Below are 72,089 nucleotides of genomic sequence, written 5' to 3'. Positions count from 1 at the left end.
TTGTTACTGGCTAGTTGATTGCTTGAGGATGCCACTTCTTAACTTTCAAAGACAGTAATAGAGAACTTAGCTTTTATAGCGTGTTCCCAGAGATGGTGCCAATTGATGATGTGCGATTTGGCAGCTCTCCTGCTGGCTTTTGACTTTGAAGTTGAGTTAGAGAATTCTTGTTGGAAGGTGGCTTGGATGCCGAGCGGATTAGGCAGAACTAGGAGGTTGTTCAGGTGTCAAGCTAGGTACATAGGTGAACTGTGTAGCTCTTTAGAGAGACCTGCAAGGAATTAGTGTCAGAGGACCTGGGGTGGCTTACCCGGCGTGGTCGCTCCGATGCTTAAGTCAATACTCTTTGTGTGCAAGCTGAATGTTTGAATGCTTGTATGCTAGTGAGCCAATAATCGCGCATAGACCTGTTCATGGGCCAGGCTTCGGGCCCAACTTTGCACTGCCTCGGGCTTGGGTTTTGGGCCAGGCCCATTAGAATTTTGACAAAAGACAAGCCCAAGTCCGGCCCATGAACAGGTTTAATCACACATACCTTCTCTCCCATGTGAGGTTGGAGGTGAGGCCTACATATAGACGTTGCTTGGTGTGGGCTTTACGCATTGCATTCGAGATCTCCGAGAGGTCATGCTTGACCGGTCCGAAGTCCTCGGAGGTAGCCGTGCATGTAGACCAGTCTTGCGCCTTGTTTGGTTTCCTCTAGAACATTCGTGTGGGGTCCAACTTTTGATAATCCCGGGAGTGATGGGATGCACATGCAAAATGGGTCGGTGAGCACGTCTCGCAGGTCACCACCTGGACATCAATCAGGTCGGCAAGCCCTCTAAGGAGGTCACTCCTCATGTTGAGGTCACTTCAGCTAGTGACGAGGTGCCACAGGTCCGCCCTGGATGGGGTGTTACAAGCCGCCCTAAATTGTGGACGAGGTCACCAGCTAGGTTTTCACCAGGTCGACGACAGAGGCAGTTCACAAGGTCGGCGGTAGAGGTGGGTCGCCAAGTTGGGCTCTATCATTTTGGTTAAGACAAGTCATCGCCTATGTGGTGTTGGGGTGTCTGTCATCCTGCTATTCTGAGATGCCATGTTGTTAGACAGTTTTGTATGCCCTTAACTCCAGTTTTGTTAGACAGTTTTGATTCATGTTGTGTGGTATGTTTCTGTGTAAGACCCTTAAACTGGACACTTAATGAGACTCGTGTTAGTTTAGAATGTTCACAGCCGTTGGATAAGTCTGGGGAGATTTATCCTGCCAAGGCTGACACTGGTGTGCTGCCAAATGTTGGGGTGGCCTATCTTAGCCGCCAGGGTGAGACCCAAGGCACATGCAGTGTAGGATTACTTGAATCTTTGAACCAGACCAGATTTCTAGTATTGCCCTGAACCTTGGAGATTGATGGGCAAAACTGGAAAGTTATGCCTAACCCCTAGACAAGATTATGATATTGCATTGGGTGTCAGATTGGGCTGTCTTTGATATGCCAATTAGTGAGATCCTTAGCGGGGGTCAAAACCTGGGTATGTTGGGACAGTTTGAGAATTCATCTGAGTGAGTGATCATAGTGATGGGATCAGCCCCTTTGTCGGAGAAAGGTAATGATCGGGGATGCACTCTCTTTGATGGAAACCAAACTGCTGGTAGTTGATTTCAATCGTTGGAATTTTGTTTTGCAAAATTTATATATAAGATATATAGATATGTATGGTTTCAAAATGTTTGCAAATGGTTTTAATTCCCATGATCCATGTGACCAGAGAGTGCAACACTGTTCCTTGCAGCCGAGGGAGAGGTCCTCTCTTGTCGGGCAGTGATTGATCATTATGGGTTGAGAGGTTAAGTTTAAGGCCATTTAGGGTTATACCTGATGGGCTAATCTTGCATCTGCCCACAGTCCCTAGGTTTTTATAAGATGGCTTGGCCCAGGGACCGCTTAGTGTAAGTGTTGGGCCCATAGAGTCCATGTGATGGGCTCAAGGGGTTCACTTGGCTCTCTAGTGAATTCGGCTAGGCCTTGTTACAAAGGCTGGGCTGAACTCATGTGGCTGATATGTAGATCAATGCTTGGGTCCCACGCCATACAAAGAAGCCCAATTGGGCACCAATTTGGAAGCCTATTGAGCACTTAAAACATATTGGGCCTCAAGCCCATTTTGAATTGGACTGATTTGATCAATCACTTAAAGGGGCAGATCTGAGATTAGTTTAAACCAGAAAGGATTGGGTCTTAACCTTATCCACTCATGGGGACCAAATTCATATAGGATTTGAATCTGGTAACCTCCTGATAAGATCAGGAGTGGGCTGATCAAATCTGCAGATAGAATTAAGAAGACTCCTTATCCAAATACATATTTGGATTAGGATAATTCTCCTAATGAGATTAGGAGGTTTCTTAATCACAAAGGAAAGAGGAGAAACCCTAATTCGAATTACAAGAATTCAAACCCTAGGGATTTCGCAGAACACTCTGTAGCTTTGAGATAGGATCTCAGAAACCCTAGAGAAGAAAAGCAGTTTGCCATCTTCTTTTCTAGCCTTCTCCTCTAGCAGCCGCCGCCATCTACTGCAGTTTGTGTTCTCTGTGAAGGAAGATCAAGAAAAGTTCTTGATTTTGTGTGGTGCTCTCTGGTTCGTGGGATGAACACTGCTGGTTCTGTTCCATCATCACTGTGTCATCTTCAGTAGGAGTAGTTCTTGGTATCTTCTTTGGGTGTGAACACCAACGTTGGGAGATACTGCTTCTCCGGATCAGGTATATCCCTTCCCTTCTCTTGTGGTTCAGATCTGGTTCGGTTTTGGTTCAAGTTAGATCCTTGAATACTGTATTCCAAATTTAGGGAATATGATTCCCTCGAGTCAGTTCTCGAAAGAGTAGCCAATAAGGTTGTTGTGGAGCCTGAAACCAAGGTGGAGGTCAGCTGTGAAGAGATCGACTAGGTTTGCATCTGACACGGTGCTTGGTGGGTGTCGAATCCAACCAAAAATAAAAAGTCTTGCTCGAAGTGAATAATTTGTATATAGTGATGAGCAAGGTCGTCTCCACAGGGATTCGGTGGATTTATTTCCATGTACACGAAGTAGGGGGTTATTGAATTAAGGAAAATAAGATGAAATAAAAGAAAATAACAGAAAGCAAGGATCAAATCGATGGGAGATAGCTTCTGATTAAAGGGACAAGTTCAGCTTTGATTCTTATCATTGATCCTCGATGCAAGGATGAATTCATAGGATATGAATAAATTGGTTATAGCCATTAACAAGCTCTAACAGCCAGCCTCTACTCGTATTATTCGATAACCAAAACAAGCTCTTTGATTGCTTCTCTTATTAATAGACAATCCTAAACAAGATCTTAGGATTTAATATATTAATAGCATTAAGAGGGGAGAGACCCAATTCTGGTCAGCGATCTCACAAGCTCGAACCGTTTAAACCAGATCATAAATTTTCCTAAGATAGATTGAAAACTTTTTTGCAATCAATTTATTCTAGTTGCCACCATGATTAAACTACCAATCATATATGAAATTGGAGGTTCAATTGGCCATAGATTATTCTCATTGAATGAGCAAGGGGCCCTTCTTGCTTAATCAATAAAAGTAATCTTAACAGGAAATCGCAGAAAACATATGAATACCCATAAACACTGAACTAAAATAAAATCAATTAGATCTCACAATGTTTATAGAATCAAAGCTTCCCTAACCCTTCAACCAGAAAATAAAACCTTACAAACACTTTATGATGAAATCGCAGCTTCTAGATGAGAGGGGGTGAACTCTACTTCTTCCTCCTTGATTGCTGATTGCTCTCTTTGAAGGTTAAAGCTCACTTGGAGGATTTGATGGTGTCCTTGGGTGCTAGTCTGCCTCCTTTATATAGACTTAGGAGGGAGTTGTCTCCTGCTCCTCGAAGGAGTTCTTTCTTCATTGGGAGTTTAGTTCTCTAATAGATAATGCTTAGATTAGATCTAATCTATTCCTATCTCTTAACTATTAGTTCTCTAATAGTCAATCCAATTTTTGCTACTACAAACCAGGTAGTAAACTAGGGAAAACATCTTTATCTTCTCTATCTTTTTATTCCCTTTTTCTCCTCTGAAGAAATGAGTGCATTTTATGCTCCATCTCACTATTGGATTATTCGTCTAGTAGGTGCATTTTATGCTCAATCCTACTATCAAATGACTTGGCTGGTAGGTGCATTTTATGCTCCATCCTACCATTAGATGACTTGGCTGGTAGGTGCATTTTATGCTCCATCCTACCATCAGATTACTTAACCGGTAGGTGCATTTTATGTTCCATCCTACCAATTGTAGCAATGGTAAAGTATTTTCCCTTTACTTAAACCTGAATATTGGACTAGCTTAAAAGGAAATGGCTTCAGATAGGTCATGTACTTCTTAATTGTACCTCATTACTAGGCCCATAAGAATTTTCCCATAATATTGTTTCGATTGACTTCAAAAGAGTTGAGTTTTTAATTTTTTTTTGAAATAAAAAGCAATTAAAACCTATACTCCCCTCCCACACTTAATTTCAGAAAGCTTGCAGAAGTATAAAGATAAGGGGTCTTCCCTGATGCGGTGGAAGGTGGGTGAGGAGGACAGAATTTCATGCCTTACTCTGTATAATTTGGGCTTTCAAGAGATACGTCTTCCATATTGTATGCTTGAAATCCTTCATAGAAAGGTTTTAGATGGTGCCCATTTACCTTGAACCTTTTGGCTGTGGTTGGACTTTGAATCTCAACTGCTCCATAAGGTAAAACATTAGTAACAATGAAAGGCCTAACCCACCGAGATCTCAACTTACTAGGAAAGAGTTTAAGCCTAGAATGGAAAAGAAGAACTTTCTGACCAACTGAGAAATCTTTCATTGAAATCATTCTGTCATGGAAGGCTGTCTTTTCCTTGTAGATTCGAGAGCTCTCATAAGCGTCATTGCGAATCTCTTCAAGTTCTTGCAGTTGCAACTTTCTTTGTTCTCCCGCTTCATCCATGCGCATGTTGCATTGCTTGACCGCCCAGTATGCTTTATGTTCCAGTTCAATAGGGAGATGACATGGCTTGCCAAATACCAAGCGGTAGGGAGACATACCTATAGGAGTTTTGTAGGTCGTGCATTAAGCCCATAGTGCATCGTTGAGTCTCAAACTCCAATCCTTCCTTCTAGAGTCAACCATTTTTTCAAGTATGGACTTGATCTCCCTGTTGGACACCTTAGGTTGTCCACTTGTTTGTGGGTGGTATGCAGTGGAGATTCGATGGGTGATGTTATATTTCTTGAATAAAGCCTCTACCACCCGGTTACAAAAATGAGTGCCTCGGTCACTTATTATCGCCTTGGGCATTCCAAACCTGGAAAAAATGTGGGACTTGACAAAATCTACAACAACTTTAGCATGGTTAGTCTGGGTAGCTTTAGCTTCTACCAATTTCGAAACATAATCCACAACTAGTAGAATGTAAACATTACCAAAAGAGGAAGGAAACGGGCCCATTATATCTATACCCCATATATTAAATATTTCACATACAAGTATAGGGGTAAGCGGCATTTGATTTTTATGACTTAAGTTGCCCGTCTTTTGGCATTGTTCACAGGCCTTGCGGAACATATAAACATCATGAAACAGAGTAGGCCAAAATAATCCGCACTCCAGTATCTTTCGTGCTCTTCTTTTTGGACCGAAATGGTCCCATAGGCATACGAATGGCGAAACTGAAGAATGGAAGGGATTTCGGGGTCGGGCACGCACCTTTGAAGGATCTGATCAGAGCATTGTTCCCTAAAATGTGGGTCATCCTAGATGTAGTATTTGGCATCGCTTTTTACCTTATCTTTTTGGGCTCTTGATAATTCTCCTGGTATGGTTCTAGTAACCAAATAGTTAACAATGTTTGCGTACCATGGAGTTTCTTCTTGAATTGTAAAAGGGTGCTCGTCTGGGAACTCGTCCTTCAAAGGTGTTGCCTCTTCACTCGTGGTTAGTCTACTTAGGTGATCTGCAACCAAATTTTCTGCACCCTTCTTGTCGCGGATTTCTAGGTTGAATTCTTGTAGCAGGAGAATCTAGCGGATAAGCCTTGGTTTTACTTCCTTCTTGGCGAGCAGATATTTTAGGGCTGCATGGTCAGAATAAACAATCACTTTAGTACCCAATAAATATGAACATAATTTTTCTAGGGCAAAGACTACAACTATGAATTCCTTCTCTATTGTTGAATAATTGCATTGGGCATTGCCAAGGGTTCTCGAAACATAGTATATCGCATGAGCAGCTCTTCCAACCCTCTATCCAAGAATGGCACCGACAACATAGTTGCTTGCATCGCACATAATTTCGAAAGGGAGACTCCAATTCAGTGGCTGAAAAACTGGGGCTGAGGTCAACGATTCCTTTAACTTATCAAATGCTACCTTGCATGCTTCATCAAAATCAAACATCACATATTTCTAGAGTAGTTTACATAAGGGACAAGTTATCTTGGAAATGTCTTTGATGAATCTTTGATAGAATCTTGCATGTCTAAGAAAAGAGCAAACTTCCCATACACTTGTGGGATAAGGCAAGGATTTAATAACATCTATCTTGGCTTTATCAACTTCGATTAAAAGAGACTACATACCCCAGAATGATGCCTTGATTGGCCATGAAATGACATTTTTCATAATTCAGCACAAGGTTCTTTTCTATACACCTTTCAAGCACTTTTGTAAGGTTAGATAGGCATGAATCAAAAGAATCTCCATAAACTGTAAAATCATCCATAAATACCTCTATAATGCTTTCCACATAATATAAAAATATACTAACCATACATCTTTGGAATGTGGCGGGAGCATTGCAGAGACCGAATGGCATGCGGCGGTAAGCAAATGTACCAAAGGGACATGTGAAGGTAGTCTTCTCTTGGTCCTCTGGCGCAACTAGAATATGATGAAACCCTGAATAACCATAAAGACAACAATAATGAGATTTGCCAACTAATCTTTCAAGCATTTGATCGATAAAAGGAAGCGGGAAGTGATCTTTACTAGTTAACGAATTTAGCTTTCGGTAATCTATACACACTTGCCACCCATTTTGAATTCGGGTAGGCACTAACTCACCGTCTTGATTTTCAACCACGGTTATACCTGTTTTCTTCGGAACCACTTGTACCGGACTTACCCACTTACTGTTTGAAATTGGATAGATTATTCCGGCATCTAGAAGTTTTAAAACTTCTTTCTTCACCACCTCCATCAGAGGTGGTTTTAATCGGCGTTGGGCTCCTATTGCAGGTTTAGAGTCTTCTTCCAAAAGTATTTTGTGCATACAAGTAGATGGGCTTATTCCCTTGATATCAGCTACAATCCATCCAATTGCTTCCTTGCATCCCTTGAGTGCTTGATTCAGTTTCCTCTCTTCTAATGCATCTAGTTTGGAGGAAATTATTACAGGAAGTGTCTCCCCCTTGCCTAGGAACATATACTTTAGGTGCCTTGGCAATGATTTCAACTCCAACTGAGGTGCCTACACAATAGATGGAAGGAGTTTTGTGTGAGATAGAGGTAAACTAATAAAAGACGCATTATGGGTTATAATTTCAAGAGAGTCTAGCTCATAAGTCAAATTTCGCAATTCAGATTTCAGCACAAACTTTTGCTCTACTTGTTGCAATTGATTAGGACTATTGTTAAGTGCAACTTTCAGCGTGTCTTCATCATCTAGTTCGAAAGTTTGCTGCACTAAAGAGTTAGTAATATCTATAGAAAAATAGAATGTGCATCGTTAGGATATCTCATGGCATCATAGATATTAAACTTGACAATTTCACCATCAAATTCCATGGTAAGTGATGTAACGGTTTCCGGTCATGTATCATTTTTTGGCTAAGTACCTCGTCATCCAATTTGCTCCCAAGTGGCCAATGACTCAGGGGCTGAAGTGGAGCTCCCTAGTGTAGTGCAACCCGGCTGCTCCATGCAAGGGGTGATCTGCTCATCTTTGTAGATGGTGGGAGCTGAGGAACCTGCATGAACTGAATCAGAGAACTTGGGGTGTTTATCCGGCGAGGTCACTCCGATGGCTAAGTCCGCACTCAGTAGTGAGATGAGAATGATATTAGAGAATAGGAGAGCTAGAGAGCAGGGGCTACCATCTCCCCCTCGCCCCTAGGGGGTGAGCCTTTATATATTGGAGTCCTCATGGGTTTGGTGAAGTAGTTCCTGGATTCCCGCTGTGATGGGACCTGCTTTTGTGTTAGGTGGGGATAAAGCCACCAACTGGTAAGGTGGCCCATTTTCGCCTAAATCGGGGAGTGGGTGAGATAATATAGCTGTTACAAATCACAATCCCATAAAATGCGGGGTACGGTGGTGAGCTCCTAGGAATTATCACGCGGTGGTCGAGTTTCCTGTGAGGTGTTGCATGATGTCGAGTTCCTTGGGGCGAGCTGCCTAGTTGTCACGAGGCTACACCTAGTTGTCACTAGGCTGCACCAAGTTGTTACGAGGTGCCAGGTGTCACAGTGTCATTGAAGGGCCAAATTCGTCCTCATCATTTGCCTCCCACTCCCGAGCTGAAAGTAACTCGGCAAAGGGAGCAGATTTCTCCTTTTGGCCTGTAATTCGACGAGCCCGTAAGTGCTGATTCAGTTCCTTAGGCTTTGGGAGTGACTTATAGTCCACTCTTGTTGATTTTGTCCATGTCGAAGAGATGACTGGGTCTTAAGTGCCCATGGCGAGGAAGCGATTGGGACTTGTGAAGTGTCGAGCTGCCTGTGAGGTGCCGGGCTGACCAGGTGCCGAGCTACCTGTGAGGTGTCAAGCTAACCAGGTGTCGAGCTGCCTGTGAGGTGCCGGGCTGACCCGGTGCCGAGCTGCCTATGAGGTGCCAGGGTGACCAGGTGCCGAGATCTTTGCCAGTTCGATACTTTAGCCCTTAGGCTCTGGGAGCGACTCGTAGTCCACTCTCATTGACTTTGCCCATGCCGAAGAGGCGACTGTGTCTTATGCAGTATTGTGGCCCTTAGGCTTTGGGAGTGATGTTAGACAGTTTCGTATGCCCTTAGCTTCAATCAGAATGATGTACTTTATGAGTTTATTGTAAATGAATAAAGATACATATTTGATTCATGTTCCCTTGGTATGTTTCTGTGTAATACCCTTAAACTGGACACTTAATGAGACTCGTGTTAGTTTAGAATGTTCACAGCCAGTGGGTCGGTCTGGGGACACCTATCCTGACAAGGCTGACACTATGGTGCCACCAAGTCGGTTGGGGTGGCCTGTCTCAGCTGCCAGGGTGAGACCCTAGGCACATACAGTGTAGGATTAATTGAATCTTTGAACTGGACCAGATTTCCAGTATTGCCCTGGACCTTGGAGATTGATGGGCAAAACTGGAAAGTTACACCCGACCCCTAGACTCGATTATGATACTGCACTAGGTGTCGGATTGGGCTATCTTTGATGTACCAATCAGTGAGATCCTTAGCGGGGGTCAAAACCTGGGTATGTTGGGACAGTCCGAGAATTCATCTGAGTGGGTGATCATAGTGACAGGATCAGCCCCTTTGTCGGACAAAGGTAATGATCAGGGATGCACTCTCACTGATAGAAACCAAGACTGCCGGCAGCCGATTTCAATCGTTGAGATTTGTTTTTTGCAAAGTATATTTTATTTGAGATATAAAAGTATATATATTATGGTTTCTAAAAGGTTTGTAAAATGTTTTAATTCCTAGGATCCATATAAGTGGAGAGTGCAACACTGTTCCTTGCAGCCGAGGGAAAGGTCCTCTCTTGTCAGGCAGTGTATGATCATTATGGGCTGAGAAGTTAAGTGTAAGACCATTGAGGATAACACCTGATGGGCTAATCTTGCATCTGCCCACAGTCCCTGGGTGTTACAAGGTGGCTTGGCCCAGGGACCACTTAGTGTAAGTGTTGGGGCCCATAGAGCCCATTTGATGGGTTTCAGGGGTACACTGTCTTCCGCAGTGCATTCGGCCAAGCCTTGTAACAAAGGCTGGGCTGAACCCATGTGGCTGATGTGTAGATCAATGCTTGGGTCCTATGCCATACAAGGAAGCCCAACTGGGCAGCAGTTTGGAAGGCTTTTTGAGTACATAACCTTAAATGGGCCTTAAGCCCATTTCGAACTGGGCTGATTTGATCAGTCATTTAAAGGGGGCGAATTCTGAAGTGGGTCAACTAAAAGGATTGGGCTTAGACCCTATCCACTCAGAGAGTCCAAGATCTAAATGAGATTTAGATCTGGAAACCTCCTAATTAGATTAGGAGATAGCTGATCTGATCTGCAGATAAGATAAGGATTATCCCTTATCACTAAGGGACTTCTAACCCAAATATGATTTGGATTAGCAACTCTTAATCTGATTAGGAGCTGATCCCTTTGAGATTATAAAAGGGGAAGGGGGCGGCAGCCTTTTAGATCATCAACAACATTCTTCTCTTTAAAGAAAGAGAGATTGAGAGATTTCCTGCATACTGCGAATTCTCTCCTGCCGCCACCTTCCTACCATTGCCATTCCTTCAGTTCGATCTCCAGTTCTTGGGAGCAATCAAGATTTGATCTTGATCTCAATCTTTTGGGAAAAGATTGGTTGGAGCTGTACTCACAAGCCGTCCAGTTGATTCTTGCGAAGGGTCAAGTTCTTTTGAAGAACGTTGTTGATTCTGCTCCATCATTCACTGCGCCATCTTCAGTGGGAGCAGATTTTGGATCCTTCCTTGGGCGTGAACACCTCCATTGGGAGATAGTATTTCTCCGTATCAGGTATAATCCTCTCCCACTCCTTTTGGTTCAGATCTGGTTCAGTTCATGGTTCAAGATTGATCCTTGAAAATATGATTTTCTAAATAGGGAATACGATTCCCAGTTGAAGGGAGAGATAAATTTTTTGAAATTCGCCCTTTATTCCACAATCTTTGGGCGTCCATAGGATGGATCTCTCATCCCTTCAAGTGACTCATAGTCCACTCCAGAACTTTGCCCAGGCCAAAGAGGTGACTGGGTCTTGAGCAGTATTGTGGCCCTTAGGCTTAGGGAGCGACTCGTAGTCCACTCCTGAACTTTGCCCATGCCGAGGTCAATTGTTAGGTTGGCCTTTGGTCTTCTGGGGTGAGTGATGAGACTGAAAAGAACCCTATTTTTGTTTACTAATTTTCATCTTTTTACATCACTTTAGCACTTAAATTAACTCATTACTCTTGTATTTCGATTTAGGGCAATAAAAAAAGCAATTGGAAGATAACAGGGCAAATCGGGTGATTTTGCACAGTTTCGGTGACAGTCAGTAATCTGGGCCTAACCCTCAATTCCGAACTCCGAATTGGACAATTCAAGAAGCATTAGAAAGATGAAAGGAAGACCCATAACTTTTATGTTTTGGGTTTTAACAGATTCGGCCCGCATCGAGTACGAAAATGAGTCCGAAGTTGGAACAAGTTCGCAGCCAGGCCCATTTCACAACTTAAGCCCAACTCGCAAAAGTACCTTGAAGCAGCCCAAGTTTTAAAGTAGCGCAACTCGAATTCAAGAGTTAAGAGTCTGAATTTCGAATGTAATCTCCAAGGAGAGAGTCTTATCAGATCTAAAGTCTTGAATGTAATCCTAGAGAGATAAGAAGATTGAGATTAGAGCATTAGATAAGAGATAGGATAGGATTAGTTCAAAGAATATCAAAACTCCCTAAAGATAAGATGATCTCCTAGAAGGAGTTGGAAAACAGCCCTCTCCTTTGGCTATATAAAGAGGGGGATGAACCACCTCTAGCATCACTCACTTCAAGATCGAAGAGATCATCAAGAGATTCAAGAAACTCAAGAAAGCAGTTCGGCCATGGAGAAGCAGAGCATGGAGGTTTTGCAGATCACGAGCAACTAAGCTTCTTTTACTGGTTCAAGGGGGGAGGTTCGATTGTGTCATTGTGAGGTTCTGTAGTTAATTTATTTTCTTGTTTTTTAATTCAAGTCTCCATTGGTTCTTGTGAACATTTTTATTGGATGTTAATGCTAATTAATCTGACAAACTGAATTAATGTTGATTTTCCCACTGCTATCCATGATTTCGGTGATCCGTAATTGTCACGAATAGTGGTACAAGTAGCAATTAGGTTAATATCTTTCTGGGTCAATTGTTCATGACAGCCTTTGACCAATGTATTGACATGGTTTAACCTAAAGGGAATCGATGGAACAAGATTCAATAATTGCAGCTATCTCAATTATTGTTGTTTTGGTTTAACTGTTTTCACAAATCTTAATGTTATCACTGTTTAACATGGAACGCTATCGTACCCAGATGAGTGGTGATAAGTGTTGATCGAATGTTGGGTTTAGCCAACTGAATTAGGAAAACACAAGGTTTATTATGGTTATCCTAATAAATCTAAGGTTAAATGCTTGAATTGCAAGAATGCTGAAATATACCTAGGATCGATGGCCAATTGATTCAACCTGAACCCTTGAACCAGAATTCGGTAAGACTGATTTTCTCTTGTTTGTTTAAGTTACTATTTTTTTTATTTTCTTTTTATTTCAGTATTTAAATTCTCTCACTCAATTACATTACCCATTCGACTAAGAGATTATTGATTTGCTCCCTGTGGGATTCGACCTAGAACCACTTTTACTGCAAATATTTTATTATGGGACTAGTATTAATTTTGAGGGCTTCGACAACCCGTCAGTGAGGAAGTCTTTTATCAGTTCGTTAGTTTGTGCCTGGGCCAGACTGCCAGGTCGGTGACTGCGCTAAGTCGCACCAGGTCGGCGCGTATGCCAGGCTGCCAGGCCGCGCCAGGCCGTCGGATGGGCGCCTTAGAGCTACTTAGTCTGTTAGCTCCCTGCATTGTCTTTGAGTTCATAAAAAATGGAAACAATAAAGCAAGAGCTTCAGTTTCTAAAAAGTGAGGGCTTAGCTTTCTGGGAGAAGAGGACTTAGCTTTTTGTAGGATGAGAACATAGCTTTCTGTAGTGTGTTCCCACAGATGGCACCAAATGATGTAACGGTTTCTGGTCACGTATCATTTTTTGGCTAAGTACCTCGTCATCCTGTCTGCTCCCAAGTGGCCAATGACTCGGGGGCTGAAGTGGAGCTCCCTAGTGTAGTGCAACCCGACTGCTCCCTGTAGGAGGTGATCTAGCTAACAGCAACGACGAGAACTGAACCAGCTACTTCCTACTGGAGATGATCTGCTCATCTTTGTAGACGGCGGGAACTGAGGGATCTGCATGAACTGAATCAGAGAACCCGGGGGTGTTTACCCGGCGAGGTCACTCCGATGGCTAAGTCAACACTCAATAGTGAGCTAAGAATGATATTACAGAATGAGAGAGCTAGAGAGCAGGGGCTACCATCTCACCCTCGCCCCTGGGGGGTGAGGCCTTTATATACTGGAGTCCTCGTGGGTTTGGTGAAGCAATTTCTGGATTCCCGCGGTGATGGAACTTGCTTTCATGTTAGGTGGGGATAAAGCCACCAACCGGTAAGGTGGCCCATTTCCGCCTAAATCGGGGAGTGAGTGAGCTAATAAAGCTGTTACAAATCACAATCCCGTAAAATGTGGGGTACGGTGGTGAGCTCCTAGGAATTATCACGCGGTGGTCGAGATGCCTGTGAGGTGTTTGTTAGACAATTTGTATGCCCTTAGCTCCAATCAGTTTTGATGTACTTTAGACATTTAGTGTAAATGAATAAAGTGCATGTTTGATTCAAGTTGTGTGGTATGTTTCTATGTAAAACCCTTAAACTGGACACTTAATGAGACTCGTGTTAGTTTAAAATGTTTAGAGCCAGTGGGTCGGTCTGGGGAGACCTATCCTGATAAGGCTGTCACTGAAGTGCCGCCAAGTTGGTTGGGGAGGCTTGTCTTAGTCGCCAGGGTGAGACCCGAGGTACATGCAGTGAGGGTTCAACTTGAAACCCTGAACCGAACCAGATTTCCAGTTTTGCCCTGGACCTTGGTGATGAGTGGGAAAAACTGGAAAGTTACACCTGACCCCTAGACTCGATTATGATACTGCACTAGGTGGCGGATTGGGCTGTCTTTAATATGCCATTCAGTGAGATTCTTAGAGGGGGTCAAAACCTGGGTATGTTGGGATGGTTCATGAACCCATATGAGTGGGTGAACATAGTGACAGGATCAGCCCCTTTGTCGGACAAAGGTAATGATCAAAGATACACTCTCTCTGATGGAAACCAAGACTGCCGACAACCGATTTCAACCATTGGAATTTTGTTTTGCAAAATATATTTATAATGATATAATATATATGTACAGTTTCAACTCGTTTGCAAAAAGGTTTTAATCCCCGGGGTCCATCCTAGAGGAGAGTGCAGCACTGTGCTTTGTAGTCGAGGGAGAGGCCCTCTCTTGTCGGCCAGTGTTTTGGATCATTATGGGCTAAGAGGTTAAGTGTAAGCCATTTAGGGTTATACCTGATGGGCTAATCTTGCATCTGCTCACAGTCCCCGGGTTTTTATAAGATGGCTTGGCCCAGGGACCACTTAGTGTAAGTGTTGGGCACATAGTGTCCAAGTGATGGGCTCAAGGGGTTCACTAGGCTTTCCAGTGAATTCGGCTAGGCCTTGTAACAAAGGCTGGGCCGAACCCATGTGGCTGATGTGTAGATCAATGCTTGGGTCCCATGCCATACGAAGAAGCCCAACTTGGCAGCAGTTTGGAAGCCTATTGAGCACTTGATGCATATTGGGCCTAAAGCCCATTTCGAACTAGGCTGATTTGATCAGTTACTTAAAGGGGCGGATCTGAGGATTAGGTCAAGCCAAAAGGATTGGGTCTTAACCCTATCCACTCATAGAGACCAAATTCAAATTAGGATTTGAATCTGGTAACCTTCTGATAAGATCAGGAGTGGGCTGATCTGATCTACAGATAGGAATAAGAAGACTCCTTATCCAAATACATATTTGGATTAGGATAACTCCTAATGAGATTAGTAAGTTTCTTCATCACTAAGTAAGGAAGAGAAAACCCTAATTTCGAATTACAAGAATTTGAACCCAAAGGGTATTCGCAGAACACACTTCAACTTGAGATAGGATCTCAGAGAAAACCCTAGAGAGAAGAAAGCTATTCGCCACCTTCTGCTCTAGCTCTCTCCTCCACTTTCAGCCACCATCTACTGCTAGTTCGATTTCTCTGTAAGGGAAAGATCAAGAAAGGTTCTTGATATCAATCTTTGCTAAAAGGTTGATCGTGTGTGGTGCTCATTGCTTCCATCGAGTTCTACAGAGGGACCTGGTTCGTGGGACGAACACTGCTGGTTCTGTTTCATTATCATTATGTCATCTTCAGTGGGAGCGGTTCTTGGAAGTTTCTTTGGGCGTGAACACCGACGTTGGGAGATACTGTTTCTCCGGATCAGGTATATCCCTTCCCTTCTCTTTTGGTTCAGATCTGGTTCAGTTTTGGTTCAAGTTAGATCCTTGAATACTGTATTCTAGATTTAGGGAATATGATTCCCAGTTGGAAGAAAGATAAGAAATTTTTGAAATTCGCCCACCCATTCCACACCCTTTTGGCGTCCATACGATGGATCTTACCATTCTTTCAGTGTTGCATGATGGCGAGCTGCTTGTAAGTGGCGACCTGTCTGTAAGTGGCGAGCTGCCTAGTTCTCCCGAGGCTGCACGTAGTTGTCACTAGGCAGCACCAAGTTGTCACGAGGTGCCAGGTGTCACAGTGTTACTGGAGGGCCAAATCTGCCCTCATCAGTAAGTGTCCCCTTATGCACATCAATTTTAGTTTTGGACGTCTTAAGAAAGGGTCTTCCCAACAAAATTGGAGTCGAATTGGAAGAATTATCTTCTTCCGTATCAATCACATAAAAATCAGCAAGAAAGACCAGATTATTAACTTGGACTAAGACGTCCTCCAAAACCCCCTTTGGGTATGTAGTGGATTGATCAGCAAGTTGCAAAATCACACCCGTCTCTTTCAATGGTCTAAGATTCATGGTTACATAAATAGAATGGGGCATGACATTTATTGAAGCTCCTAGATCTAACATTGCTCTTTCGATCTTGATGTTTCCTATTTTACAGGGGATAGTGAACATATCTGGATCCTTGCATTTAGGGGGTAATCTTTTTTGGAGAATGGCTGAAACATTTTCCCCTATATGGACTTTCTCATCGCCTTTTAGCCTTCTCTTAGTAGTGCACAACTCCTTGAGTAATTTAGCATAGTGGGGTACTTGCTTGATTGCATCGAGGAGGGGAATGTTTACCTCAACCTTGCGGAAAGTCTCAAGAATATCCTTGTCTTGCTCCTCCTTCTTGGATTTTGCAAATCGGCTAGGAAAAGGTGGACCGGCAACTATGGCCTGGGGTTGCTTTCCGCTTGGATCTTTTTGGGGTGATAGTGACTCCTTTTCTTTCTCTTCTTTAGTTGTATCTTTAGGTGCTTCCCTGCTAGGTTCATTCAGCTCCTTTCCGCTCCTCAAGATAATTGCACTAGCATTCTACTTCGGATTGACCATGGTCTGGGAAGGTAACCTTCCTGATCCTTGTGATTCCAATCGACTCAAAGCAGTTGCCAATTGGCTCACTTGATTCTCCAGGTTTTGGATGCTCGTCCTTGTTTCCTGTTGAAATTGTTGAGCGTTAGTTGCAAGTGCCTTAACAATTTCATCTAGAGACATACCTGGTTTGGAAGAGGAATATTGTGGAGCTGGCGGTCTAGATTGTTGTTGTTGGAAGCCAAAGGGCTTGGCTCCATAGCTGAGATTAGGATGATCCCTCCATCCTGCATTGTAGGTGTTTGAATAGGGATCATATCTCTTTTGTGGGAAACCTCCAACAACATTGGCTTGTTCATAGGGTTCATCTTGAAGTGTAGGACACATGTCAGTTGGATGACCCATAGTTGAACAAATACCGCATGTCTTTGCTTGCTGTATGTGACCTACCACCAATTTTTCCACAAGAGAGGTAAGAGTATCTAATCTTTGATCGATGGAAGAAGTGCTTACCTCATTCGCCCTTCTTGGAATGGACTCCTATCTAATGCCGAACCGTTGTGCATTGGATGCCATGTTCGAGATTAATTCTCTTGCTTGGGTAGGAGTTTTGTTCACCAACACACCTCCGCTTGCTGCATCAATCATACTCCTATCCATCGGTAATTATCCCTCATAGAAATATTGGATAAGGAGCTAGTATGGAATATGATGTTGCATACAACTAGCACAGAGTTGCTTAAATCTCTCCCAGTACTCGTAGAGAGTTTCTCCACTGAATTGTCTTATACCACAGATCTCCTTTCTGATGTTAGCAACTCGGAAGGCAGGGAAGAACTTTTCAAGAAATTGCTTTTTCATCTCGTTCCATGTGGTGATAGAACCGAAGGGTAGGTAGTAAAGCCAATCCTTAGCTTTATCAGCTAAAGAGAAAGGAAAAGGCACACAACTTGATCTGCTCCTCAATAACACCTTGAGGTTTCATGCTTAAGCATACTACATGGAATTATTTTAAATGTTTGTGGGGATCTTCACCTAAAAGTCCACGAAAAGTAGGAAGTAAGTGGATAAGACCAGATTTGAGTTCGAAAGGTACCGCTAAATCTGCATATTTGATGCAGAGTGGTTGTTGGTGCAGATCTGATGCGGCTAGCTCTCTAAGAGTTCTCTCGTTGATGTTGGCCATGACTTCTTCTTCAGGGTGGTTAGATGGCTCAACGATCTCTGCAGCCGACTTCACCCTGGGAGAGGGGAGTGATGCTGATTGGTTGCGACGTTGCTTGGCTTCTTTCCTAAAGCGGCGAACTGTGTTTTCGATCTCGGGATAGTAGTGGAGTTCACCTACACGAGAATAATGAGGCAGAAACCAAGAAAAAGGAAATAAATCTACTTAGGACACCAATCCCCGGCAGCGGCGCCAAAATTTGGTGGGTGTCGAATCCAACCAAAGATAAAAAGTCTTGCTCGAAGTGAATAATTTGTATATAGTGATGAGCAAGGTCGTCTCCACAAGGATTGGGTGGATTTATTTCCAAGTATACGAAGTAGGGGGTTGTTGAGTTAAGGAAAATAAGATGAAATAAAAGAAAATAACAGAAAGCAAGGATCAAATCGATGGGAGATAGCTTCCGGTTGAAGGGACAAGTTTAGCTTTGATTCTTATCATTGATCCTCGATGCAAGGATGAATTCATAGGATATGAATAAATTGGTTATAGCCATTATCAAGCTCTAACAGTCGGCCTCTACTCATATTATTCGACAACCAAAACAAGCTCTTTGATAGCTTCTCTTATTAATAGTCAGTCCTAAACAAGATCTTAGGATTTAATCTATTAATAGCATTAAGAGGGGAGAGACCCAATTATGGTCAGCGATCTCACAAGCTCGGACCATTTAAACCAGATCATATATTTTCCTAACATAGACCGAAAACTTTTTTACAATCAATTTATGCTATTTGCCACCATGATTAAACCTACCAATCATATACAAAATTGGAGGTTCAATCGGCCATAGATTATTCTCATTGAATGAGCAAGGGGCCCTTCTTTCTTAATCAATAAAAGTAATCTTAACAGGAAATCGCAAGAAACATATGAATACCCATAACAGTGAAATAAAATAAAATCAATTAGATCTCACAATGTTTATAGAATCAAAGCTTCCCTAACCCTTCAACCAGAAAATAAAACCTTATAGACACTTTATGATGAAATCACAACTTCCAAATGAGAGGGGGCGAACTCTGCTTCTTCCTCCTTGGTTGCTGATTGCTCTCTTTGAAGGTTGAAGCTCTCTTGGAAGATTTGATGGTGCCCTTGGGTGCTAGTCCGCCCCCTTTATATAGACTTAGGAGGGAGCTGTCTCCTGCTTCTCTAAGGAGTGAAAAAATGGTAGGATCCATCTAATGGACGCCAAGAAGGTTGCAGAATGGGTGGGAGAATTTCAAAAATTTTCCTACCTTCTTCCAACTGGGAATCATATTCCCTAAATTTAGAATTCAATATTCAAGGATCTTACTTGAACCATAATCGAACCAAATCTGAACCAAAAGTTGGTGTTCACGCCCAAAGAAGAAACCAAGATCCTCTCCTGCTGAAGATGACACAGCTGTGGGTGGAACGGAACCAGTAGAGTGCGTCCTACACACTGGATCCTTCGCAACAATCCTCTGGAAACTCTGAACACCGAATCTTCTTCAGTCTTTTCTGCAAGACTGATGTCAAGAATTGGTTTCTTGACTTCTTTCCTCTACAAAGATCCAATCTTGTGAGAAGCAATGGCGGCGGCGGCTGGAGGAGAACTCCAAGGGCGAAGGCAGAAGAATTGCTTCTTTTCTCTCTGGAGTATGAATGAGATCTAATCTCTATTCGTAGGAAGCTTTCTTGCTTTCTCTCTAAAAAAAAACATTGGTTCGAAATCTGATATTTTTTTCTCTTAGGGTTTCTCCTCCTTTCTTCTTGATTAAGAAACCTCCTAATTAGGAGTTATACCAATCCAAATCAGATACAGAGACAGTTCGATTAGATCGAACTTGCCAAAGACATATTGGACAGTCTCAAGACAATGTATGAAGAGCAGAATCATTCTACTCGACAAAAGGTCTTGAAACAGTTCATGACCACACAAATGTCCAAGGGTCAACAAGTTCACGACCATTGTCTTCGGATGATGAGATACATCAACGAACTGGAGGCTCTTGGATCCGGGCTGGACCTTGCAACCCAGATAGATGATATCCTTAACTCTTTGCCTCCTTCCTTTAATCCGTTCATCATGAACTATAACAAGAACAAGCAGAATGTCAGCTTACAAGAGCTCAGCAATATGTTGCAAAGAGCTGAAGAGCTGATTAAAAAGGATGAGCCTGTAGCCATGCTTGTTGAAGCTGGCAAGACAGGCAAGAGAAAGAGGGAGGCAAAGAAGCCTCAGAAGAAAGCCACTAAAAGCAAGAAGCAGAAGAAAGACAAAGCATCGGATGCCTATCACTTCTGCAAGAAGACCGGCCACTGGAAAAAGAATTGTCCTGCCTACCTGGAATCCAAGAAAGGTAACTTCGAAACTTGTGTTATAGAAACCAATTTGTTGGTCGCTTCTGTGTCCTGGTGTATTGACTCCGGGGCTTCAACTCATGCATGTAACTCACTACAGGGGTTCAAGGTAAGCAGAAGGCTGAGTGAAGGAGAAGTCACACTCTACTTGGGGACTACTGCAACTGTTGCAGCCGCGGCCATAGGAACCATGGAATTATATTTTAGAGAATGAATAATTGTACTGAAAGATTGTCTTTATGTACAAAATTTAAGAAGAAATTTGATTTCTGTCTCAAAACTGTGTGCAGATGGTTATTCTGTCTTCTTTAGTAATACGATTACTATTAAAAGAAACAACAGATTCATCGCATACGGGGAACTGGAGAATGGTCTCTATGTTCTACATCCTTCTCTAGAAACTAACATAACCGAAACTACGTCAGTTGAAATCCCCAAGAAGAGAGCCCGTGATACAGTTAATCCCACGTGTCTGTGGCATTACCGACTTGGCCACATCGGTGTTGACCGAATCACAAGGTTGGTAAAGGATGGTCCTTTGGATTTTCTAGCTGTAGAAGATCTTCCCACCTGTGAGCCTTGCCTACAAGGCAAGATGACGAAACGGCCATTTAACAGTAAGCCTGAAAGATGTACGGGCACACTTGACCTAATACATACTGATGTATGTGGTCCCCTAAGTGTTAGGACACGAAATCAACACGTGTATTTCATCACCTTCACAGATGATTTTTCACGATATGGTTACGTGTACCTAATGAGACACAAGTCTGAATCCTTTGAAAAGTTCAAAGAGTTTAGACAAGAGGTCAAGAAATAGTTAGGGAGAGAAATTAAAGCCCTTCGATCAGATCGAGGTGGCGAATATCTCTCTGACGAATTCAGGGACTACTTAAAGGACAATGGGATAGTATCACAATTAGCTCCTCCTGCTATACCACACCCATCGTCAGGAAGTTGTTCTTGATGAGGAGAACTCAGGAGCAGTGGGAGATGTCCCACAAGTTCCAGGTAATGACCAACTTAGAAGATCCACTCGGGCATCCAGGCCACCAGTCCGTTATGGTTATGATCAGGATAGTTACCTGGTGGAAACCTTGACTAGTGAGGAGGATCCCATGACTTACGCGGAAGCTATGTTGGACATAGATTCCCAGAAGTGGGTGGAGGCCATGAGAGCAAAGATGGACTCAATGGAGGCCAATGGAGTCTGGACTCTAGTAGATCCACCCTCCGGGGTAAAAGCAATCGGTTGCAAATGGATTTACAAGAGGAAGAAGGGCCCCGATGGCAGGATTGAGACCTTCAAGGCTCGTCTAGTGGCGAAAGGGTACACTCAGAAAGAAGGCATCGATTATGAGGAAACATTTTCGCCTGTGGCCATGCTTAAATCCATTAGGATCCTGCTAGCTGTAGCAGCATACCATGATTATGAGATTTGGCAGATGGATGTCAAAACTGCATTCCTGAATGGAGATCTTACTGAAGATATCTATATGCAGCAGCCGCAAGGCTTCATTGCTGCAGGTCGGGAAAACATGGTATGTAAACTTAATAGATCCATTTATGGACTTAAGCAAGCTTCTAGAAGTTGGAACATCCGTTTTGACTCTGCTGTCAAATCGTTTGACTTCGAGCAGAATTCGGATGAACCCTGTGTCTACAGGAAGTTCAGTGGAGATAAGGTTACCTTCTAGGTTCTATATGTAGATGACATTCTACTCATCGGGAATGATGTAGGAATGTTAACTACGGTGAAAGTATGGCTTTCACAGCAATTCTCCATGAAAGATCTTGGAGAAACCTCCTATATACTGGGTCTTCGACTCTATAGAGATAGATCGAAGCGGATAATAGGATTATCCCAATATGCTTACATTGATAAAATAGTCAAGAGATACATCATGGAAAACTCCAAGAAACGAAATGTTCCTTTCAGGTACGGAGTCACTCTCTCCAAGAAGATGTCTCCCAAGACTTCTGAGGAGATTGATAGCATAAAAGACGTTCCCTATGCCTCTGCCATAGGGAGCATCATGTATGCCATGCTGTGCACTCGTCCTGACATTGCTCAGGTAGTGAGTGTAGTAAGCAGATTTCAGGCCAACCCAGGGCAAGAGCATTGGACTGCTGTGAAAAACATACTTAAGTACCTTCGAAGGACAAAAGAGTTTTGTCTGATGTTCGACGGTAGCTCACTACAGATCCAGGGGTTTACAGATGCCGATTTCCAGTCAGACCCAGATGATAGAAAGTCTACATATGGATATGTTTTCACGATAGGATCGTGTGTTGTTTGCTGGAAAAGCAGCAAACAGGGGTCCACTGCAGACTCCACGACCAAGGCCGAATACATTGCCGAAAGTGAGGCTGCCAAAGAAGCTGTGTGGATGAAGAAGTTCGTTCACGAGTTGGGAGTTATTCCGTCCAGCACATCACCCATCCCATTGTTGTGTGACAACAATGGAACCATTGCTCAGGCTAAGGAGCCACGAGCCCACTCGAAGTCGAAGCACATCGAGAGGAAGTACCACGTACTGCGGGAGATTGTTGGTAGAGGGGACGTCCTGATTCAGAAGGTAGCGTCAGCGGAAAATGTAGCAGACCCATTGACAAAGCCACTATCACATAAAGTGTTTGAGAAATACGTGGAAAGCATGGGACTCCAGCTAGTACCTGATTGGACGTAAGTGCAAGTGGGAGCTGTTAGACAGTTTTGTATGCCCTTAGCTTCAATCAGAATGATGTACTTTATGAGCTTATTGTAAATGAATAAAGATACATATTTGATTCATGTTCCCTTGGTATGTTTCTATGTAATACCCTTAAACTGGACACTTAATGAGACTCGTGTTAGTTTAGAATGTTCACAGCCAGTGAGTCGGTCTGGGGAGACCTATCCTGACAAGGCTGACACTGTGGTGCCACCAAGTCGGTTGGGGTGGCCTGTCTCAGCTGCCAGGGTGAGACCCTAGGCACATACAGTGTAGGATTAATTGAATCATTGAACTGGACCAGATTTCCAGTATTGCCCTGGACCTTGGAGATTGATGGGCAAAACTGGAAAGTTACACCCGACCCCTAGACTCGATTATGATACCGCAATAGGTGTCGGATTGGACTATCTTTGATGTACCAATCAGTGAGATCCTTAGTGGGGGTCAAAACCTGGGTATGTTGGGACAGTTCGAGAATTCATCTGAGTGGGTGATCATAGTGACAGGATCAGCCCCTTTGTCGGACAAAGGTAATGATCAGGGATGCACTCTCACTGATGGAAAGCAAGACTGCCGGCAGCCGATTTCAACCGTTGAGATTTGTTTTGCAAAATATATTTTATATAAGATATAAAAGTATATATATATGGTTTTTGAAAGGTTTGATCATTATGGGCAGTGTATGATCATTATGGGCTGAGAGGTTAAGTGTAAGACCATTGAGGATAACACCTGATGGACTAATCTTGCATCTACCCACAGTCCCTAGGTGTTACAAGGTGGCTTGGCCCAGGGACCACTTAGTGTAAGTGTTGGGCCCATAGAGCCCATTTGATGGGTTTCAGGGGGTACACTGTATTCAGCAGTGCATTCGGCCTGGCCTTGTAACAAAGGTTGGGCTGAACCCATGTGGCTGATGTGTAGATCAATGCTTGGATCCCACGCCATACAAGGAAGCCCAACTGGGCAGCAGTTTGGAAGGCTTTTTGAGTACATAACCTTAAATGGGCCTTAAGCCCATTTCGAACTAGGCTGATTTGATCAGTCATTTAAAGGGGGCGAATTCTGAAGTGGGTCAGCTAAAAGGATTGGGCTTAGACCCTATCCACTCAGAGAGTCCAAGATCTAAATGAGATTTAGATCTGGAAACCTCCTAATTAGATTAGGAGATAGTTGATATGATCTGCAGATAAGATAAGGATTATCCCTTATCACTAAGGGACTTCTAACCCAAATATGATTTGGATTAGCAACTCCTAATCTGATTAGGAGCTGATCCCTTTGAGATTATAAAAGGGGAAGGGGGCAGCAGCCTTTTACATGATCAATAGTATTCTTCTCTTTGAAGAAAGAGAGGTTGAGAGATTTCCTGCATACTGCGAATTCTCTCTTGCAGCCACCTTCCTGCCATTGCCATTCCTTCAGTTCGATCTCCAGTTCTTGGGAGCAATCAAGATTTGATCTTGATCTCAATCTTTTGAGAAAAGATTGGTTGGAGCTGTACTCACAAGCCGTCCAGTTGATTCTTGTGAAGGGTCATGTTCTTTTGAAGAACATTGTTGATTTTGCTCCATCCTTCACTGCGACATTTTCAGTGGGAGCAGATTTTGGATCCTTCCCTGGGCGTGAACACCTCCATTGGGAGATAGTATTTCTCTGTATCAGGTATAATCCTCCCCCACTCCTTTTGGTTCCGATCTGGTTCAGTTTATGGTTCAAGATTGATCATTGAAAATATGATTTTCTAAATAGGGAATACGATTCCCAGCTGAAGGGAGAGATAAATTTTTGAAATTCGCCTCTTATTCCGCAATCTTTGGGCGTCCATAGGATGGATCTCTCATCCCTTCAGGGTGATCACATCAGTCCAACTCGAAAGGGGCTTTTGGCCCATTAAGTGTTCAGTGCTTAATTTGTTTCCAATCTGCTGCCCAGTTGGGCTTCTTTGTATGGCATGGGACCCAAGCATTGATCTACACACCAGCCACATGGGTTCAGCTCGGCCTTTATTACAAGGCCCAGCCGAATTCATTGAAAAGCTCAGTGAACCCCTAAGCCCATCACATGGACCCTATGGGCCCAACACTTACATTAAGTGGTCCCTGGGCCAAGCCATCTTATAAAAACCCAGGGACTGTGGGCAGGTGCAAGATTAGCCCATCAGGTACTATCCTAAATGGTCTTACACTTAATCTCTCAGCCCTTAATGATCAAGCACTGCCCGACAAGAGAGGACCTCTCCCTCGGCTGCAAGGAACAGTGCCGCACTCTCCAACGATTGAAATCAACTGCCGGCAGTTTAGTTTCCATCAGAGAGAGTGCATTCCCGATCATTACCCTTTGTCCGACAAAGGGGCTGATCCTGTCACTATGATCACCCACTCAGATGAGTTCTCAGACTGTCCCAACATACCTAGGTTTTGATCCCCATCTTAGGATCTCACTGATTGGTATATCAAAGACAGCCCGATTCGATACCTAGTGAAGTGTCATAATCGAGTCTAGGGGTTAGGTGTAACTTTCCAGTTTTGCCCATCTATCTCTAAGGTCCAGGGCAATACTGGAAATCTGGTCCGGTTCAAGGATTCGAGTAATCCCATACTGCATGTGCCTTGGGTCTCACCCTGGTGACCAAGACAAGCCATCCCAACACTTGGTGGCACACCGGTATCAGCCTTGGCAGGATAAATCTCCCCAGACTTATCCAATGGCTGTGAACATTTAAAACTAACACGAGTCTCTATAAGTGTCTAGTTTTAGGGTCTTACATAGAATCATACCAAACAACATGAATCAAACATGTACTTTATTTATTTACACTAAATAACAAAAGTACATCAAATCGGATTGAAGCTAAGGGCATACAAAACTATCTAACAAGGAGTTTTTCTTCATTGGGAGTTTAGTTCTCAAATAGATAATGCCTAGATTAGATCTAATCTACTCCTATCTCTTAACTGGTAATCTTAATCTCTTTTATCTTTCTAGAAATACAACAGAAAATTGAATCTGACAGGACTCTTTGATGATTCTTATTCATGCATGTTAAATTCGTGTTGGGCTTTCTCAACGAATTGGGCTGCTGCAAGGATTCTCTATGAACTGGGCTTCTGCTGCGAACTGGGCTTCTCTACAAATTGGATTAGACTTCGGTTTCGATTTTGACCTCGATGAAGTCCGAATATACAAAACTCAAAACATGGAATCTGTAGAGTTTTTCCTTATCTTTTCAATGCATCTTGAATCATCTCAATCGGAGTTCGGATGGGAGAGTTATGCCCAGGTTACCGCATGGTGCCGAGACTGTGCAAAATTACCCGATTAGCCTTGTTTTTTACCTAACGCCTTTTTTCGTGCCCCAAATCGAAATACAAGAATAGTGAGTCCAATTAGGTACTAAATAAGCGTAAAAGACTAAATATTATGGAATAAAAATATGATAATTTTTATTCTCATCAGTGCTAAAAGCGAACTAGTCTTTCATTCGTTTCTTTTTTCTCTTTCTTTTTTTCTTTTTCTTTTTTTTTTAAGTTGGTGGTGAGATGCCAATGTCCTTTGAGATCGATTTATGTGTTTTGTCGAGCTAGATAAACTGGGAGCCAACCTTCTTGGATCAGTTTTGGTGTTGTTGTCGTGCTTCGAGGTCGGCTTGATGAGGCTTTAGCTAAATGCAGTATAGCTTTCCCTTAGGACTCAGTTTGAGCAGGTCGCCGAGGCGGATAGTCATTCTATTGTAATCTTAAATGCAATTGCTTCTATGTCGTCACTTTGAGATTGGTTTCCCTAGGTAGGTGCTCCTAGAACTACTGGCTACTCACTCCTACTAGAGTCATGGGAGGCTTACCTTAAGGGATCGGCTCTACTGTCTGTGGGTCGCCTATTCTCATGGGAACCATGAAGGGCTGGACCTATGAGACTGGTTTCACATTTAGTTTGCTTCCAACTCTCAGGGGTGCCATGAAGAGCTCGATTAGCAGTGAGGCTTCGCAGTTCGGGCTGGAGACAGTTTGGGCTAGATCGCTGAGGCTCGCCAGGGCTGGTTGTTCATTTCTGTTATGCTTGTGAGTTTTGTTTATGTGTATGTTACTCTCTGTGTTGGATGGTAGGTTGATGCCATGACTACACTACATCAGCCCTTGGAGATGCCGGTCGTCTACTCTTATGAGAAGCCACAGGGAGCTCAACCTGTGGGGGCAGCTCTACTAACTATAGCTTGTGAACTCGCACGGGAGTCTTGAAAGGCTCAACCCGCAAGGGCATTCACATAGTCCATACGCCGCTGACTTCCACGGGAGTTGCAAAGGGCTTAACCTATAGGGAGACCTCACGAAGAGAGCTAATGAGGCTCATCCGAGGTGAACTAAGGTCGGCAAAGCTGCTCGGTCTGTTGGCCATCAACTCCCACGGGAGCCACGAAGGGCTCAACCTGCGGGGGCGGCCTTACTCCGAGGTGCCTGTCACCGGAGAACTGGTTGTTGAGGTCATTCTGCTTATGATTATTGTTTGAATGTGCTGAACTTCTCCTCCCATGTCCACTTCTGGAGATCCATGCTTCATCTCATAAAACTGTCACGCTTCAATCCTGGTGGGAACCATTGATGGCTCTACCGCAGGGAAGCGGGGCGTTCGCATGTGGTAGCAGTGTGTTTGCCTGGGGTAGTGGGAGTGCCGAGTTTGGTGCGGTTGCTACTCCAAGAAGTGCGAGGGGCACTGGTTTTCCTTGATTGTCATAGAGGGGTTTCCAAGGTTAGGTGTAAAAGACCATTACATGATTGATTATCTGATGGGCTTTATCTTGTTAGATAGCATATGCCCATAGCTCTAATCAAACTAACGTACATAAACATTTATTTGTAAATGAATATAATGCATTAATTGTTTCATGTTGATATTGGTATGTAATGATGCGCAATCTGGCAGCTCCCCTGCTATCTAATGACTCAGAAGCTGATTTGGATGGTTCCCTTGTCTGTGCCGAGCTGTTTTGTCTACAAGAGAAATAGAGTTAGGGTGGCTAGGTGTCTTTACCCGGGGAGGGCACGCTGATGCTTAAGTTAAAGAGTATTTTGAAAGTATTTTAGAAAGTGAGAGATTTTGAGAGCTTGTAATCATTCATACCTTCTCTTAGGAAATAAGTGCCTTTTATAGGCCTTAGTTCTCAGGGTCTCCTTGGAAATGAGACGGAGCTCTTTGAGGAGTTGTTTCCTTCTTTTCTGGCACATTAATGTGTCAGTTGCGAGATCCTTGTGAGGGTTACAATCTGTCTAAGTAAGGTTGAGGTGCGTGACACGGTGAGCCGTTCTAACGGTCATGCTATCGGCGCCTTTGGTAGCAAACTGCTAGGGATGGTTAGCGAGCTATTCCTTGCAGGTCGCATTAGGCATCTCAGCTTGGCCGAATCCTATAACAAGTCATCGTAATCTTATGGGGTCTGCCAACTCGGCCTTGCCGAGGTGGAGGTCGACCTTAGCGAGGTGCTCCAAGCTAAGCCACGTGTCGCTGTATGATTAGGAAGACCAAATTACCCCTCATCAGCATGTATTTGTGTATTACCCCTTAAACTGGACACTTATGAGACTTGTGTTAATTTAGAATATTCTCGGCCATTGAATAAAACTTAGGGAGTTTATCTTCACAATGCCGACATTGGTGTGTGATGAGACTTAGAAGAACCTTATTTTGTCCCCTTAATTTCATCATTTTACACTACTTTAGCACTTAAATGCACTCATTACTCTTGTATTTCGATTCAGGGCAATAAAGAAGGCAATTGGAAGGAAACATGCCAATTCGGGTGATTTTGCACAATTTCGGCGACAGCCAGTGATCTGGGCCTAACTCACAATTCCGGACTCCGAATTGGGCAATTCAAGAAGAATTAGAAAGAAGAAAGAAAGGCCCACAACTTTTATGTTTTGGGTTTTGACTGATTCGGTCCGCATCGAGTACGAAACCGGGCCCGAAGTCGGAGCAAGTTCGCAGCCAGGCCCATTTAACAGTTGAAGCCCAACTCGCAGAAGAACCTGGAAGCAGCCCAAGTAGCAGAGAAGCCCAACTCGGATGCAAGAGTCTAGAGTCCTAATTCGAATGTAATCCCCCAAGAGGGAGAGAGTCTTATTAGATATAAACTTTGAATGTAATCCTATAAGGATAACAAGGTTGGGGATTAGATAAGAGATATGATAGGATTAGTTCAAAGAAGATCAAGACTTTCTAAAGATAAGATGATCTCCTAGAAGGAGTTGGAAAACAGCCCTCTCTTTTGGCTATATAAAAAGGGGGGCGAACCAGCTTTAACATCACTCAATCCAAGATCCAAGAGATCATCAAGAGGCCAAGAAGCTCAAGAAAGCAGTTCGGCTATGGAGAAGAAAGGCATGGAGATTGCGCAGATCATGAGTAGCTAAGCTTTTTTTTTCTGGTTCAAGGGGGGAGGTTCGGTTGTGTCATTGTGAGATTCTGTAGTTACTTTATTTTCTTGCTTTCTAATTCAATTATTCATTGATTCTTGTGCATATTTTTAATGGATGTTGATGTTAATTAGTTTGACAAACTAAATTAATGTTGGTCTTCCTACTGCTATCCATGATTTCGGTGATCCGTAATTGTCATGAATAATGGTGCAAGTAGCAATTAGGTTGATTTCTTTTTGGGTCAATTGTTCGTGATAGCCTTTGACCAATATTTTAACATGATTCAACCTAAAGGAATCGATGGAACAAGATTCAGTAATTGCAGCTATCTCAATTATTGTTATTTTGGTTTAACTGTTTTCACAAATCTTAATGCTATCATTGTTTAATATGGACGCTATCGTACCTAGTTAAGTGGTGATAAGTGTTGATCGAATGTTGGGTTTGGTCAACTGAATTAGGAAAACACAAGGTTTATTATGGCTATCCTAATAAATCTAAGGTTAAATGCTTGAATAGCAAGAATGCTGAAATGTACTGAGGATCGATGGCCAATCGATTCAACCCGAACCCTTGAACCAGAATTCGGTAAGACTGATTTTCTCTTGTTTAAGTTGCAATTTATTTTCTTTTCTTTTAATTTCAGTATTTAAATTCTCTCACTCAATTACATTACCCATTCGGCTAAGAGATTATTGATTTGCTCCCTGTGGGATTCGACCTAGAACCACTTTTATTGCAAATATTTTATTGTGGGACTAGTATTAATTTTGAGGGCTTCGACAAACCCATCAAAATTTTGGCGCCGTTGCCGGGGAGCAACGTTAATTTCTTAGCTATTACCTTCTTTTGTTAACCTTCTTGTTTATGACTCGTGCTTCTCAACGAGGTGAAATTCAGTACAACCCCGAAATTGAGAGGACCACCCGTCATCTAAGGAAGGAGGCAAAGCAAAGGAATGATCGTTCACCTAAAAGGGTGGACTCAGATTTTGATCTACCCACTTGTGATTTTCCCATCTTCGAAGAAGTAGAAAGAATGGTTGACAGAGAGAGAACATTAAGGGAGTTGGCTGCACCGATTATAAGCCAACAACCCTTATGCATCACGTACCCCACTCTTGAGGTAGCATTTGAACTCAAATCTGGTTTGATTCAATTATTGCCTCTGTTTCATGGTTTCCCAGGTGAGGACCCTCACAAAACATCTAAAGGAATTTCATGTCGTCTATTCAAGCATGAAACCCCACGGTATGACCGAGGACCAGGTAAAACTCATAGCCTTTCCATTTACTTTAAGAGATAAAGCAAAGGATTGGTTGTATATTCTCCCTCCCGGTTCAGTACGCACATCGGATGAAATGAATATGATATTTTTAGATAAATATTTTCTTGCGTCTCGGGCTGCAAATATAAGAAAAGAAATATATGGAGTTCGACAGTTTGGTGGTGAGACATTATATGAATATTGAGAAAGGTTTAAGCAACTTGTTGCTAGTTGTCCCCACCACCAAATTCCTGAACAATTGTTAATCCAATACTTCTATGAAGGGCTTCAGCCTATGGATAGAAGTATGGTCGATGCAGCTAGTGGAGGAGCTCTAGTGAACAAGACACCTGAAGCGGCCAGGGAATTAATCTCCAATATGGCCAAAAATTCTCAGCAATTCGGTACAAGGACAGAAGGTACCATTAGAAGGGTTAACGAGGTAAGCCATGCAAATTTAGAAAACCAGATTTCTGATTTAACTGCTTTTGTTAAGCAGCTCGCAGTAGGACAGTTACAAACTGCCAGGGTGTGTGGTATCTGTTCGATCCCTGGACATCCTACGAACATGTGTCCATCACTACAAGATGGCCCGATGCAGCAAGTTAATGCCGTGGGAGGATTCACGGGCCAGCCCCAATGAAAGTATGATCCTTACTCCAATCATTACAATCCGGGGTGGAGAGATCATCCAAACTTAAGCTACGGGACCCAAGGAGGACAGCAGAAATATCAGCCCCAATTTTTTAGTCGACAGCCCCAGTTTTCAACACCCATCACAACACAAGGCCAACCCCCAAATTCAGGTATGTCTTTGGATGATATAGTTAAGGCTCTCGCTACTAATACTCAGCAATTTCAGCAAGAAACGAGAGCTAGCATTCAGAATTTGGGGAACCAAATTAGCCAACTTGCCACTTCCATCAGCAAGTTGGAGGCGCAGAACTCCGGGAAACTACCCTCACAAATGGTAGTTAATCCGAAAGAGAAAGCAAGTGCGGTGGTGTTGAGGAGTGGAAGAGAGTTGTAGTCCCAACCAAGTTCATCATCGAAGGCAGCCAAGGAAGAGGAAGGACAAGGGTCAAACAACAGCCCCATTGAGGTAAAATTGGACCCCCCCCTCTCCCTAAGGTTACTAATGTTGTACCACCTTTTCCTAGCAAGTTGGCAAGTTCAAAGAAAGAGGAATATGAACAAGAAGTGTTAGAAACCTTTAGGAAGGTGGAGATCAACATTCCCTTGCTAGATGCAATAAAACAAATCCCTAAATATGCAAAATTTTTGAAAGAGTTATGCACCAACAAGAGAAGGCTGCGAATTGATGAAAAGGTAAGAGTGGGAGAGAACATTTCAGCCGTGATCAAGAGGACCCTGCCAGAAAAGCGTGCTGATCCAGGTATGTTTACCCTACCCTGTGTGATTGGCAATAAACGAATCGAGCGTGCCATGCTGGACTTAGGTGCATCTATTAATGTCATGCCATACTCGATTTACTGTGCATTGAGACTAGGTCCTTTAAAAGAGACTAGAGCTGTTATTCAATTGGCTGATCGTTCTAATGCATACCCAGAAGGGATTGTTGAGGATGTATTAGTGCAGATTTAATGATTTGATCTTTCCAGCTGATTTTTACATCCTGAAGATGGAAGAAGACACAACCACGAGTTCAGCCCCACTTCTATTAGGTCGGCCATTCATGAAAATGGCCAGGACCAAAATAGATGTGGACGAGGGTACCCTCTCTGTCGAGTTTGACGGAGAGATTGTAAAATTTAATATTTTTGATGCAATGAAATATCCTAGTGAGTGTCATTCGATCTGCTCTATTGATACTACCGATTCGATTGTGCAGGAAGTCTTTGGAGAGAAGGACATGGACGATGAGCTGGAATATAAGGCACAATCGGACAGGGAGGAGGAGAACGATGCATCCTATGATACTTCAGAACCTGAACAAGAGGTAAGTACTTCTGATGTTCAATCGAAAGTTTCTCACACAAGGCTGCTGCCCTCTGTTTTGCAGGCTCCAGAGCTGGAACTAAAGACCCTACTTGATCACCTAAAATATGCCTACTTGGGCGAAAAAGAAACACTGCCTGTGATCATTGCAAAAGGGTTGACTGAGGAGCAAGAGGAGAGGCTCATCAAAGTCCTAAAAGACCATAAGGAGGCGATTGGCTGGACCCTAGCCGACATAAAAGGGGTCAGCCCCTCGATTTGCATGCATAGGATCCTTTTGGAAGATGATGCCAAACCGGTTAGAGAACCACAAAGGAAACTCAACCCGGTAATGAAAGAGGTAGTAATGAAAGAGGTGCTTAAACTGTTAGATGAAGGGATAATTTATCCAATTTCAGACAACAAATGGGTAAGTCCTATTCATGTTGTGCCTAAGAAAACTGGGATGACTGTAGTAAAAAATAAAAATAATGAACTAATTCCCATGAGGGTTCAAGGTGGCTGGCGAATGGTAATAGATTTTCGAAAATTCAACTTGGCCACTCGAAAGGACCATTTTCCCCTACCCTTCATTGATCAGATGCTAGAGAGGCTGGCTGGTAAGGCTTTCTTCTGTTTTCTCAATGGATTCTCTAGGTATTATCAGATTGTTATTGCATAGGAGGACCAAGAGAAAATGACATTTACTTGTCCATTTGGCACTTTTGCCTACAGACGAATGCCCTTTGGTTTGTGTAACGCTCCGAGCACTTTTCAAAGATGCATGATGAGCATATTTTCTAATTTTATTGAAAAATGCATTGAAGTGTTCATGGATGATTTTACTGTTTATGGTGATTCGTTTGATGACTACTTGAATAGTTTAAGTAAAATTCTGAATAGGTGTGTGGAAACAAATCTTGTCTTAAACTATGAAAAATGTCATTTTATGGTGAAGGAGGGTATTGTGTTGGGACATGTAGTTTCAGCCAGAAGAATAGAAGTCGACAAGGCAAAAATTGATTTGATTGTGAGTTTACCTTACCCTACAAATGTTAGGGAGGTTCATTCTTTTCTTGGACATGCAGGCTTTTATTGTAGGTTCATCAAAGATTTTTCAAAAATTGCCCTGCCATTGTCCAGTTTGCTGCAAAAAGATGTGCCTTTCGATTTTGATGATGAGTGCAAGGAAGCATTTAACAAGCTTAAAAATTTATTAACCATTGCACCCATCATTCAACCACCCGATTGGAACTTGCCCTTTGAGATCATGACTGATGCAAGCAATTATGCAGTAGGGGCTGTTAGGAATGTTGACTCCGGTCAAAGTATGGCTGTCACAACAGTTCTCCATGAAAGATCTTGGAGAAGCTTCATATATACTGGGTCTTCGACTCTATAGAGATAGATCGAAGTGGATAATTTACACCCGGCAGACCTCCTCCAGCCTCTTTCACTTCCAACACAGATCTGGGCTGATATCTCCATGGACTTCATTGAGGGCCTGCCCAAGGTCGGCGGGAAATCAGCCTTATTCGTGGTGGTGGATCGTTTCTCCAAGTATGCTCATTTCATTCCCTTATCCCACCCATATAGCGCAGTTTCGGTTGCCCACGTCTTCTTCACACATATTTTCCGCTTGCATGGGCTACCCGAATCCATCGTCAGTGACAGGGACCCAGTCTTTACCAACACCTTCTGGAAGGAGCTATTTCGATTGCAGGGTACAACCCTAGCTTTTTCATCCGCCTACCATCCGTAGATGGACGAGCAAACGGAGGTCGTAAACCGTACCATAGAGATGTACCTCCATTGTTTTGTGGGTGACCAACCACGGCGTTGGGTGGATTGCCTTCCATGAGCCGAATACTGCTACAACACGGCTTATCACTCCTCGCTTGGCATGACTCCATTCCGGGTTGTCTATGGTCGGGAACCCCCCCGCCTACTATCCTACGAACCCGGTTCGACACGGCTGGAAGAAATCAATCGTAGTTTACAAGATCGTGATGCCCTCCTGGCTGAAGTCACTCTCCGCTTACAACAGGCTCAGACACGCATGAAGAATGTCTACGATCAGTGCCATAGAGAATTAACTTTCGAGCCCGGATAGTTCGTGTGGTTAAAGCTCTAACCCTATCGGCAACACTCTCTCAAAGGAAGATCTCCCCCTAAACTGGCCCCCAAGTTTTACGAACCCTTCAAGGTATTACGGCGAATCGGGAAAGTTGCATATCAGCTTGAGCTACCAGAGCACAGCAAACTCCATGATACCTTCCACGTGTCCTTGCTCAAGCCATTTACAGGAACCCCTCCTGATGAGGTCCCTTCCCTTCCGCCCTTAAGAGACGGCAGACCCATTCTACGACCTCGAGCTCTGGTTCGATCCCGCGCCAATCGGGGTACTCTCGAAGTCCTAGTGGAATGGGACGACCTACCATCAGCTGAGGCCACCTGGATTCCCTGGACTGTTCTGCAAGACGCCTACCCAGATCTCGAGCTTGGGGACAAGCTCGTCGCCCAGGAGGGGTGTAATGTTGTGGATGCGTTCATAGGGAGGACGTACAGCCGCCGACAGCAGCAGTGAGGAGGGGCCCTAAAGGCGGCAGCTTATCTCATCAGCTCTCAGCTCATCTTATCTTATTCTTAATAGTTTTCCTTATCTTCTAGAGTTTGATTTACCTATTAGAAGTAGGAGTCTGTTTGATCTTAAAAGTTTGATTTATCCTTATCTGTGAGTAGTCGAATTCTACTGGGAGTCTTCCCACACCTCCTGTAATCTCCTATTTAAGGAGCTGCAAATTGAGAATAAAGCATTCAGTTTTCAGTCAAGAAAGAGTTTAGGAGAGTTAGGGTGATCTCTTGAACAAATCACCCATAGTTCGCCACGATAGGGTCTGCACGCAAAGGGAGGGGCAAGGGGAAGCTAGAAGTTTTCCCTATGGACCGACCCGTGACGAGATCCTATGCCCGAGCCCATAACATGACCTTGACCTTCCTATTGCTCATAGGAAAGGTGTTAGATTGTACACCACTAAACACCACATTTCCAACTTTGTTTCCCATGAGAACATTTCACCCTCTTTTTGTGCTTTTCTTACTTCTATTGACAGTGTCCCTATCCCCATGAATGTGGCAAAAGCTCTTTTAGTACCTGAATAGACAGATGCCATGAAGGAATAAATTAATGCCCTTCATAAAAATGGCACATGGGAACTTGTAGATCTTCCTAAGGGAAAGGATCCAGTTGGATGTAAATGGGTGTTCACCGTCAAACATAGGGTTGATGGCACGGTGAAGATGTATAAAGCTCGTTTAGTGGCAAAGGGGTTTACACAAGTGTACGGAGTTGATTATGCAGAAACTTTTGCTCTTGTTGCCAAGATGAACTCCATTAGAGTTCTATTCTCTCTGCTACTAACCTGGATTGGGATCTACATCAGCTTGATATCAAGAATGCATTCTTGAATGGTGATCTTGAAGAGGAAGTTTACATGATACAACCCCCTAGTTTCCAAGCTCAAGGCAATGAACAGAAGGTGTGCAAGTTGAAGAAGTCTTTATACGGACTGAAACAATCACCAAGAGCTTGGTTTAGCAAATTCCGTGTTGCGGTTCAACATAAAGGATACAAACAATGTCAATCAGATCACACATAGTTTGTGAAAAGAGAAGGTAAAATTACTGCTTTAATAGTATATGTTGATGATATAATTGTTACTGATGACTGGAAGGATGAAATCCAGAGGTTGAAGAGTTTTCTTGCCACACAGTTTGAAGTAAAGGATCTAGGACCTCCCAGATACTTCCTTGGAATTGAAGTTGCCCGCTCAAAAAGGGGTATCTTCATTTCCCAAAGGAAATATGTCCTAGATTTACTTCAGGACACTAGAAAGATGGGAGTGAAGCCAGTTAACTCTCTCATTGATCCCAACCATAAATTAGGTGACAGCCAAGGAGAACCTATCAAGGATGTAAAACAGTTTCAGAGACTTGTAGGGAGATTGTTATATCTCTCTATGACCCGCCCAGACATTGCATATGTTGTTGGTGTCCTTAGCCAGTTCATGCATGCACCTAAGTCCACTCATCTTGAAGCAGTAGAAAGAATCCTCTGATATCTTAAAAGGTTTCCTGGTGTTGGCTTGTTATTTCAAAGACACGGGCATTTGAAAGTTGAAGTATATACTGATGCAGATTGGACTGGATCTCAAAATGACAGAAAGTCTACTAGTGGCTACTGCACCTTTATAGAAGGAAACCTTGTTACCCGGAGAAGTAAAAAGCAAAGTGTGGTGGCTAGATCCAGTGCTGAAGCTGAATATCGTGCAATGGCTCACGGAGTGGCTGAAAGTATGTGGATAAAGAATCTGTTGGGTGAGTTGGGTTTCCTAGTGGACAAGCCTATGACCCTATTCTATGATAACAAAACAGCCATAAACATTGCTGCTAACCCAGTGCTACATGATAGAACAAAACACATCGAAGTCGACAAGCATTTTATTAGAGAGAGTCATCACAGGCGAAGTATGTACTCCCTATATCAGCTCTGAGAACCAACTTGCAGACATCTTTACAAAAAAACTACACCACTCAAGACATCATGATCTTTGTGACAAGTTGGGCATGATTGATATCTATGCTCCAACTTGAGGGGGAGTGTTAATAGATGTTATTTTATATATGTATGGTATCGTAGGGGTACTTTTGTAATTTCTTTCTTATTTTTAAGTTGTACAGTCACCCTAGTATAAATAATAACATACTACACGCCTACAGTATTCTTTTTGTCTCTCAGTCCTCTCGTCTCTCCTCTTCTCTCTCCCTTTCTCTTGTACAACACCTTTTAACTTACATTTTCTTTAAAATACATGCATAATAATGTAATATGTATAATAAATAATCATTAATTAGCATAAGTAAAGAGGTGGATTAGTGGTAGTTAAGTAATTTATGAAAATAAGAGGCCTTGGGTTCAAATCTTGTTAACAACATTTTAAAATTTCACTTATGTATGGACCTAGGCGGTTTCATGAAACTGGGACTAGTTATGGTTTTCCAGTTCAACCGTCCAACCAACGGGTTTTGAGCAAGTCCAGCTATTGGGGTATGACCAAACCGATCAAAGCCCCAGGTCACAATTCAACCGGTTCAACAAGCTGGTCCGATCTGATTTTCTAAACACTAGTCACCTTAGGTCATGGGTGCCGGCCTAAAAGACAGACCGCCACCTTAGGGACCCGGTCCGACCATTCACCAATCGGCGGTTTTTTAAGAGAACCGTCGGCCTAGATAATGTAAGGCAGTGGTCCACACCGTCGAGACAGGATATGTTGAACTGACTGTCGGCCTAGGTATTGAGCCAGTAGTCAAAACCATCGGCTTAAATCCATTTGTCGTTTCAATAAACCGCCACCATTGAAAAACTACATAATCAAATCCGGAAGTTTTAACTACCAGCTTAGACTAAAGCCAAAGGCAGTTGTTTCTATGACCGCTGGCTTAGATTTTTTTTTTAAATAATAATAGCGGTGTGCACATGCTTTAACCTATAGCATATTAGCAGTCTCTGAAATTCCTGTCTAAATCATTGAACTAATTTTGTACTAAAGTCTTAATCATTGAACTGATTTTGTACAAAAAATGCATGCGATACATTGTGGGCTTGGACCAACTCGAGTTCTCAATTAATAGCCAGCTCAAATTCCCTTTATTGGATTGAGTTGGTCTGATTCTGCTACAGCCCGGCCCAACTTGTACCCCTTGTTACATTGACAAACAGTCATCAATGGAGGTTATGGAACTTGAAGAGCAGCAGAGTAGGACAGCAGTTTGGGCGCCCAACTATCCAATTCATTTGATATTTTCTGCTTGAATCCACAAAAATTGCTTCGCACAGCATCATTCCTCACTCCTATCCCCAGCTTTGTAGACCCTTTAAGATAGGTCCCAGGATGTGGAAAGCTCGCATGACTGCTTTTTGATGAATAAACAATCGCCTTGTTCCCCTCAATGAATTCCAAGTTCCAAGCATCCACCCACTCTCCTCCACTGTGTTTCACATGAACATACAGTTCTGCACTCTCTATGTTGCCATACTTGATTTAGGGTTAGAAATAGATGATTGTTTGCATCATTGTGAATTTTGATGCATGAGTTTACAAGATGATAACAATAATTAAACCAAATAAATAACAAACCAAACCGGATTTTACCTGACATGGATGGTGTGCAAAGGACAAGGATAAAGAATTTGAATAAATTAAGTATTTAAGGAAACTCAAGAATGGTGAATTGGATTGTTGCATTGGGGAGAGGCACCTCTATGGTCTTACAGAAATGAAATTAAGAAATTCAGATGGTTGACTAGAGATATGGGAGTGAGATTCCAATGGGTGCAAAGGGCTACAAACAGTATGGCTGACACTTTAGCATAACAAGAGGTGGGGAAAGATCAAATTTTCTAGGTACAATCGTAAGAAAAGAAAGGGCTGGAGATAATAGCCTTTTATCTCTCCATTCCAAGGGGTAAAAATGGTTGATTACTGATAAAAAAAACTGTGTTTGGCTGAAAATAAAGTAAAAGAATGGAAAGAGAAACTTTCCTTATGGCTGACAAAGATAAATTTTCTCTTTTACCTCGTTTCATTTCCTTCCCAAGAAGGAAAAGAAGCAGAGGGAGGTGACAGCAAAACTGGCCCCTCTCCTAAAAGAAAATCTTTTCATTTCTTTCTCTTTCTTTTTTGATTTCTTATCTTTCTCACATTTCCTTTTCAACCAAACACTGTAAAACTTTGCCCAGTTTTTTTACAGCAGCAGTTGGAGAAAATAGAGATGTAAGGCTTGATTGTGTCCTCCAAGATTCTTTGGAAAGCCCTGTATCAGGTAGATGAATTTCCTAGTAGCAACACAAAATACAATTCTCCTACAACCTCCCAAATTTAAGACCTGTATTCAACAAGAACTCTACAAACTTGCAATTACTTCTACTTCAGAATTCACATTTGTTCATAGAACTGAACTTGAGACAATTGAAAAGAAATTCATAGCAGGTACTAGAAACATAAGACACAATTCCTGGATGTTAAAGTCTTGCAGGTATACGGTTGGAGAAAAGATTAATCACAATCACCAAAATACAATTTTTAGATGTACTTCCACTGTATATTGTTTGGTTCAAGCACATAAAATGTGTCATTAGCCTAATCAAGAGATCTAATATGGAAATGAATCTAAACATCAAGAAGCTAAATTGAGTACCTGTAAACCACTGAGAATGCGCTCTAGCCTCACGGAAGCTACCAGTTGATGCGAAGATGAGAACACTTCACCAGGATAAAATAAGACAACATCTCCTGGGGGAAGACCACACCTGAATCTTATCTACAACACATTTTGCATTGTAAGACATATCAGTGAATATGTACTTTTTTTAAATGCTATCTTCTAGTTACCAGGGGCAGAATGTAGGCAGAAAAGAACACCTCAGCACTAGCAACATTTGCCTTCTCATAGCATTTAGCTCCCCAATAAAGAAACCATGTGCCACCTTCTTTCCACACCCTCCACATTACAGCATGGTGTTTAGTACCTCACATCCCAAGGTGCCAGTTAAGTTGAGGATCTAAGGTCCCAAGCAAACATAAGTCCACCATTCCTGCAGGAAAGAACATTTCATTTCCCTCCAAGAAGCACAACAGAAAAGGATGCACAGAAATTAAGGCTCTATTTGGTTTGATAGAAAATAAATGAGAAATGGAAGTTGAGGGAAGTTCTTAAAAGATTTTTGTGAAATTTCTTGATAAATTTCCCTCAACTTTCTCTTATTTTCTGTCAAACCAAGCACAGCATAATTATTAAGAAAACAGACATGTATTCTCACACCCATTAAAACTGTCATAATGAAATGTTTGATTGTACTGCAAACTTCACTCTAGAAAAGAAAGACGACTTTGTTGAACTGCACTACTGTTTCACACAAAGTTCGAAAATAGCAATATTTACTATACTGAACATCATTCTTGAATTCTATTTCTCTTTCCAAGCAGAACCCCAAGAGCCTAACAAGATTCCTGTGTTGAAGCTTGGCTACCAATAAAACCTCATTCTTGAATTCTATTTCTCCCTGTCCTGAATTTCTTGCGAGTCTCTTCACAGCAATTCTTGTCCATCAGGTAGCACTGCCCTTAGCATGTAACTTTTTATGTCAAATCATTTGAACCATCTGAACTTGAATTTAATACATATTACTGACAAAAAAGTAAATTATAGGCTGGTGGACATTAACCTTTCTATCATCTTATTACCTTGTAAACAGGACCAAATCCACCCTGTCCAAGCTTATTAACCTTTCTATCATCAGAAAAGTTGTCTGTAGCAGTTCTTATTGCATCAAAGTTGAATTGCAAGGATTCCACATTTATTATCTCGTCCAAATCTTCAAAAGCAAATATTAGAGAAATGAATCATATATATGAATAAAATTTGTCATACAAAAGCAACTCCATGGAAGGATGGACCAATGTACATTCACAAATCTGGGAATACTTCATTTGTTCCTGTTCTTAGTAGATTTCTGGATTGTAGTAAGAAAGGTGTAAAAGTACTTACAATCTTTGAGATTCCCCTAGTTTCATAGTGGTAGCCTCCAGACAGTACAGTTGTGGCATCTGACCTCAAGTAGAGCATCAACCATGGGTACCTCTTTGATGTCCTTAAAACATTATGGAAAACCCAAGCTCCCTTCCCTACTTCTTTCTCCCAAGTCACTGAGTAGTATGAAGTGCTGCCTCCAATGCCTTCTCTAAAACCAGAATCCAAATCCCAAGACCCATAAAAGCTTCCCCTCAGTTTGGTAATGTTGGGGCCTTGTAAGGTGGTATAGTTGTGGAAGATTAAAGGTCGGTTCATGCATCCTTTACCAAAACATGTAAAGGATCTGGAACATAAGGTCCAACCTTCTTTCCATTCTTGGGGCACATTGCAGCAAAGGTATCCATATTGCCACTCTTGAGCATTATCTTCCAAAACTGCCAGGGTTTTGGTGTGTCGTTGACCTGACATTTGGAACCCAAGTAGAGTTCTTTCTCAGCTGCATAGAGGTCGATGTTGGTCAAGGCCTTTGGACGCACTCCATCAAACCGATCCCCCACCCCTAGCTTATTATCTTTTTATGTGACCCAGTGGACCAGCATATATGGGAGCAATCTGCAGAGGTTACAGCTCTTCCCTACTGAAACTAAGACAATAAATCAAGAATATTATATGGTTGTAGTATTTAAATACGGACAATAAAAACTTAACAAGAAAAATATAGATCAAAAGTTTAGCGACACTATGCTACATGCTACACATATGTATAGATCAAAAATACCAATCTTGACTATTGAATTAGCAGTTTTTTCTTGGATGAGATGAGGAACCATGGAGCACTTAGGCTGTGTTTCACAAAATTTCATAAGCAACTTCTCTCAATTTCCTGTTTCTCTCTCATTTTCGTTTTTTTTTTTTTTTCTTTTTGATCAGTAAACATGTATTTTATTAAATTTCAGATTGTAAACAGTTTATACAACTTGGTGATGGGACTGATGATCCCTTTAATCACTTTATTCTATCCCTCATTACAGTGCATCCCAAAATAGTTGCTGTCTCAATGCCCCCTGTTTTGCTAAAACATCAGCTAGCTCATTTGCACTTCTTCGGACCCATTTAAATTCAGCCTCAACCTCCTTTGCAATCTTTTCCACTTCCCTAATCACATGTTTAAATGTCCACGGGGTACGGATATTGTTTGCTGCCCAGGAAATTACTACTTTTAAGTCCCCTTCCACCTCAACATGTCTATGTACTAACTGTTTGGCTAACTTTAACCCTTGTAGTAATGCCAAAAGTTCAACCTTCAGTGAGTTTCCGATGCCAATCGGTCCTGAGTACATACCCAATATCCTCCTTTCAGAATTTCTGAATACTCCTCCTACTCCTAAAATGCCTGGATTTCCAAAGGAGCTCCCGTCAAAATTGCCTTCTGGTGGTTTCCACTCCAGCCTTACTTTATCTCTTACTCTCGATGACTGTGCTACTTCAAACCAGGTTCTTAGAATGTCTGTGACTGAGAAGACTTGAAAGCTATCCAAGGGTTTTACCTAATGAGCTACTTTCACCTTGATGCTATCAATCACTTCCTCTACTGTTATGCTTTTTTCCAAGAAAATCCTATTATTCCTCTCTTACCATATTACCCAACAAACTGTTGCCTTTGTTGCTTTCCACATTACCATCCCTCTTTTCTTTCATTGTCTCAAGAAATCACGATTAAAGAGTCCTACCACATCTTGAGGGAGAACCCACCTACAGCCAAAGAGAGTACAAAAGAATTCCCAAATTCGAAGCACAAAAGAACAGGATATCAACAAATGAGATAGGGTCTCACCGCTTTCCTTACACAAAGAGCACACATAAGGAGAAAGGCAAATGTATGGCCTTCTTCTCTACAGCATATCGCAAGTGTTTACCTTACGAAGGAATATTTCCCAGCAGAAGACTTGAATCTTCGGGGGAATAGGCATGCACCAAATTTCTTTCACAAGGAAATCCCCACCTAGGGGGTTGGGGGAAGCAAGTATTCTGAAGAAAGAAGAGCAAGAAAAGAGACCGCCTGGAGAGCCTACCCAAATTCTAGAATCTTCCAGCAAAGGGTCCAAGTGGATTTGCCCTAGAAGGTCCAGCAATAGGATTAAAGACTCACTCATTTTCCCTTAGTCCCCTTCTAAAGCCCAAGTTTCAGTTCACACCATTTGGACATGGTGTTCCCAACATGGATATAGCTTCCCCCTTGAGGTTAGATAGCGCAAAGAGATTAGGAAATCGGTCTTTAAGTGGGGTTTCCCCTACCCATAGATTTTCCCAAAACAGAATTTTATTACCTTGTCCCACATAAAACCGGATGGAATTGAGGAAAGTAGGGTAGATTTCATGAATTGCTTTCCAAGGAGAAGCCGAAAAACTGAGGGGAAATTTTTGCATCCCAACCATTTCCATCCACCCCATGAATGCTTTCAATCACTTTGTGCCATAGTCTGCCTCTCTCAAAGGGAAACCTCCAAAGCCATTTACCTAGTAGAGTTGTGTTCCTTAATAGGATGTTCCCAATTCTTAAACCCCCCCCCCTGTTCCTTAGGTTTGCTAACCTGCTCTTACTTGACCAAATGGTCCTTCCTTTCCTCTCCTACTACTGATTTTATTCTTTTTTTTCTCTAATTTTTATACTAAAACACCATGGAAAGTGGAGACTTGGACTTGGAGAGGTAAGTTTTCTTTTAATAACTTCTTTTATATTTGTATTCTTGTTCATTATTTATGATACTAGTAATTAAGCACGTACGTTGCACGTGATAAATTTTTCTTCATATTAATTACTTGAATCTTGGATATATCATAGTTAAGATAGAATTTGAAATTTAATAAAAGTAACAATATGATTAAAAATAAGCTTAAATGCTTGTAGTCATTTTAAATTACAATAACAATTACTATTATTATTATTAATTACTTGAATCTTAGATATATCATAGTTAAGATAGAATTTGAAAATTAAAAAAAGTAACAATATGATTAAAAATAAGCTTAAATGCTTGTAGTCATTTTAAATTACAACAACAATTACTATTATTATTAAAAATAAGCTTAAAGGGTAGGTATTTTCAACAAAGCATTATTGGGGAAGTGGGTGTGGAGGTTTGGAAGAGAAAGGGAGGCTCTTTGGAGGAGAGTGGTGGCTTGCAAGTATGGGGTCATGAATTTTGGGTGGGACTCAAAGGAGGTGAGACATGCATATGGAGTTTGTGCATGGAAAGGTATCATGAGTTTAACGCTTTGATGGTTCCTTTCTATACATGGAAAGTGGGCTGTGGGTCAAGTATAAGGTTTTGGAAGATGATTGGTCAGGGTGGGGAAATTTTCTGATTTATGTCCAAGATTATATAATCAGAGTAAGAAAGAAGTGCCAATTTCAGATTGCTATGAAGTAGTTAATGGTGCTGTGGTTTGGAAGCCAAATTTTAGAAGACCTCTTTTCAATTGGGAGGTGGAGTGTGTGGAGTTGCTTGCAAAACTTCAGGCCTTAGAGATCAACCCTTCACAGATGTTAGATTATGGAAAGAGTGTAAGGATGGGAAATTCTCTGTCAAGTCCTTGTACTCGGCATTGGTCAGAAATCAGGTGGCGACTGATCCAATTAGAGGTGTTTGGGGGAAGCCTGTACCACCAAGGGCTGAAGCTTTTGCTTGGTTGATTGTAAGAGGATGCATTCTAACACAGGATAACTTGAAAATCAGAGGGTTGCAGTTTCCAAGTGGGATGTGTGTTATGCCGTGCTGCTGAGGAAGATGTGTCTCATATTTTGCTCCATTGTAACTTTTCATACCCAATCTGGTCCTATTTTTCAAGTTATTCAAGGTGGTCAGGAGTCCTTTGGCTGATCCGACTAAGATTTTCAGCAGCTGGCCAAGAATTCAAGGTGGAATTAAAGTTAAGATCCTGTGGACGTGTATTCCTTTTGCTGTCTTCTGGGAATATGGAAGGAAAGAAACAGAAGGAGATTTGAGGGGAAAGAAAAAAGAATGGAAGAGTTGGTAGCTATTATTAGCTCAACAGTTATTGGATGGGTACTACTACTTCCAGAGTTTCAAGGACTGCGGGAAAAAGACTTTGGAGCTGAATTCCGGTCTACTCTGAATTCTTGATAGATGTACTGAGATATGTATTATTTCTGCAAGGGTTTTCTTTTTGTTTTGTGGCTTTCATTGATGTAATCCGGAGGGGGTGACATCTTGTCACCTAGTTATGTTGTAATGTTTTTTTCCTTTTAGCAATAAAATTTCTTTTTATTTATCTTCAAAAAAAATTTATCCCATGTGCTAAATTGCTTCAAAGTTAAAATACTTGACTGTTACTTGGAGTATGTATTTTATGTACCCAGTAGACCAGTACAAAGGTACATGTTTAGAGCAAGAAACAATGGCTTAAGCTCAAAAATTGAGACAATTCTTGTCCATGAAGTGGATTAAATTCAGTTGTAGAATAGCATGTGTCTCTTTACTTTGTCCTTCCCAAAAGTAAATACAAATATAAAGACAGATGTAAAGAATGATAATGATGAATAGATAGCCTTAGTTACTTGTGCTTTCCAAACTTCCATTTATGTCAAACAACTAGGAGCCTAGGTAAGATCAGAATTAAATAGAGAACAAAATTAGATTGATAAAGAAGTTGGTAGAGTGTATATGTTTACTTGTATACATTTTATTTTCTTTTTATTATTACATACAGGAAGAACCTAAAATGGGGCCACCGGAGCCGGAGCCGGAGAGTTGGGGCTGGGGCGGCCCCTTGGCATCATCTTCAATGGTCCATGGAGTTTGTCTAGGAGATCTCCAACAAAACACTGTGTTTAAGCTCGGGCCTCGGTGATAGGACTAGAGAGCTTCACTAGGGAAATTTGGGTTAATAAATCTTAAGAGTTTAATTACAAATGAACCCCAAGGTTGTTGCCTCAGCTAATCATGAAATTTCAGATCCAATTAGTGTAATCTTTACCAGTTGAGTGATAAAGACTTGTAGATAACAAATTGATGCTTTACTCCAATCAAGAGAGAATTTAGATCTAAAACGAAAAAGCAAAGAGTATGAGTGAAATATAAGAAACCTTTGAGAGGGGGAAAACCTAAAAAGGAGTAGCAGGAGAAGCTTCAGAACCTCCACTTTCGAGCCTGGGAAGTAACGAACTATAGTGTAGAGCATTATATAAGATGCTGAAGCCATAGAGTGAGAGAACCTAACCAATTCTGTGAATCCCGCCTGACGGACTTTGAAGTCCAAAGACTTAACGAAGATGAAGAAGGGGAGAGTAGAGAGCTTTGCCTTTCACTTTGAAGTCCAGTTCTCGACACTGACAGTAGGCCGCTGATTAATAAACCCTCCTAAAACCCTTTAGAGGCAACAAATGATTCAGAGCTTGCATGAATGACACCTTCAATCAAACCATGAAGAAAACTAATTTCAAATTCACCGATTAATGCCCTAGAATCGGAGAAAACATAACTGAATCAACCACGAAGAAGAAGAACAGGCCTTACCTTTCTTCTTCGTCAAAAGCTTTTCTGACTTGATTGATCTCGTCGAATGCATGAAGTAGAAGAAGACAGGAGTGCGAGTTTTTGGATTTTGCTCTCAAACGCAAGATGCCAATTATTTAGACCAGCTCAAGTCCGGTACAAATGCAAGAGTATTGCGTCTATTATTGTGAACTGAATTCAGATCTAGGATAAAACAGAATTAGGGGTGTCCAGAATAGTCGACCCCCACCCCAAAGAGCCTCTTTTATATTAAAGAGATAAAACGTATGTACAGTTACAAGAACGCCCTTACAGGGCTGAAAGATAAAAAGAACAAATAAAATAATAAGAACTATGATACTGTACAACAAGGACTACTCTAATAATGTACATCTACATCAAGATATATCTTCACACTCCCCCTCAAACTGATGCGTAGACATCAGCATCAGTTTGCCCATAAGAATGAGATGTCGACTCTTAGTCATGGCCTTGGTGAAGATATCGGCAATCTGCATGTGAGAGGCAACATGAGGAAGAGATATAGAGCCTGCAACAAGGAGGTCTCTAATAAAGTGACAATCCACCTCGACATGTTTAGTCCTCTCATGAAAAACTGGATTAGACGCGATCTTGATAACGCTAGTGTTGTCGGCATATAGAAGGATAGGAGTAGGAAGAGAAATCCCAAGATCAATGAAAAGTGACTTCAGCCAAACAATCTCGTTACATGCGGAAGACATAGCTCTGTACTCAGCTTCAGTGGAAGACTTAGAGACAGTTTGTTGTTTCTTGCACTTCCAGGAGATGAGAGTCACCCATGAAGACGCACCACCCAGTAGTGGATCAGCGAGTGTCAAGGCAACCAGCCCAATCAGCATCAGCATAAACCCTCAACTGTATGGATGATGAAGAGAAAAATAGTCCTTGAGAGGTTGTGTCTCGAACATAACGGATGATGCGGCGAACTGCAGTCATATGAGGTTGTCTTGGGGCAAAGACAAATTGGCTGACAACCTGAACAGCATGTGAAATATCAGGCCTGGTCATAGTAAGATAGATCAAAGAGCCAACAAGCTGATGGTACATGGTGGCATCAGGAAGGATGAGGCCTTCGGATTTGGATAGCTTGACATTCAGCTCTAGGGGGATATCAGCATGTTTCTCATCAGTGATTCCAGCTAGTTTGACAAGATCAGAGGCGTATTTTTGTTGACAAATAAAATACCCTCGACTGCTACGATGAACCTCCAAACCCAAGAAGTAAGTGAGAGGACCCAGGTCCTTTATATGAAATGAGTTATGAAGTAAGGACTTCAGCTCACAAATGCCGTCATAGTCATCCCCCGTTAGGAGCATGTCATCAACATATAATAGAAGAATAGTAATACCCTAGGGTCTTCTCTTAACAAAGAGGGAGTAGTCAGAGGAACTCTGATTATACTCAACTGCAACAACAACATCCCGGAAGCGCTCAAACCAAGCCCTGGGTGCTTGCTTCAGACCATATAAAGACTTCTTCAGGCGACAGACACGTGAAGGATCACTGCAATATCCAGGTGGAGGTTTCATGTAGACTGTCTCCTTTAATTCGCCATGAAGGAACGCATTCTTCACATCTAATTGATAAATAGTCTAGGAATAAACAATAGAAATGGCCATAAGAGTCTGAATTGTGGTGATCTTAGCGACCAGGGCAAATGTTTCTTCATAATCAATCCCATATTCCTAACTGTATCCTTGGGCAACTAATCGGGCCTTATATCGATCAAGAGAACCATCTGATTTCAGTTTGATCGTATAAACGGCTTTCAACAATAGAAGCATCTGGAGGAGCTGGCACAAGATCCCAAGTGTCATTCTCATGGAGGGCTTGAATTTCGGCATCCATAGCTTCTTTCCACTGAGAACTTCTAATGGCTTGCTGATAAGATCTAAGGATATCTGTGAAAGAAAGTACAGCAGAAAATGAACTATGGTTTGAAGGAAAACCATAGCGGTCAGGAAGTCTAGAGATACAAGTAGAACGACGAAGTGGAATAACTAAACTACTATTTGAAATAGGAGGATCTTGGGTCAAGGTATCACTTACAGAGGATATCTGAGATGAATGCTCTGGATGGGTGGAAGGGGGGTTGTAGGCGCAGGAGCCGGGACACGTAGCCGCTTGCGGGTAAAGACAAGAAGATCTCTCTCGATTGAGGAAGTAGTAGTGTCATCTGAATCAAAGTCCTGCAAAACAGAGATGGAAGGAGCAAACAATCTAGCAACCCCAGCAAAGAAGGAGATATGTTCAAGAAACACAACATTGCAAGAAATCTGAATACGATAAATAGCAGGATCATAACACAAAAAATCCTTTGTGATCAGGATATCCCACAAAAGCACGCATAGCAGACTGAGCAGTTAATTTAGATTGTTCACGAATAAGAAGATGAACAAAACAAAGACATCCAAAAACATGAAGGCTAGAGAAATCTGGGGGATAACCAAAAAGTTTTTGGAAGGGAGAGGTGTTGCCTAGAACAGAGGATGGAAGAAAATTGATCAAATACACGGCTGTACTGGCTGCTTCTACCCAAAACGAAGTTGGAGTATGAGACTCCTGTAGTAATGTCCACACAGCACTGAGAATGTGTTCGTTCTTCCGTTCAGCTATACCATTCTATTGTGGAGTTTCTGGGCAGCTGCACTGAGATTGAATTCCATGACTCCTCAAATATGCCAAGAAGTCTCCATCTCTATATTCTCCCCCTGAATCTAAGCGGAGGATAGTCACATTGCACTTGAATCGATTTTGCACCATAGTATGAAACAATTTAAATGCACCAAAGACTTCTGATTTGTGTTGCAGAAAATAAATCCAAGTATATCTGGTACAATCATCTATAAATAATATGAAATATCGGTACCCCAATAGTGATGTAATAGAAGCAGACCAAACATCACTATGTATTATCTCAAAAGGTTTAGTGGCATGTTTAGATTTATGAAGAAATAGTAAAACATGACTTTTACTCAAACAACACGTAGTGCAAGAAACATCAAAAGTATCAACAGGAGGAATTTTATTCTTAATCAACCCCGAGTCAAACAAAAGTTTTAATTTTTGGGAATATGGATGACCCAATCGTTTATGCCATAAATCCCAAATATTATTTCTATAACTCAACATAGAATCAGACAAAGAAGAACTAAGTAAAGTTGAGGATGCCCCCGGTTGAGACTTCTCGAACTCCAACGCAAACAAATGGCCTAGCCTACGCCCCTTCCCTTTCACCTTCCCAGTGTACCAGTCCTGTATCAAGCAACCATCATGAGAAAAAGTGAGAACATTCCCTTCATCAACAAGTTGACCAACAGAAATCAGATTAGTAGTAAGGTTGGGTACTAAGAGGGTTTTGGAGAGAGGAAAGGATCTGGTTGGTGACAGTTGAAGGGATAGATCATTACTACCAATGATGTCTAACTTTTCACCATTAGCCGTAATAATATGTTTATGGTGAGTTTTAGTGGAAAGGATTGCGTGGTTGAGGTAGGCTCCTATCATATGGTCGGTGGCACCTAAATCTATAATCCAAGCATGTGAAGGGGAAGAACAATATGTAGAGAACTTACCAGACAAGCCAATAGCAGAGAAAGCAGAGGAAATAGCAGAAGATACCAGTTGCCGAACCCTTTCTTCATCCATGACACCTGTTGATTCACCTTTCATTGAGGACTCACCCTTGGTAGATACAGTGTCTGTTGCTGAGCCATCCGTTGCCTGATAGGCCCGGTGCTAAGTCTTTTTCTGAGAGCCCATAGCTAGTCGGATTGGACAGTCTGGAATGATGTGACCATGTTGCTTGCAATAGGTACACACATTCTTCTTCTTACAATGAGATGCTATATGTCCAAAACCCTTACACTCATAGCACTGGGTTTTGGAGAGGTCCTTGGAGGTTGGCTTCTTACCCCCATGAGCAACAAAGGCTGTTTCAGCCCCAACTTCAGCCATCTTCCCATCAAACCCGGCTGCAGTGAGAAGTCTAGTCTCTTCCCTTAGAAGTTCCCCTAAAACATAATCCATATCTGAAAGTGTTCCCCTACTCAGAATGTTGGACCTGATTATCTCATATTCAGGTCTGAGTCTCATCAAGAACTGAGTTACCTTTCTCTTCTCAAAGTGCTTCTAAAGATATTTTACACACTCCACTGGATCCGAGGGTTCAATGTGAACAATCACATATTCAGCCCATAAATCAAGAAAACCAGAATAATACTCCTGTATCCTCCTATCTCCTTGGTTGTAAGAGAATATTTCTGATTCTATCTGATATTACTTAGATACATTGGACTGTTGATAAACCTTTTCTAGGTACATATACATCTCATGTGTTGTTTTCATTCTCCTCATGGGAACAGATATATGATAGTCAATAGAACTCAGAATCCAAGAAACAAGTTTACCATTGTCCAATTTCCATTGTTGTAAAGCTTTGGCCTCGGTCTCAGCTGGTTTGGTAACCGTTCCATTCAGATATCCTTCTAAACCCTTTCCCTAAACATAAAAGTCGAAGTGAAACTTCCACATCCCATAGTCCTGTCCATTCATCTTTACAGGGATAATATCACCTCTATCTGAAGCCATTTCAGCAAGAAAATAGCACAAATAGGGTTCGGCTGAAGTAAAGGGAAATGAATCTGAAGCAAAACTTGATCTAAAGACAAGAGAAATAGAGGCTATAATCAATCCAAGAGAGTCAAAAAACTGAGATAGAAACCGCTTACTTTCACCGAAGATTGTTCAAGATCCAAAACGAAGAGAGGCTGAACACACGGTCCAGAAAAGGAAAGTCTGGGTGCAGCAGCCAAGAAGAAGAGTCCAGATCTCTCTCAAAACTTCACAAATCTCCATGAAAATTTCAGAATATGTTGAGAAGGGTTGGGCGACAACTCCTTTCAATTCTTGCTGCAAACGGAGATCAAACGAGAGAGATCCAATAAAATCTCTCTCTCTCTAGGTGCGCAGAAAACAGAAGAGGAGTTCCTGGATAGATCAAAACAGTCTAGGACCACTCGGCAGAGATGTAGGTTTTCAATAGATCACGAGGGCAAGATAGATCAGAGAGAAGGAAGATCAAAGAGCAACATGCTCTGATACCATGTGAACTGAATTCAGATCGAGGAGAAAATAGAATTAGGGGTGTCCAGAATAGTCGACCCCCACCCCAAAGAGCCTCTTTTATATTAAAGAGATAAAACGTACGTACAGTTACAAGAATGCCCTTACAGGGCTGAAAGATAAAAAGAACAAATAAAATAATAAGAACTATGATACTGTACAGCAAGGACTACTCTAATAATGTACATCAAAATATATCTTCACAATTATCAAAGACCACTGGCCAGATTTTTATTTAGTTTTCTGGGTGGCGGTCTTTATAATAATGCCAGCTCAGCTGTCTATATAGAGGCGGTCCTAATGACCGTCAATTACAAACCGCCGGCTTAGATCATTTTTCTTGTAGTGTAAGGATCCTACCAAGTACACCAACCAACTCCCTCTCCAGTTTATTTATTTCTTGGAGCTTGTAGTCTTGTACCTGTATTGCCATGATCCCCCACCATTCTTTGCCAACCACTGTCAGGCCATGCTAAAAAGCTGGCAATTCTACTCCTATGGAGTTATCATGGTTTCTTTCTAAAAACACCTGAATCCCCGGGATTGTTGAGACTTCATCCATCAAAGTTCATTGTAGTGCACTTTAAGGGAGGAGGTCTCCATAACCCTTTTGTTATTCTCCTCAGAGATCATTACCAAAATGTTGACAATTGTCTTAAAACCAGGAAAAAAATCTTATACTAAACTACAAACCTTGGGGGTTAATTCTTCTATGACTTCCTCTCAATGGTTAAGCTCTCCTGTGCTTGATTTATCATTTGTAATGGCAACAAATTAAGGTTGGCTCCTTTGCTTGAAATTTAAAAAAGAAAAGGAAAAAAAAAAGTAAATATGTGGCATGAAACACAGTTCTTTTTTTTTTTTTTTGAAATAGTTCCCTTGGGAAACTTGAATATTTCCTGGCAATGGAGGTATTATTAGTCAAACTTGGCATCTATTTGTCACAAAGAAAAATGCAGTAGACTATTGTTGTGATATGAATGCTATTGCCAAAATATTGATCTCCTAAGTTCAAAAAATTTCCTTTAATCAAACATTTATTTAAGATCCAGGGGGTAATAAACACTAGTTGGCCAACTTATTTTATCCATCCAAGCATCATCTTACTTGTGAGTGTAGTAAGTCTATCTGAGTTTATTTATCGTTACGTCTCTGAGAATGCAACCCCCCCCCCAGTTGTCATCCCAGAATCCAATATTTTTTAATAATCTTAGATATCTTAAGAGGGCCTTTAGGAAGGCAAGAAACAATTTGTTGTGGCAACATCTAGTTCATAACTGAATATAGAGCTAATTCTAACACAACATCTAGTTCATAACTGAATATAGCCTTTACTTGCTAATGCTAGATTATTGAAAACATGCCTGTAATCACACAAAGTAACAGACACAACACACAGAGAAATGTAGAGAAGCAGGTAGTGAATACAAAATTAACTTGCAAGGAACAAGACACCAAGTTGAGAATCCCAACCAAAGACTGTATGCATGACAACCCCCTCCCCCCAACACCACGCACAGTAAAAACACAAATTTTGCAAAGGAAACTGAGAATTTTCCCCCATTCAATATGCTAAAACAACAAAAAATAAATAAAGAAAGAATGAATGAATGAAGAACCTAATGGAACAAATGTTGTTTAGAAGTTCCAGTGACAGTCAACAATACAAAATACTCATTTCAGCCAAGGTTGATAGAAATCCTACCTTTAACCCCTCAAATATTCAATCCCTATGTTTGGGTTGGGGATGAAGCAAGATTAACCCAGTACCACTTGCTCTAAGTAGTCATTGTGTCCAATCCCATGAATTCCAAGTGTTGTCTCTACAAGGACCACCCTCCTTTTGAATGAATATGTATGTTGTTCCTCCAAATCACCCTAGACAACTCTTCAGCTCCAAAGCTATCATTGCTTTCATGTTATTATTAGCATTTATCCCATCTTCTCACAACCATGCCATCTGGTAGCCAACATAGCTGTGGATTGGAGAGGTCATCTGCAACAAGGAAGAACCCTGCTCAGCCACTTCTTACCTTTTTATTTAAGCAACATGCGACCAATCTACTAATTCAAATTTCAATGTCAGCTCGCCCCTTACCCCGACCCCACCGACGTCTTCGGGCCCTTCTCTTCCTTCCATCTTTTTTTGCCTTTACTTTTTCCTTCAAATTCCTTTCACCTCGCCGTTTATACATTTTGAATGTCATCTGTCTATCAGCAGCCATCTTCCTCACTTTCTCTGTGATCTCTGCCGCAATCTGTCTGTTGTACAGTTTCCTAAGACCACGCATTAGTTTTGCAAAGGTATCTGGTTGTGGCATGACACCTACTTCCAGCATGTCCAAGCAGTAAAAGCAAGCTTCTTTAACATGCCCATTTGAGAATAACGCATGAATCCAGATGGTCCATGCATACACGTTAAGCTCACATCCCTTGGTCATTATGCAACCCCAAAGGTCTTTAGCCATTTCAAGCTTGTCCATTCTTAATAGGGCATTCAGGAGCGCTTTCAGAGTTCCATATTGAGGAACAGACAGAAGACCTCTGCCAACCATCTCTTTGAAGTACCCACAAGTTTCTACCAAACAGCCTTGCCCAAGAAAACCATTGATCATGATGATGAAGGTGTCTACCCCTGGGCTGAATCCACTAGCTTCCATGTCATTCCAAGCTTTAACACCTTCTTTCACCTCCCCTAACTTACAGGCCAGGCGGATCACAGTGTTGTAGATGCTGAGGTCAGGAATGCAACCAAACTTTCTCATCTCGTCCACAAGTTCCATACACTCTTCCAGCTCTTCCTTCTTCTCATGGGCCAGTAAAATGTGTAAATATGTCATCTGGTTTGGAGTGCAACCTTGCCGGATCATACTATCCAGAAGCTCATAAGCCTTGTTGATCTTCCCCCACTTGCAGAATCCGCTTATCAGGGTTGTGTAGGTCACTACATCTGCAACACAACTGTTTCTCTGCATCTCAACAAAAACTCGCATTGCTTCCTCCATTTTTTCCTTGGAACAGAGTGCCTGAATTAGAATCGTGTACGACGTGGGATTCGGATTACACCCTTTGCTCTTCATCTCTTGCAGGAGGTCAAATGCATCCAGCATTTTCCCTGCCAATGCATATCCACTAAGGAGGTTGTTGTAGACGACAATGTCTGGCTCGAAACCAGCTTCCCTCATCTGAACCAGGATGTATTTGGCTTCCATCAGCTTCCCTTCTCTACACCAACCATACAACAAGGAGGTAAAATGTTTGAGGGTCGGTGTAAACTGGATTCTCATATCCTCGAAAAGCGAAGCAGCTTCTTTGACACTGCCATTCTTGCACAGGGCATCGAGTAAACACCCGAATACGTGCTCATCAGGTTCGCAACCGTACTTGGGCATCTCGTCCAAGACTTCAATGGCCTTCTGAACCATCCTAGCTGAGGCAAATCTCCTCATCAAGACGACAAAGGTATCGGATGTGATTAGCTGGGGATTTTCTCTCCTCATCTCTTCAATTAGAGCCCAAACGGCATCGAATTGCCTCATCTTCCCCAAAATCCTAATCATGGACTTGTACACTTCGTAGCTGTGTCTGTACCCAGGTTGCTTCGACGCCCAGGCGAAGAACCTATAACCTAGGTTTCCAGCATCGCCGCACCGATTCAACACGCGTTCGACCAGACCCGACCTTATAACAACACCGCATTCTTGCAAAGCAAGTTCCAATTTTGGAACCCTAGAATGGTATTTCCTAAGGATTCTGTAAAACTTTTCAACATCTGTGGAGTATTCATCACAGTTGGGTTGGTGGTTATAAATACCTGATTTGTTTTCGAGGAAAACTAATCCAAGCCCACGCCTTCTATCAGCGGATATGCTTGAAATTATTCTGTTCATCAATTTCTCATCTCCGTCCTCACTGCCATCGTTGTGGACGATAGAGACGTCATGTGGGCTCTGGTTTTTTTGGCTCGGGTTCAATTCTTCCGCGGTTGTTTTGGGAGAATCCATTTTAAAGGAGGAGAAATGAGATATTAATAATTCATGCAGCAGTTGAAGATTCGTGGGTTTGATCGCGAAACCTTCTCTGCAACCGACGTTGAAAGCAAATTTCGAATTGGAAGAGAGGACGAGACGGCAGTTGGTGCAGAGACGAATTGTAGTCAAAGAGACTGTCTTCATCTCTTCCTGCCACTCCTTGTGCCAGGATCATCGTTTTCTACTTACCTCTTCATGGGCCGGACTCGGATTTAGCTTTTGCTAAAATTCTAATGGATCCGATCCGAAGCCAGGTCCGGCAAAACACGAGACGCCATAAGGGACAGACCGGATCTGCTACTCACATGGCGCCTCACACCCATGGTTTTAAAAGGCGGACGAGGCGAGGCTAGAGGTGTAAATCGGGCCTGGTCGCGGCCCGGCACGATTTTGGACCAGCCTGGCATGGCACGGCACTAAGGCCCATGGGCCATGCCAGGCCCGGCATGAAGGTTCGTGTTGTGCTGGGCCGAGGGTTCGAGATCCATAGGCCAATACGGCTTCGTGCCAACAGCTATATAACAACTAGTTTTTTGGGTATTTTGAGCAATTGAATTATTATCAATTCCTATAAATAGCCACATCTTCCACCATTCTCATCACACCAATTCAACAATTCTCTTAATCTCTTCTCTCTCTCTCTCTCTTTCATACTCATACATTATTAATTCTTTGCAATCTGAGTAATTCAGATTAGCTAATTGTCTGATTCTACATTCTTCAATTATCAAGTATCAACTTGAAGTTTCAACTTTCAATAAGAAGAAGGCTTGCTCAACCAGCTCAAATATCTCAATTTGGGAGGCTTGGATGTTGAAAGGCTTCAACCGTTGAAATCAAGTTGGGATTTTGAACTGACAATCCGGGTAAGTCAAATTAGATTAATTTTTATCTTTTTTAAATTAAAAAAAAAAGGTTGACTCTTCTGAAAACCGATTCTCCAACATGTTCACCATTGATGATATTCGATCGCATCATGATAGTGTTAGCACTAATGCAATTGATGTCGATGAAAGTGAAACTTTCACCCTTGATACTGATACTAGGGGAAAAAGGAGGGCCTCTAAGTTGAGTAGCCCAGTTTGGAAAATTTTCAAAGTAGATGATATTTAGGGGAAGGGGAAAAGGTCGTTTGCTAAAAATGTAGGAAGGACTTTAGTTATTGTAGCAAGGGTGGTACGGGTCATTTGACCAAAACAACCATTTATATTAGTTGAAGATCCAAAGCTAGAAAAATGGTTGCGTAGTTCTATAAACCCACGATATAAAAAAGTTTATAAGAATACTATAAGAACTTATGCTTTAAAAATTTTTTATTCATATAAACAAAATTTAGTTTCTTTGTTAGCAAATCTTAATTTTAAAGTTGCAATTACTTCGGATGTTTGGACATCCAAATTTGATATTAGTTGTATTTGTGTTACCTGCCATTTCATTTATGAAAATTGGCTTTTGAATAAAAGAATTTTTAAGTTTTACTAGACTTGAATGGCCACATAGTAGCCCAGCTATAGCTACAAGTATTTTAAATACTTTGCATGCTTATGGAGTTTTGATAATGCCAGTAATAATGATTATGTAATAAATATTTTAAAATCTCAATTAAGATCATGCTTAAATGGTAAATTATTTCATATTAAATGTGCATGCCACATCTTAAATTTATGTATTCAAGATGTCTTGAATATTTCTACTCATATTTCAAAAGTTAGAAATTGTATTATATATATATATATATATATATATATATATATATATATATATATATATATATAAAGTTCAGGGCAAGAAAACAAGAATTTAAATATTAATTTCAAAATTATGATTTAAAATATAAACATTTTATATTAAATGTAAAGCATAGGTGGAATTCTACCTATGCTATGTTAGAAAGTTATATATCTCATAAACAAATTCTTTCTGATTTTTATAATTCAAAAATGCCTAATGATATGACATTTGAGGAAGACTGGGAAATGGCAAAAAGATTTTTTAAAACATTTTTATGATGCAACTAATGAATTATCTATAATTTATTATCCAACTAGTTGTAATTTACTTTATCAATTAATGGTAATTAGTTATTGTTTTGCAAAATATGGAAATAATCCACAATTTCAATGTATTATTGAAATAATGGAAAATAAATTTAAAAAATATTGGAAGAACATTTATCCCCTTTTATATTTAGCTACAATATTAGACCCTACGATAGGTAAAAATGGTTTAGATACTTTACTTGAATCATATTGTGAAAATATGAATATTGATATAGGAAAGAAAAAAGAAGAAATTAATAATTTATTATTTGAAATGTACAATTTGTATGGATCTGAAGTTGTAAGAAATATTCCTACAACATGTTCATCATCTTCTTCTACTCCTAACCTTGAGCCCAGTAGCGGAAGAGAAAAACTTTTTTATTTAATAAGTAGAAGGTAGAAATCTACTAGTTCTACAACAAGTTCATTTACTAAATTTAATTTTTATTAACAAACAAATTTTTCTAATTTAGGTGAAGGCCTACTATTTTTGAGAAATGTTTAAAACCTCCATTGTCGTTAATTTTCCATCACACTCCGTTCACATGTGGCATCACGTGAAAGTATTTTTTTTAATTCTTAAAATACCCTTACTATTCCTTATCTTCGCTCTAGCTTGCCCCAAACTACTCCCAATTGCCTTCTGTTGTTCTCCTTGGCTTGCCCCAAACCACTACTACAAAGGATTTTAAATCAAAGGAATGGAATGACTGAAGCCTCTTCTATCAATCCTCAACATATTCAGGGTAAAGGGACTCTTGCTCCCGCTTCCCAAATTCCATTGTTCATGGGGTACCTTTAATTAATCAAGTTTCAAGTTGGAACCCTCTCCTTGTGGCTAGTTGGTCTCCCAAAAATCGAAAAAAAAATTAAGTCAGAGATTCAACCATGTTTCAAAGCAAACATTAATAAATATGACACAAAACATATTGGTTTACAAAGTCATTGAAACACTAAATATTATGATTTACGACCTATGCCCATGCTTCAATGCTTAATACCCTTTCTAGAGATGACCATGTTCAAAGATTACCTTGAAAAATTTACGACTATGCCCATGCTTCAGTGCTTAAATATTAGGGTTTGCATTCACCAAGGTGGCATTGGTAGATACAAAATGAGCAACACCTGGTTGCTTGATGGTAGGTGGGCCTACGGGTGTTACATCAGTGACAAAAGTGGACACAAGTGCCCTATTTGGGTCTACCGTTTCAACTAGATTGGATGCCTCTGATGCTACTGTCGGAGGGGACAATTGTTCATCAAGGATTCAAGATGAGGTGGCACATGTGACAATGGGGGCTTGTAACAGTAGGCAGGCAGCCTTCGGCGATCAATGAAGGAGAAGTTGGTCTGGATTCCAACGAAGCCAAGAAGCTTAGGGTGGTCGGCATTTCATCGATTGGGTTTTATTTTGAAAATTTGAGGAATAGTGGAGGACAAATTAGATATTCCATTTATTTCCATTAGCACTTACCGACAATGTCAATTGTTAGAAATAGTAAGGGTAATTTAAGACAATATGTAAACAGTAATGGTAGAGTTAGTTAATTAGTTAAACCATAAGGGTACTTCAAGAAATTTGTCCTTAATATTATAATGTATTTATAATGACAACTGAAGCAACTTTTTCAAATTTCAATGTGTCACGTCACTTTAGTGATTCAAAAAACCCCTCCTTTCTCGAATCCCAGAGCTAATCATTGCAAAAATGTTATTTGAAAAATAGAATTGCCAAATGTGATTTTTTGTCGATTCCATTTAATTGTTGATGTTACATGCATGACACATCAGCAAAAATGGAATGCTTGTGAAACATTTCAGTGTCGAACACTAGCTTAATGAGTTGAAATGCATAGTGATTTGGGATATGTTTGATTTCGTGGGCATTTATTGGAAAAACACCACAACTACATCAACACTACATAGCGTTGGTGTTTATTGTTCATGAAACCACTATTTGATTTCAAAATTGATCAAATAATCAATGAAAAACAAAAAATTCTTTAAGGCATTAGGGAAAACTTTAAATTCTTGTTTCCCCCAATGCCCATGCATTTATTGAAACTAAATGCTTACGTGGCACACTTTAAGCTGAGGTGGAAAATAACTTTATGGGATGTTACTGAAACACCCATAAAACGCCCAACCAAACAACAAAAACAATAAGGGTAAAAGACTTAAATATACGTAAGTTTTCATAAATTGACTTAAACATACCCTAAGTTTTTCAAAAGGACTTAAATATACCTTGTGGGCTAATCCCACAGGACTTAAACAAACCCTCTATCATGAAAGGACTATTTAAAATTTTAAAAATCCTATTTTGCCCTTATAAGAAAAAAATGCCAAGATGGCACAGTAGCATTTTATGGAATAGAATTTAGGGGAAAACACGATAGTTTTAAGGAGTTATACCAAAACAACTAGGACAAACTTCATCAAATGGGACTAGAGGTGCCAACAAAGAATATAATGCTATATATGGTTTAATGATAAAGATTGGTGGAAAACTATTGTAGCAACAACCGCAACTACGACAACAACATTAATAGGTGGAGGAGGGGGACCGACGTGGCTAAGCAATGTAATTCTTCAATAGCAAAACAAGTATGATAATGGTAGTTGCTTACACTTACAAACCAATTCGGATTCGGTGACATTTGCCACTTTGAACCAATAGCAAAACAAGTACATTGGTTTTTGCCAGAATGCCTTCACAATACAAAACTAATATCTTGGATCAATACATCATCTGTGTATATTTTAAAATTTAAAAGAAAATGAAGGAGAAAAAAGTCATAAGGTATTTTTATGTATTTATTTTAAATCCCATGGTATGTTTAAGCCAATTTATAAAAAAACTCAGGATATGTTTAAATCTTTTACCCGAGCACTAAACATTTAAAGTAACATTTTTCAAATAAACATTTATGTAAGAGACACCCCTTCAATAAATGCTCACAGAACCAAACACATATTTGATCTCAAGATGCCATGAAAATCTACAAAATGTTATATAAATGGAAAATTGTTTGTGATTTTCCTTTATTTAAAAATGAAAAATCATTTAGTATGAATAAATATTGAATAGGCATATAAGAAATTTTATATTGGAATCACATCTATAACCAAAGCTAGTCAAATCGGATTTGGATAGTCCAAAATATTGGCTCTTCTAACATCAAGTGGTCTAACTAAATGTGTTTTATTTCACTTGAAAACGTGGAGCTAATGTGAACCCAAGAGAATCGCAACACCTTGATACAAAATATCCCCTAGTCAATGACCCAATGACCCAAAAGATGTATCTTAGACTCAAAGGTGCCAATGGACCAGTTTTGGATTGGGTATAATCCAAACCAAAGTTAGTCAAATCGGATTTGGATAGTCCAAAATAATTATTGGATTGGACCAAATTTAGTCTAATCCAACCTAAGTTTCAACATCTAACATCCAAGCGGGTAGGTAGAAACCTGATCACATGGTTTAACATTAGATTACTCAATGATAATGGGCATAAACAAAATGAGAAAAAAAGGGAATGAGAATAAAAGAAACAATAACAACAAAGACAAGGTCTTTGGCATCAACAAAAAGTTATGGGCACCTTTACACCCTAAAAACATGACAGTGAAACGAAAGTTATCAATTTATCATTACATACTAGCCTATAAAGGAAAATGCTTGACAAAATCATACATAAGTAATTGAACAAAATATCATACATAAGCAAATAGAAGTTATTTCAATTTGATCCAATTTGTTGCATCATTTGCAAAGTTGGCTTTAAACCTTAAAGAAGGGATAATACAAATACACAAACCAGTCTTAAGGGATATCCCTCATCTGCAAAGTGGTTAAAAGGCTAATAAGGATGTTAGGCTTGGATGATGATGATAATGACGATCAAGATGGTTTTCTAATATTCAAATTCTTGAGGATTTAGAGTTGTTTAGACAACAGTCATCAACAATCATTTCATTTCTACTATTACCAATGTAACAACTGTATGCTTTTCTTCTAGGGGAAAACCAATGAACTGTTAGTCAACCTCTAAGTATTGTGCCTAGTGGCGCCTATAAACTCCTCTTTTGTCACTCAATGTGTAGTTCTTAATCTTATCATAATGAAATCAATTAATAGTGCAAGCCCACAAAAGTAGCATATTTGCATTGTAATTTTTATCATATCCTCAATTAATGAACATCTATTTAATATATCTCATGCTCATACATGTCTGCTATTTGAGTGGGGATTTCCCAAGGTTGTTCCGAGCATCAAGATTATATTATCCATATTTTAAGATGAACATTCAATTTCTTGTTTACAAACAATCTACTCTTTGAATTACTAAACTGCTCTCTAGGCAAATTGTTGTTTACTTTCAACTATCCGGTCTAATCAATTTTCATATTTCTGATTCTAACAATTAACCCCCAAGATAAATTAACCTCATATTGAAATTATTTACAAAGACCAGTTGCTTTGAACAACTTACAGATTCTTCCTTACTTTTGATTCTTATAGTCTTGATAGTGATGCTAAGTTTTAAATGTATTTGTGTTTTAGGCCTAAATTGGAATGAATACAAATACATATATGTAGAGTGCAAAATTTGTATTTTGTATTTCTTTGCATGTATTTGTATTATACATATTTATATTTATACTCTTTCCAAACTGAGCCTTAAGGGTGAAATACACAAATGATGGGGCGTAAGCTTCTTTAGTTGCTTGTGCAGAGAAGCGGAATTTATTAGTAGTTTTGTAACCTACTTCTTCCATACTAGTAGTTTTGTGTTTTATATTTTCAGCAAAAGCTTATAAATATTGTGAAGCTTTCATATGATATATTTTTTTAAACTCAAAATGTTTTTTTTCAAATATTTTAACAGGTTATAAGGTAACTATATTAGTAGTTATAGGTACTTGCACTTGTAACTTTGACCAAATTGCAGATATCACCCTTCAAATTAGGTAATTAATTTTCATCATTCCATAGAGAAACAGAACAAACAAAAAGGACTGGTTGAAGATGAACTTATATTTAAAGAAATAAGCACACAAAGCCAAAACTTGCAAAGTTGTGCTAATTACGGTTTGAGTGGATATGCCCCCCCCCCCCTTTTCTTTTTATGTATTTTCATCAATTTGATCAAAATTAGGGGAGGACGTATTGGGTGGTGTTTGGGATTGATGTTGTTTCTCAAGAGGCATTTTCTCAAAAAAAAATGATGATGCATAAGCATGTTGTTTTCTTAGAAAGCGTTTTCTATTTGGTACAAGTATTGTTGTTGCCACATAGGCGTTTTTCAATGCCGCACCGACACATTATTTCTAACAACAATAGAAAAAAATGGGAAAATACCAAAAAGGGCATTTCTCATAACATGCCTTTCCTAATTTCCAAAGCATGGTCTAAGAAAAAGTTTTATGGAAAAACAACTAACCAAATAGCAATTGTTTTCTCAGAAAACAGATTTCTTGTGTGGCATTGATGTGGCATTGTTTTCTGAAGAAACAACAAATATCCCAAACACCCACTTGAATGTCTGTCAAGTTCTTCACACATGTGTGCGTCTTACATGATGTGGTGATGAACTAATAATCAAAATTAAAAAAAAAAAAGAAGAAGAAGAATTGACTAGTTGGCCAAACTTATCGAATCTCTAGTTGATTTGGTAATACCCTTAATTCATTCAAGGGTTGTGGTATGCACCAACGTTAGCCTTTGAGGCATATGGGGGTGCACCAATAAGTTACCATTCCTTGACACATCTAATCTTTAAACACACAATGGTCTTCGCCAGTTGTTGCTTCATCATACTTGCACATGGCGCTTCAACCTGGACCCGATTCCTGATCTCATTATATTGAAAATTTGGTTATGAAATGTAATAAGTTTATGGTTTTGAAATTAGAGTTGCAACATTATGAATTAAGCAATAAATTGGATAATAGGGAATTGGATTGGTAAAATATTGAATTAAAAGGGTTAAATGCCTATGTAATTGATGAAATTCTTATTCTCTCTCTCTCTCTCTCTCTCTCTCTCTCTCTCTCTCTCTATATATATATATATATATATATATATATATATATATATAGTTTAGCAAATGGACAAGAACTTACCCTAGTATTTGCTAAGGTACCCATATTTTTTCTAACAATGGACACAATCACCTTTCACCATCAATTCGCCGTTAATATCCTCCATCATGTGATTCCACGTGACACTTATTTTTCCAAAATGTTTAAACTATCATTTTATAGTCCAAAATCCCCTTCAACCTTTGGCGACAATTTTTCTTCAAATACAAAAGGAGAAGGAGAAGAAGAAAAAAGCAAGCTTTGGAAGAGCAAAGGTTTGGTTTTTTAGTGAATTTCTCTACTCCAATCGTTATGGATACTCAGATCTATGGTGTTTCCAAGATATTCTACGGGCTTCTCCATTTCTTCATTTTTGGAGCCTTTACTACATTGCTGGAAAACCCCAATCGACTCAACTTTGAAGACCAATGTGAAAGGCTGCAACAAGATAATTGCCTTGTCGATTTGTTTTATGTTATGGGTATTGTAGAAATCTTGAGTTTTTCCCCTTCTATTCTCAATAGTTAGTTGTAATTATATAGTTTAAAGGTAATATAAGATAATGGAGGAGCTAGAAGGTAGTAAGAGGTAGAGACTATATGCCACAAAAGGAGATGAATCTCAAAGCCTAGAAGGAGAAACACATAATTTGCTTAGTGGTTTACACGATGATCTGCTTCACTATATCATGTCTTTCATGTCAATGAAAGTGATTATTCGGACTAGATTCTTTATCAATACGGTCAAGATACTTGTGGAGAAATATCCCTTCTTTGGACTTTATTGTAAGGCCATCGAATGAAGAGGATAAACATACATGAGAGTGTAGGGTTTCTTTTGTTAAAACTTTACTTTTCTGTCACAAGGGTTCCACAGTAAAAAATAATAATAATAATTGTGCACTAATGTAGATACTTACAACATCAACAAATCCCAAGTAGATTCATGGATTAATTATGCATTAGATGGTGATGTGGAAGAACTTGATCTAGATTTTTCTGATGAAGAGTTTCAAGGAAATTATTTACCCTGAGATGAGTTATTATATGACTTACCTCCGGTTATTTTTAGATGTGAAACATTGAAAAGCTAAAAATTGTGCAGATTATGTACTACCACCTCATCCCAAAGTACCAGATGAAGGAGAGCATGTACAGTGTAGTGAAAAGATTCAGAGCCTTTGGAGGAAAAAATGAAAACACATTATTCTTTACTTGTGGTCGTCGGGATTTGCAGCGGTCGGCAAAGATCTCATCAGGATTTGTAGTGGTCACCTTCTTTGGTGTGTTTTCTCTCTTCCAATGTGTTTCATAATCTTTACCACTTTATTTAACGGAAAGGCAACATGGTTATTTTATCTTTCTGTCAATATTTAATGATTTCATGCATTGTCAAAAACTATAGTGGTAGCTTAAGTATTTAATCTTGTGGGTTAGCAAATGGACAAAAACTTACCCTACTATTTGAAAAATGACTTAAAAACCCTTAACTTTTTGACAATGGACAAAATCCTCCCCTACCATTATCATGCCGTTACAATTCACTCACATGTGATGTCGTGCGGCATATAATTTTTCTTAATTCCAAAACTTCACTTTGTGATTGATTTTGCCCTTTTATTGTTCTTTACATTTTTAAAACAAAACCTAACTTACCGATGAATGAAAGAACCCTACAAAATTAGATTTGTTTCCTTCTCTTTCTAATGTTTTCAATTGATTTCAAGTGAGAAACATAGGAAATTTGTGTTTCAAGTGAGAAGAGTCTTAAGAAACGCAAAAAATTTATGGTAATTTCAAACTTCAGAAAAAATGCAAAAAATAGCCTCAAATCAATGGAATACTATAGAAAAACAAAGATAAGAGCAAAACAACAGGTTCATTAGCCATTTTTTGCTCACCGTCGAACGTTGTCGGTGGACCTGCAATTGACGTCATCGCTACCTGGTATGTTGTAGGGTTTTGAATGAAGGAGGAGGATGATAACCTCATGCGGGGGTATTTTTGTCATTAAAAAACAGGGACAGGTTCATCCCATTTGAATGAAGAAGCACTTCTTCAAAAAGTGTTGAAAAAAAAGCCACATCCAAGTCACTTTTTTAAGAAGTGCTTTTTTTAACAAGAAGTACTTCTTCCCCACTTTTTTACCGAACACCTATAAGTACTTAAAAACCACTTAATGTGTGGTCCCATGTCTTAAAAGTACTTGTTGAAAGAAATACTTTTTAAAAATGGAATCAAACAGGGCCTAAATCCACCAACATCATTAGTAGCACAATCAACATCATCCTCCTCATCATCTTCCCTATCAAGTTCTATGTCTTCATCTTCATTATCCTCAATGTTTCTATCCCACATTGACTTTTCTTATTCTTCTTGTTCTTGCACAACACTTTTTTCTTTGTCTTGTTCCCTACCATTGCTTTTTTTTTTATCAATAATGAGTAAACTTTATTAGAAGAAAGTTTTCCCTATCAAGTTCTATGTCTTCTTCTTGTTCTTGTCCCCTATCTTTCCCTTCCTTTTCCTACCTTTTCCTTCAAACCAAACATAGCCTAAGGGAACTAACCAAGACAAGACGCCTTGATTTCAATGTCTTTTGTTAGCCATTTGAACTGCTTCCTTTTGTTGCTGTAATTCTAGAAACCATCACTTTTCTTCTTTATCCAGTCCACCACCAACTTTAAGTCTCCCTCAATAATCAACTTTCTAATGTTCAGTTCCTTCACCCTCTTAGCCCTTCCATAGCTACCAAAATCTCATATCTTAATGAATCGCCCACCCCAATTGGACTTAAGAATAAAGCAATTATATTTCCTTCATCATCTCTAAAAATTCCACCAATTCCTCGTTGCCCTAGGTTTCCAACATTACTCTCATCAAAATTCAGTTTTACAAATTCATTAGTTAGGGGGCACTAAACCTGAATTAAGGCCTCTTTAGTCAGAGCCGAGGAAGCAATTTCCTTCAAATTACTTAGGAATTTTTCCATTGGGACATCTTTAAAGAGATCCATTGCCTTTAACCAATGCAGAGCTCTGTTAAAAGCCACCTCAATGATAGCTTCTTTGCTTTTCTCTTTATCTGAGAATAGCCTTAGGTTTCTTTCTTCCCAAGTGGTCCAAATTATTGCAGCCCTTACACATCTCCACATTACTCGACCTCTCTTCTTTGGACAACTAAAAGCTGTAGAGCAAAGAAGCTTTGCATATTTGGTGAAAGGAACTACCTGTACCCAAACAAAGATAGAAACCAGAGCCAAATACTTTTAGTAAAAGTGCAGGAGATTAATAAGTGATAATTGGTCTCACCATCAACCTTATAAACAATGCACCAGTGAGGGGATAAGCAGTTGTTAGGTCTCTTTCTTTGAAGCAAGACACGTGAATTGATTCTTTCTAAGAAGACTTCTCAGCATAGACTCCCAACCATAAGAGGAATAGGCCTATTCCAAACCTCTTTCACAAGGAAAGAATGTCCGCCACTATCAATAGGGTGAGTCAAGGATATGAAAAAAGAGGCACAAGAGAACATACCAGAGGGCGATGTGGTCCCAAATTCGGCTAACAAAGTTATTAGGGTCTAGGAAAGTTCTGTTAAGAATATTAAGAAACACTACTCACCACCTTCATGATTTGGCTTCAATTGCTCCTTGGCCTATTTGACCCCTTAATGACTTCAGTTGCTCCTAATGCTTCATCCATTTTATTCTATGTGAGATCACCACCTTCATGAACTGGCTTATATGATGGGTCTTTTCCAACAAATAAGAAGATTATAAAAATAAAATATTCTAAGTTTTATAATCCATTAATAATATAATTACTTACATGCTCAAAGGTGCTCCTAGTTACATTCACAAGTAAAAGATGTATATGTGAGACCTAATATGCATAATGCAATACGCCTAAGGTCCAATGTGCAATGTCTATAAGTATGCTACCAATCAACTAGAAAGTATAAATTACAAAATAGAGAAATAAATTAAATTAGAAAATACAAATTTAAATAACAATATAAAAATATTAATGAATTAACAATAATATTCTAGAGATAGATATTACTTAGATATTTTGTTTCTTATTGTGTAATTGTCATTTCCTTAGAAAATGCATAATGGGCATATGCTTATATTCTTCCAATTGATGAAAAATCTATTCTTGAATTTCAATATCATTCACCATCATCTCAATGCAATCTACAAAATCCATCTCAAACTTCTCAATTGATGTTTTATCTTCAACTTTAGCTTTATAAAAGATGGTTGGATTGAGGAAGAAACTAGCAAGGTGCACAAGATGTTGCATCATATTATTCTAAAATTTGTAAAACATTTCCAAAATGGACTTATTTTCTTTCTCTCACCAAAATTTGTTTTTATCTTTTCTCTTGCCTATTCCATTGCATAGTATAAGTACCCCATGTAGGTTTTCATCACCATTAACCAATCGTAAGATCTCCACAATTGGTTGGGAAGCTAAAAAGGGAATCCTTATATTTTTCTAAAATATAACAAAAAGAATAGTGCTTAAGACTCTTAAACCCTTTGGTTTGTTTGCCCATTTACTTTTATTCCATACATCACTAACAAATAAAGAATGCAATGGCTCCTTAAAAGTGATGTCTACTTCATATAAGTAAGGAGGAGGAAATGATGTCTATAAATAAAGGTCATCACTTGTCATGCCTTAGCAATACAACTTGTTGTATACCTTTATCCTCCAATATCCTTCAACATGGGTCTAAACAATGAACAATGTAAGAAGTCCAAAATAAATTCTTTCTCTTTGTCTTCAAAAGATCACCTACAACAATATAAGCAGAGTGGTCATCAATAATCACTTGCACCACATGTTCTCATATTTCCTCAACAACCTTATCTATCAGTTCATATAATTAAATTGCATTGTGGATTTCATTAGAGGTATCAACTAATTTCAAGAGAAAGGTACCTTTAGGAGAATTCACTAAAAAGTTTATCAAATTTATTTGCCTCTTATCTGTCCATCCAAGAGGCCTCATATTTCTTAAAAAGAAACTTTGTTTTCTCAACCTCCCCTTTCAAGAGTAGCTCTCTCAACTCATGGTAAATTGGAGGTTTGTACCCAAACCCAAATTGTGCAATTGTTTCCACCATAATCTTAAAACTCTTCAATTTTGTTTGTGTTAAAGAGTATTCTGGCTTGATAAAACCACTTCACAACAAATTCATTCACCTTTTTCTTTCTTTTTTTTTTCAATAGGCTTTTTATGCTTGTTTGCACTAAATCTTTCTACCACTTCTTCTAGACTTGGCCTCACAAAAGCATCTATGTCCTCTAACATTTTCCTTCTTTTTTTAGGGCAATATGTGGTTTAATGTTTGGGAACTTCTACCAGTTGAAATGTAGTCACCTACTTCTATAGGTTGGTTACTTTCATAACATGATGCTCTCTTAGAAACCATTTGCCCCTAGGGCCCACAATTTTTCTCAACTATAAAATAATCTAATGGTTTATTCCTCTTAGTTTTGAACATGTATCCTTCAATTAAATGTTGTTTTATTCTCTTAATTCTTCCTTTGACAATCTTGCCACATAACACGTAATAGCATTTATATACTCCATATCATGCCAATGCTCATATTTCCATGTTGGATCCTTTGATTGAGTCTTATTCCTAATGCTAGAAGTGTTTTGATTTCCCTCCTCATTTGCCATTATCTAATGAAAATAGAACCGGTGAGCATTAAGTCAAAGACAATAACAAAATTAAGTTAATTAACAAACACAAATAAACAATAACAATAATAAAACATTTTCTTAGAATTACTAAATCTGATTTACATTCACTAATGATACATCATACATGAACAAAATCTAATTCACATTCACTAATGATATTAAAAAGGCTAATATAAGTGCAAAAATTCGTGGACAAACATAATACATGCAAAAAATAAAAATAAAAAAAATAAAAACATAATCCATATAAAAGGTAAATGATATGTATCATGTATGATCAGTCCAACATGCAAGTCAATGTCCATTTATTAAACTTTTTCTACTTGTTACTTTCTATTTTCTATTGGAAAAACCCTTGATTTTTATAAATTTTTTTTTACACAACAGGTGAAGAACAAGCAGAGGTGAATCCCAATTGTTTTTACACAAAAATGAACAAAAAAAGGGGGGTGAGTCCCCTGTTTTATCAAAAAAGAATTACTGGCTGGTGATGGATGTTGGAGTGCCTTTGGCAACAGTCACACTTTCTGATGAGTTAGGCGGCATCCTGCTTCATGGTCGACAAGAAGTAGCATTGCTAGAGAGCTTTGTGAGCCAGAGTTTGGGCGTCGGGGTGGTCTTCACAGATACCTTGGTGTATCTCCTTGAGGACATAGTCGGCCTCAGAAGGGGAAGACACCTCAGGTAGGGGAGAGTATGTGACCGGCGGTAAAGTTGTCCCTATATGAGGCAATATTTGGCCGCCCTGTGAGCAAGTCTTTTGGCCGCCCTATATGAGGCAACATTCTAAACTAACACGAGTCTCATAAGTGTCCAGTTTAAGGGTATTACATAAAAACAGACCACATGAATATGAATCAAATATGTACTTTATTCATTTACAATAAATTCATAATATACATCATTCTGATTGGAGCTAAGGGCAAACAACTGTCTAACAATGGTGCATTCCGCTAGGAAGCCGGCCAAGGCTTGGGCCTTGATCATGTGGCGAGGCACATAGTCGATGTCGATCTCGCTTAACTCCACACTCCACTTAACTAGGCGGTTAGATGCTTCTGGTCTTTGTAGCACTTGCTTAAGAGGTTGGTAGGTAAGCACTCGGACGTTGTGGACCTGGAAATATGGCTTGAACTTCCTTGTCGAGGTGACTAGGGCCAAGGCTACCTTCTCCAAGTTGGTGTACCAGGTTTCTATGCCATTGAGAACTTTGCTAGTGTAGTAGATTGGCCTCTGTACCCGGTCTTCCTCCTTGACCAATACCGAGTTGACCACCTCGTCTCCGGCTGAGAGAAAGAGCAACAACTCATCCCTAGGGCTTGGATTTGTGAGGGGAGGTGGCGGGCTTAGGTATCTCTTTAGCTCTTGGAAAGACCATTCGCATTCTTCGGTCAACTAGAAGTCTTTCACCTTTTTTAGTGGCTTGAAGAAGGGTAAGCACCGGTTCGTGGACTTAGACATAAACCTACTGAGGGTGGCTACCCGTCCTATGAGGAGCTATACTTCATTATAAGTCCAATGTGACTGCATATCGAGGAGGGTCTGGATCTTCTCTGAATTAGCTTCTATTCCTCGCTGTGTGACCATGAACTATAGGAGTTTTCCAGAGCCGACGCCGAAAGCACACTTGGACGGGTTCAGCTTCATTCTATACTTCCTAAGGGTGTCGAAGACTTCTTTGAGGTCAGCTAGGTGGTGCTTGGCCTTCTTGCTCTTCACCACCATGTCATCGATGTATGCTTAAACATTGCAGCTGAGCTAATCGTTGAACACCTCGTTCACTAGTCATTGATAGGTAGCGTTGGTGTTCTTAAGGTCGAATGGCATCGCCTTATAGCCTGAATGGCAAAAGAACAGAATTCTGGGCAGATCTGATTTTGTTAGTGGCTCTGATACCATGATAAAGTTCAGACCTGCACTAAATTCTATTAGAATTAGAGGAAGATTAGAGGAGATAGAAGAGAGTGGAAGAGAAGAAAGGAGAAGGAGAAAACTGGTTTGAACAAGAGAGAAAAGTCACTCTCTCTAATCGGACAAGTTATAGTTATATGTTTCTATTAAATAAAGCAAAAGACTATTAAGTCCCTACTTAAGTATGGGACACATCACTTAACATAAACATTACACATCAGCTTAAACATAAATAGAAGGACTAAACTACCCCTATACAGTCAACACTAACAAAGTTGATGGAGTGACTTAGTCTGGTTCAATGAGTTTGTTGTCTTGACAGAGCCTCCTATATATACTAGAATAAAATATGGAGCAACACAGAATGGGGAGAAAAGGTAATGGACAAAAATATGTAGTCAACAGAAAAGAAAACTGAAAATGAAGATATCATAGTCTCACAATTTTTTGCAACCAACTATAAGCAGATTAAGAGAGGAAAGCATCAGGGTGGGAGAAGTTCTCTAACATCCTCCAACAGTTTTTTGAAGATCTTATGTTTCCTGGAACTGTAACACTCCAAAATAATAGTACTGAAGACTCTTAGCTTGATACAGCCAAGGTTCAAAATATCAACACA

The 72,089-nt window shown here is 40.3% G+C and overlaps 2 protein-coding genes across 9 annotated transcripts; both read right to left on the bottom strand.

Annotated features, from left to right (window-relative positions):
* Positions 1-4,621: 4,621 nt before the first annotated feature.
* On the bottom strand, positions 4,622-5,008 carry LOC109113880 (uncharacterized). The gene has a single exon (XM_019196547.1). The coding sequence runs from the start codon at positions 5,006-5,008 to the stop codon at positions 4,622-4,624; it is 387 nt and encodes a 128-aa protein (XP_019052092.1).
* Positions 5,009-39,364: 34,356 nt separating this feature from the next.
* On the bottom strand, positions 39,365-55,881 carry LOC148802387 (putative pentatricopeptide repeat-containing protein At5g65820). 8 transcript variants are annotated; one of them, XM_088898214.1, is made up of 6 exons: positions 53,770-55,881; positions 53,377-53,667; positions 48,597-48,736; positions 41,004-41,631; positions 40,700-40,830; positions 39,365-40,050 (listed from the first exon to the last, which is right to left on the bottom strand). In XM_088898214.1, the coding sequence occupies exons 1-2, from the start codon at positions 55,844-55,846 to the stop codon at positions 53,597-53,599; spliced, it is 2,148 nt and encodes a 715-aa protein (XP_088754340.1). In that variant the 5' UTR covers positions 55,847-55,881; the 3' UTR covers positions 39,365-40,050; positions 40,700-40,830; positions 41,004-41,631; positions 48,597-48,736; positions 53,377-53,596. The 8 variants fall into 8 exon arrangements, with proteins under 8 accessions (XP_088754340.1, XP_088754336.1, XP_088754339.1 ...); XM_088898210.1 differs by lacking the exon at positions 48,597-48,736 and having other exon boundaries at positions 39,365-39,776; positions 39,878-40,050; XM_088898213.1 differs by lacking the exon at positions 48,597-48,736 and having other exon boundaries at positions 39,365-40,573.
* Between the last annotated feature and the right edge of the window lie 16,208 nt (positions 55,882-72,089).

Source organism: Nelumbo nucifera, chromosome 2 (genome assembly GCF_055504915.1).
Source record: "Nelumbo nucifera cultivar China Antique chromosome 2, China Antique-T2T, whole genome shotgun sequence".
Taxonomy (NCBI): domain Eukaryota; kingdom Viridiplantae; phylum Streptophyta; class Magnoliopsida; order Proteales; family Nelumbonaceae; genus Nelumbo; species Nelumbo nucifera.
This window is presented reverse-complemented; position numbering and strand designations above follow the sequence as displayed.

What these genes read in the sequence shown, in the direction of transcription:
- LOC109113880 (XM_019196547.1), bottom strand. Translation starts at nt 5,008, where the DNA reads ATGCGCATGGATGAAGCGGGAGAACAAAGAAAGTTGCAACTGCAAGAA.
- LOC148802387 (XM_088898214.1), bottom strand. Translation starts at nt 55,846, where the DNA reads ATGAAGACAGTCTCTTTGACTACAATTCGTCTCTGCACCAACTGCCGT. An exon ending in AAGACGTCGGTGGGGTCGGG is followed by an intron (nt 53,668 to 53,769) that starts GTAAGGGGCGAG and finishes TCCTTGTTGCAG; the next exon opens with ATGACCTCTCCAATCCACAG.